General features: G+C 37.6%; 1 protein-coding gene across 10 annotated transcripts; it reads left to right on the top strand.

Moving 5' to 3' along the window:
- Positions 1-27,451: 27,451 nt before the first annotated feature.
- On the top strand, positions 27,452-50,787 carry TPS1 (trehalose-6-phosphate synthase). 10 transcript variants are annotated; one of them, XM_068643605.2, is made up of 20 exons: positions 27,613-27,754; positions 40,045-40,180; positions 40,554-40,641; positions 40,858-41,016; positions 41,208-41,305; positions 41,422-41,810; positions 42,412-42,526; positions 42,714-42,815; positions 43,221-43,371; positions 44,341-44,429; positions 45,639-45,687; positions 46,316-46,416; positions 47,697-47,884; positions 48,323-48,440; positions 49,167-49,334; positions 49,404-49,526; positions 49,608-49,695; positions 49,778-49,908; positions 49,995-50,093; positions 50,308-50,787. In XM_068643605.2, the coding sequence occupies exons 3-20, from the start codon at positions 40,596-40,598 to the stop codon at positions 50,707-50,709; spliced, it is 2,616 nt and encodes an 871-aa protein (XP_068499706.1). In that variant the 5' UTR covers positions 27,613-27,754; positions 40,045-40,180; positions 40,554-40,595; the 3' UTR covers positions 50,710-50,787. The 10 variants fall into 10 exon arrangements, with proteins under 10 accessions (XP_068499700.1, XP_068499706.1, XP_068499702.1 ...); XM_068643601.2 differs by having other exon boundaries at positions 50,305-50,787; XM_068643599.2 differs by having other exon boundaries at positions 27,452-27,754; positions 40,554-41,016.
- Positions 50,788-72,089: the final 21,302 nt, after the last annotated feature.

Here is a 72,089-nt window from a genome sequence, read left to right as displayed (position 1 = left end):
GTTTTATTTACAAATTTCGATTTGGGTGTTGGAAAATGACTTAATTTAATTGGTGATTATTAATATTAGAATAATTCCAATGCAAATTATTTAGACATTCTTAGAAGTAGGAAGCAGTTATTAGTTAGCTGGAAATATCATTTGGTAGTTATGGTGTTTTTAGGGTAAAAATATATAGTTTTATACTAAAATATTAAAAGGAAAATTCTAAAATCTTCCCACAATCAATTACTTTTAACTGGAAAATGTTTTTAGTGTGTTATCTGTTCTATCAAAATTATCATTCCAAATTCAATAAAATGTGAAATTCATTTCATACACTGATTAAATCACTATAATCAAAGAAAAGGTTTGTCAATAGAACATGAACAGACCAAGCCACAATACAATGAGAGTGGATCTAGACCTTGTGTTTTCAAGAACACAATCCATGTCATTATTGAATTTTTTAGTCATTATAGGTTAACCAAATGACCTTTGAGGCACTAATTAGATGTTAGAGACAACATTAAGTTATATAAGTTGGAGACAACATTATTCTCCAGCAAAGTTATTTTATATATTGTCATTCATATAAGGACTTTAACTGATTAAATTCTACAACAAAATCCTAGAAGTGGTCATATTGAACAGGTCACCCACCCAAAAAAACAAGCTCTAACAATGACGACAGAAATTCATGTGAGCTCACCATCAACCAAGTAGTCTTATAAAAAATAATTAATTTCTGTTTTTATATCTGCTTGCAGATCAGGTTTTCGGTAGTTTTTTCAAAATAGCCTCCGCACCAAAACAGAACTCTTAAGCACACGAATATTCAGAGTATCATCATCCATTTTAAATCTTAAAAATCGAAAAAAAAAGAGTGATCAACTACACTAATGCACCAGAAAATAAATGAGTACAAGTGTGACTAAACTTGCTTGTGGACTATTTAGGTCATGGTCATCCTCAAAAAATTTAACATTCTTTAAAATTCATATATTATGATATGCTACCAAAATATCAAGGTGTTCTGATGTAATCCTAGTTTGCATTGCCATGAATCTTTTGTTTTGTATTGTGGGGTGCAGAGTTTGGTGGGATTGGGTAGCTAAAATGAGTAAAAGAAAATGTGAAGTATTGGTGTATGGAGAATGATAATGAAGCTTAAGAGAGGTAAGGCCAACTCCTAAGAGGTTCCTTGCTAAAGCACTACGCTAGAAAAGAGTGAGTTAAGAGACTAGTTGAGGCTGAAATTTTGGCAGCAATTTAGTAGTCTATTAAAAGCTAATTTACAAGGAGAACACTTGTATTTATAGTGCTATGGCAGCCAAGATGCAAACTTTAACCCTAAAAACTCTTCACTCATGGAAGGACAAGTGACTCTCTCTAATTGGAGCAAATCCTCTCAAATTAGAGTTTGACAAGTGTCCTCCTCTAATTGGAGAGAATCCTCTCCATTCCCATGAAAACAAATGACCTTTTGACATTGGTGGGAAATCTCTCCATTAAGGAGATGACATGTGGACCTTCACACCTTCCTTGTCATTCCATGCTTTCTATTTGTGCACCCTAGATGGTCTAGAGTTGCATTGGGTCCAAGGAGACCTAATTGTAACTCTAGATAAACTCTTTCTTTTTCTATTTACACCCTACTCAAATTGGTCCAATACATGACCCATGAAAATTGTCCCAAAACATAGCCCAAGGAAATGACCCATGTACAAGCAAAAAATAAAGTCTATACTACTTTATAAAATGTTTATAAAACTAGAGAAAAAAATGGAAGAGCAGACAACAATTAATTCTCCCAAAGATGAGAGTCTTTTGAGACCCTTTTTCTTCTTCCAATCTTCTTAGTCAAAAATTTCAAGGCTATATGAGTTTTCATCATGTTGTTATCGAGGATGAGTTGTCCTTCTTCCGGGGAGTATGTGAATTTTGAAAGAATTTTCGAGGTTTTCTACCGAGTGGTGAAGCACCTGCAATAAATTCTTCGATGTTCAAGTCAGTAAGAATACAAATGATTTTGTATGTGAGTAAATTGATAATAAGATATATCTACTTCCGGTGAGAATTGAAGTATTTATAAATTCATGGGCTTAAGTAAAGGCCCAATAAAGTGGTTATGATAAAGTAACCATTTAGGCCACGTTCTTCCTTACGTGTGCCCTATTATTAAGGTGATTTAGCAGTTAAGGTCGAGTTGTGAGTAACGTGGGTAATTACTATCAACCTATAAGGTGAACAGTCATAAATGTTTTAGCAGTTTTCAACCATTAACACACGATATATTATAAATCCTCATTAATTAGGTATAGGGTAGTACATAAGGTCCCCAAGCTCGAAAATCGAGTATTCGATTTTTGACTCTTACGAAGAATCATTTTCAATACAGCATAAGCATAAGGGAGCATAAGCTCATCCACATTTGTGAGAGTTTAACTTGTATATTTTCTATAAGATCTAAACATACAAATACAAATAAAATTAATAATAAAAAATAAAAAACAAAATAAACAGCAATGATGGGGTATTAATGAGGGATTTTGATACTATGTTGCACTGATCATGACAAAGACCCTTTCTAGGTTAATTTGTACCTCTTTAGGGTACACATCAGCATAAGTGATGTCACTTTTAACAAACGCAACAGTTTAAGATTGAAAAAAGTTGTTTCACTTCTAAGGGTTTATAAAGGTTTAAGGTTTTGGCTTTTCTTCTTCCTTCATGATACAAACCACAACAACCAGCAGATGACTAAGGATACACCAAGCACTTCACAAAAAGGTCAATCATCTCGTATACAAAGTCAGGTCCCACCAAACCTCGAGAGAGAATCAACAGAAGAAGAACTAGATATAAACCAAAATATCATAAATTTTTCCTTCTTATCTTTCCACAATAAAAGTTATGTAAATAAATCGGGCTTACTTTGGGGGTCTAAATAGAAGAATAAGCTAGAGTAAGTTCATATAGCATAAATGAGAGTGTACTTAGCGAAATGGGCTTGTGTCAAGCCCACATTTTCAAGACAAGGCACCTAGAATTAAGGCTTTTAACCTAACTTCTAGAAGCTATGTCTAAGAGGCGGTTTTGACCATGGTCAACACCCTAGGCCGCCCCTCACCCCATCCCATTTTACCCTTAACTCATCTTGTTCTCCAAGTCACTCCTTCCTATGTCAAGGGTGCCTTGCCTCATGTATTGAGACATTGAAATTGAATTAAGTAAAGAAACTCTACAGGAGTGTTTTTGTGAGTGCAGTGCACTTCAACTGGCGGCTATACACCACTTATCTTGGAGTCTCCCACACTCCAAGTGGCGTGACACCATCTCCATATCCATAAGCTTTCTTTAATCTTTTCATCTTTTTGTTATATTTATTTTGCTTCATCCTTGCACCTTTTCCTTTTATCTTTATGTTCTTGTTTATGTCTTTACCATTTGGTCATCTTCATTCCTTGCTTCATTTGTTCTTTATTTCCACACCATTGCATCATGCACTGCAAGCCAAAATAAATGTTATTAAATGAATGAATGATACACATTAAAGTGAGTGAACAAATATACTTTAAATACCTTAAGGTGCATCCGAGTGAGTCTTTTTTCATTTGCACTTCCCCTCCCACTCAACATGTTATATCTATAATAAGCATTGAAATAATAAGATTTCATGTTAGAACTCATAATATTATGTAATGATAAGTAATAATAAATTTTAAATGCAATTGTCGTACCTATCTATAACGTGTTTAAAATAATTAGAAGGTTTCATATGCAAGGAGCAAAACTATGCAACGGTATGATCTTAAACAGATATGATCAATAGTTGTCAATGACGTCTATATAACAAATTAGTTAGTTTCTCTTATTTCAATGGTTTAGTAGAACTTATTTAATGAATATGGACTTACTCATGGATATACGGAGCAATATAAATTCATTTTCCTCCATTCTTTAAGGTAGTGGTGATTTATGTTTGTGTTTCGGACTCAACATCAACATGTTTCATATAATCAAATGTACTATCTAATTCATTATAAAACTAAATCAAAATTGTTGAAGGTCGGACACCTCCGGACTCATAATCAGTGTGTTCAATATGTAAAAACAATATCTAATCATTAAAATTCAAATTCAAATTGCCAAAGGTCGGACACCCCTGGACTCAGAATCAGTGCATTCAATATATAAAAACAATATCTAATCATTAAAAACTAAATCAAAATTGTCAAAACTCGGACACCCTTACACTCAGAACAAACATGTTCAATATATACTAAATAAAATTTAATATATTATTAAATAATAAATAAAAACACACAAACCTAAAACGTGGATCGAAGCAAAAGTGGTGGGGAAGCTGGCGCGTATGCACGAGAACTATGTTAGGAAGTCGGGAAGCAAGGAGGAAGCGGGGCAACAAGGTTTTTTTTTCAAATTTCCACATAGTTTAGTGTGTTTGGATTAAGGAATGAATTTGAGTGAAAAAGGTAAGAAATGAAGGAAAAGAGAGTGGAAAGTGATATGTTTGGATTAAGGAAAATAGGGCAGAAATGAGTGAAAAGATTGTAGATGATTTGATTGATGTAGTATGATAAATCTTTTTTATATTAATATATTTAAAATGTAATTTATAAAATGATTATTTTAAAATAATTTAATATAAAAAATAATTTTAAAAATTATAACTAAAATGAAATTTAATATTCTTTATTTTAATATATTTATTTTATTATAAAAAACGTAAGTATTAAAATGATAATAAATTATATAAATGTTACAATCGACTACAATACATCTTCACATATCTTCTCGTTGGGCGGAAAATTTAATTCACCAAATTGTGCTACATTTACTTGATATTTTACTTTTTTTTTGTTCTCGATTCCTACACTTTCTTTGTCTCTCTATTCACAATCTTTTTGCGCTTAAAGACAAACAAAGCATTAGAGATGTTGAGTGTTTTTTATTTTTGAGTTCATAAACTGTCAAAACTCGGACACCCTTACACTCAGAACAAACATGTTCAATATATACTAAATAAAATTTAATATATTATTAAATAATAAATAAAAACACACAAACCTAAAACGTGGATCGAAGCAAAAGTGGTGGGGAAGCTGGCGCGTATGCACGAGAACTATGTTAGGAAGTCGGGAAGCAAGGAGGAAGCGGGGCAACAAGGTTTTTTTTTCAAATTTCCACATAGTTTAGTGTGTTTGGATTAAGGAATGAATTTGAGTGAAAAAGGTAAGAAATGAAGGAAAAGAGAGTGGAAAGTGATATGTTTGGATTAAGGAAAATAGGGCAGAAATGAGTGAAAAGATTGTAGATGATTTGATTGATGTAGTATGATAAATCTTTTTTATATTAATATATTTAAAATGTAATTTATAAAATGATTATTTTAAAATAATTTAATATAAAAAATAATTTTAAAAATTATAACTAAAATGAAATTTAATATTCTTTATTTTAATATATTTATTTTATTATAAAAAACGTAAGTATTAAAATGATAATAAATTATATAAATGTTACAATCGACTACAATACATCTTCACATATCTTCTCGTTGGGCGGAAAATTTAATTCACCAAATTGTGCTACATTTACTTGATATTTTACTTTTTTTTTGTTCTCGATTCCTACACTTTCTTTGTCTCTCTATTCACAATCTTTTTGCGCTTAAAGACAAACAAAGCATTAGAGATGTTGAGTGTTTTTTATTTTTGAGTTCATAAACTGTCAAAACTCGGACACCCTTACACTCAGAACAAACATGTTCAATATATACTAAATAAAATTTAATATATTATTAAATAATAAATAAAAACACACAAACCTAAAACGTGGATCGAAGCAAAAGTGGTGGGGAAGCTGGCGCGTATGCACGAGAACTATGTTAGGAAGTCGGGAAGCAAGGAGGAAGCGGGGCAACAAGGTTTTTTTTTCAAATTTCCACATAGTTTAGTGTGTTTGGATTAAGGAATGAATTTGAGTGAAAAAGGTAAGAAATGAAGGAAAAGAGAGTGGAAAGTGATATGTTTGGATTAAGGAAAATAGGGCAGAAATGAGTGAAAAGATTGTAGATGATTTGATTGATGTAGTATGATAAATCTTTTTTATATTAATATATTTAAAATGTAATTTATAAAATGATTATTTTAAAATAATTTAATATAAAAAATAATTTTAAAAATTATAACTAAAATGAAATTTAATATTCTTTATTTTAATATATTTATTTTATTATAAAAAACGTAAGTATTAAAATGATAATAAATTATATAAATGTTACAATCGATTATCTTCGGAAGCTACAATACATCTTCACATATCTTCTCGTTGGGCGGAAAATTTAATTCACCAAATTGTGCTACATTTACTTGATATTTTACTTTTTTTTTGTTCTCGATTCCTACACTTTCTTTGTCTCTCTATTCACAATCTTTTTGCGCTTAAAGACAAACAAAGCATTAGAGATGTTGAGTGTTTTTTATTTTTGAGTTCATAAACTGCTTTTATATCGTTGATAATTTTCTTTGGAGTTAAGTTTCCATTATTGTTTTTTAAAAATAATTAAGTTTCGGAATTTTCGAAAATTTTCCTGAAATTTTGTTGTGGTGCAAATAGAAATCTACGGTGGTGAGAATATAATTCTGATCTGTTTTTCAAATTTAATGGAACTTGTGCGTTTTTAGTCACATCCTTTTTTTTTTAATATTGTCAAGATTTTGAAACGAAATTACACCATTCTGCCACTGAATTCGTGAGTCCAATCAGTACGAATACGAAGGAGAAATTGCAACGGTGAATCACTGTGCGGTGTAGAATCTGATCGAAACTGTATAACTTCAAGTCGATGCGCGTTTAAGTTTCGAATTCCGGCAAAATGTTGAAGAAGATGACTGAAACAGTTGCTGAATCCGGAATCACTCAATGGTGATGTTTGCTCAGTGATTTTTTTTATCGGAACAGTATCATTTCCTTCTCTATTGCATTTGTAGATCCCTCGCTGGAAAATATACAGTGGAATTGTTCGGTGCAAACTTGATTAAATTGATAATCAATTGCAACTGAAAGTGATATAACAGTGATTAAAACTATGAAGTTGTTTTTCAATTTTAAATTATTTGTCTCAAACATTTTATCAGACACTTGGTAAGTTGGTTCAATTGCAGTTTGCAGTGGACGAAAATGTGAAGTTAGTGGGATAATGTTATTCAGTGTGTTAGTGATGTAGACAATTATAGGAGAATAAGGAAACTCGAAGAATTGGAAAAAGAGGGAATTCCAAAGGATAAATGGATTCTGAATGTATTGAATTAAAGAGAAAGATAACAGGAATTCCAAATTGAATTTTTTCTATATCCCCTTAAACAACCTTACAACAACATAACTAACTATATAGTTCAACTACCAATAGGAAAAATAGATAAACAAAGTAACTAAAGGTTTTGTCATGTAACAAATCCTTCTCCTTCTTAGAATTCTTGTCTACAAGGATTAAAATCTGGAAACTTCTTCTTGAAATCATAAAAGAACTTTCAGGTAGCATCTTCAATTTGAAATGAACTGAAGTACTTCGGTGCTAGCTTAGCATTCTTCTTAAAAGTTTCAGAGGTTTGTTAAAAGGATGCAACTTTGCATACACCATGTCACCAATTTCAAATGTTATATCACTTATGTGTTTGTCAACTTGTTGTTTCATCCTGTTTTGTACCCTTTTCATGTGAAACTTAATCAACTTCAATGCTTCTTCTCTCTTCTGCAAGCTTTTGTCAATCAATTCTATTATGGATTCACCAGGAAAATAAGGAAGATGAAGTGGTGGTTGTTGGCAATACACTACTTCGCAAGGATTGGATTTAATGGTATTGTGGTAGGTAGTATTATACCAACATTCACCCAAAGCTAACCATTTAGACCAATCTTGAGGAACATTTGTACACATGAACCAAAAACTCGTCTCTAAACATCTATTAACAATCTCAGTTTGCCCATTCGTTTGAGGATGATAGGCAGCAGACAATTGAACATGCATACCTTTAAAAGCCATTAAATCCTTACATCACAAAAATTGCATCTCTATCACTTGTAATTGTTCTTGCCGGTTGACTTGGTCGTCGGTTGACTCTGGGAACAGGTTGTGACTCCATCTACCTCTGCTGGAATTTGCTATTTCCCTGGGATATTGGAACGCGGCTCCATTTGAAACAAAGGGGGCCCTACCTGTTGATTGCACTTCGACGATCAAGTTAGTACTGGGCTAAGAAACAATGAGTAAGTAAACAGTTTCAATCTTAGAAACGGTGTACCTTTACCAGGGATCTCAAGTCCCTTTTATAGACTACTTTCAGGCTACCTCATCGTAACAACTCCCCCTCTCACGAGAAACTGATCTCGAGTGAAAGTAGGTTTGATGGGAAGACATTCTGTTACGATGTCACACAATCTTAGTGTAACTACCGCACAAAATCTTCCTCCTTAGAGTGCATAATCTTAACAGCATGGCCGCCAGGGTACCAACACTATGGGGCCCATCTGTCACTGTAGGCGCACTAGCCCTTACGTATCATGCATGCAACTTACCCCTGAAAACCCTAGCGCTTTTAGGCATAGGCGTCTCTAGTGGGTATTTACTTGTGCTAGACCCAAATGTACTATACACACCACATGCACTCTCGCTAATAAGGCCCTTACACATAGAGACTCATACAATAAATTCATGCAACTACCACAAAAAAAAACTAGTTTGAAGTCATTTCATGCTAATTTCTTGAAAACCAATATCTATCACTACTATTGAGATTCATCTATCGAATACATACTATATATTCATGCAACTACCACAAAAAAAACTAGTTTCATCTCATTTCATGCTAATTTCTTGTAAACCAATGTTTATCACTACTACAGAGACTCGTCTATCAAATATATACAATATATTCATGCAACTACCACAAAAAAACTAGTTTCAAGTATTTTCATGCTAATTTCTTGAAAACCAATATCTATCACTACTATAGAGACTCATCTATCAAAGATATACAATAAATGCATGCAACTACCACAAAAAAAACTAGTTTCAAGTCTTTTCATGCTAATTTCTTGAAAACCAATGTCTATCACTACTGTAGAGACTCATCTATGAAATATACCAATAAATTCATGCAACTACCACTAAAAAACTAGTTTCAACTCTTTTCATCCTAATTTCTTGAAAACCAATGTTTATCACCACTATAGAGACTCATACAATAAATTCATGCAACTACCACAAAAAAAACTAGTTTGAAGTCTTTTCATGCTAATTTCTTGAAAACCAATATCTATCACTACTATTGAGATTCATCTATAGAATACATACTATATGTTCATGCAACTACCACAAAAAAACTAGTTTCATCTCATTTCATGCTAATTTCTTGAAAACCAATGTTTATCACTACTATAGAGACTCATTTATCAAATATATCAATAAATTCATGCAACTACCACAAAAAAAAACAAGTTTCAAGTCTTTTCATGCTATTTTCTTGAAATCCAATGTCTATCACTACTGTAGAGACTCATCTATGAATTATATCAATAAATTCATGCAACTACCACCAAAAAACTAGTTTCAACTCTTTTCATCCTAATTTCTTGAAAACCAATGTTTATCACTACTATAGAGACTCATACAATAAATTCATGCAACTACCACAAAAAAACTAGTTTCAAGTCTTTTCTTCATGCTAATTTCTTGAAAACCAATATCTATCACTACTATAGAGACTCATCTATCAAATATATACAATAAATGCATGCAACTACCACAAAAAAACTAGTTTCAAGTCTTTTCATGCTAATTTCTTGAAAACCAATGTCTAGCAGTACTGTAGAGAGTCATCTATGAAATATATCAATAAATTCATGCAACTACCAATAAAAAACTAGTTTCAACTCTTTTCTTCCTAATTACTTGAAAACCAATGTTTATCACTACTAGTGAGACTCATCTATCAAATTTATACAATAAATTCATGCAGCTACATAAAAAAAAAACTGGTTTCGAGTCTTTTCATGGTAATTTCTTGTAAATCAATATCTATCACTATTATAAACTATCTAAAGACACATGTATCAAATATATACAATATATCCATGCAACTACCACAAAAAACCTACTTTCAAGTATTTTCATGCTAATTTCTTGAAAACCAATATCTATCACTACTATAGAGACTCATCTATCGAATATATACTATAAATTCATGCAACTACCACAAAAAAACTGGTTTCATCTCATTTCATGCTAATTTCTTGAAAACCAATATCTATCACTACTATAGAGACTCATCTATCAAATATATACAATAAATGCATGCAACTACCACAAAAAAAACTAGTTTCAAGTCTTTTCATGCTAATTTCTTGAAAACCAATGTCTATCACTACTGTAGAGACTCATCTATGAAATATATCAATAAATTCATGCAACTACCACCAAAAAACTAGTTTCAACTCTTTTCATCCAAATTTCTTGAAAACCAATGTTTATCACCACTATAGAGACTAATACAATAAATTCATGCAACTACCACAAAAAAAATAGTTTGAAGTCTTTTCATGCTAATTTCTTGAAAACCAATATCTATCACTACTATTGAGATTCATCTATCGAATACATACTATATATTCATGCAACTACAACAGAAAAACTAGTTTCATCTCATTTCATGCTAATTTCTTGAAAACCAATGTTTATCACTACTACAGAGACTCGTCTATCAAATATATACAATATATTCATGCAACTACCACAAAAAAACTAGTTTCAACACACGCATCTTTGGGGGCCCACTTACGTGGCTCATTATCTCGATCAGACCATCGAGCTCAGCGCTCTAGTTCAGAACACAAGCCTCCCAGGCTCGAGCTGGAACTTGTTCCAGTGAAGAGGCTAACTGCTCGTCTATGGCGACCTACATGTTTTGTGAGTGACGCGACGTGCACAGTGCCTTGAGGTGACGTCTCACCAGCATACACGTGGCCACATCAACGGTTGGAAAACGTTGCCGATTGCGCTTCCCCTATACGTTAACCCTTCAATTTTACGCTCCCTTCACTGTTTCATTCCACTTTCGCGATTTTCTTCAAACACTCTGCTCTGAATTCCCTGCTTTCTCCTCTCCAAACAAGCTTCCTCGCCTCCCTTCACTAATCATCTCAAGGTACATTTTTTACCTTGTGACTACCTTTGGTCTATCATTTCAACGCTTTTAATCTGCTCATAACTGCGCTGGGATTGTTTATATTTCTCGTATCCATGATCGTTAATGCCTCTATTTTTCTGCTTGCTTGCTTCGTACTTCAAAAACGCATGCACTTCTTCTTCTGGGTATTGCATTTGTTTTCTTTCTTTGTTATAGATTCCCAGTAAGATGGAATACCAAACCCCAGATTACAAAACCCTATATCCCTGGGCTTCTAGTGACCTTTTAGAGGAAACCTCCGAGTTTACCACCCATGCGAGCATAGTAACGTATAGGAAGAGCGAGCACCCTAAAAAGAACTGTCTTTTTGGCAAAGAGCACGACAAGTTCATTAAAGTTGTGCCTTGTAGGGAAGATGAGCCAGTTTGCTGTGATGAGTCATCAGACCTAGAGGGCCTGTGCTGCTTCATTTACTCCACCATTTTCAGAAAAACTCCTTCTACGCCTCCCTTTCCTAGTTTTGAGAGGGCCCTTCTTACCAAAATCAAAATCGCCCTTGCCCAACTACATCCAAATAGTTGGGCGTTTGTTCGGGCATTTTCCATTTTGTGCCACCACTTTGGCCATCTGCCATCAGTGGATGTATTCCTTTACTTCTTCGAAGCCAAGAACCCAAGTCGAAAACTGTGGATGAGTTTAAACGGGGTTGTTGTGAGAGTTTTGATGACCCTCTTCCAACAATCATACAAAGGCTTCAAGGGTAAATTCTTCAAGATCCAATCCAATGCTAACGATCCAAGTCTTCTAGACGGGATTCCTCTGTACTGGACACAAAAACACAAATTCAAAAGACCCAGATGCCTTGAAGATTTACCCTCGCGAGAACGAGAGGTGTGTGACTTCCTCTCCAACCTCCAAGCAGTGTTTAGCACTGCCAAACTGATTAAGAACGAGTACAGTCCTATGGGCCTTAAGGCATACATTGGTATCCCCCTTCCCTTTACTCCTGCTAGCACTATCTTGCGTGTGTGTGTTTGCTGAACTTTTTTTTGTTTTCCTTCTCATGCAGGTAGTATGTTGGACGCTCAAAAGAGAAAGAACCTTGTAGTTTTTGCCAAACAGGAGTAAACTGTTCCAACCCCTTCTACTAAGGACCAAAAGCTTAAAACGGTGGATGAAGCTGCCCCCTCTAAGGACGAAAAGACCTGCTCTGGACTCGTCTTCAAGAGGAAGCGAAAAGTTGTCGCCGCCATCTTCGTTCCTTTTGACTCGGATGGCCGAGCTCCCTCATACCGGAACTTTCCCCCTAGCGCTTCCCTTCCTTGCGACATTGCATTGCAGTAGGGCAGAGGGGAAAGTGCCTCGGAGGGAGACCAGTGGGATTCCTCCTCAGACCAAGCTTCCTTCTTGCAAAAGATGATGCTCTCTGCTAAAGTTAAAGGGAGACTAGAAAACTTGGAGGAGGATCCCTTGATGGAGCACATGTCAAGGAAACTGAGGGAAGCCCTATTTGCGAACTGTTTCCTCCTCTCCAAGATGCATAAAGCGAAGGAACTAGCCAACGAAGAAGTCCTCCAAACTGTTGGGCTCAAGCCCTTCCTTGCGACATTGCATTGCAGTAGGGCAGAGGGGAAAGTGCCTCGGAGGGAGACCAGTGGGATTCCTCCTCAGACCAAGCTTCCTTCTTGCAAAAGATGATGCTCTCTGCTAAAGTTAAAGGGAGACTAGAAAACTTGGAGGAGGATCCCTTGATGGAGCACATGTCAAGGCAACTGAGGGAAGCCCTATTTGTGAACTGTTTCCTCCTCTCCAAGATGCATAAAGCGAAGGAACTAGCCAACGAAGAAGTCCTCCAAACTGTTGGGCTCAAGCGACAAGTCACCGGACTTACCCTGGAGGTGGAGGAGTTTCGAAGAACTCACCAGGAGACCAAGGCCCTCCTGTTTGGGAAGTCCCAGGAGGCCTTAGGACTATATACCAGGAACAACGACCTTTGCACTGAAGTGGAGAAGTTGAAAGGAGAGTTGGCCAGTAGGGACGAAGAGGTGGCCAGGCAGAAGGAGGAGCTGGCGCAAAAGGAGGAACTTCTCCAAAAGACCAAGGACGAGCTGATGAGTGATATCGCTGACTCCTATGTAGTGGGCTTTGAAGATGCCATGGCCCAAGTTACCTGTGTGCACCCTGGCTGGATCTCTCCCAGACAGGGTTAGGTAAAGTTGTCGTAGATGGACAACTAGTAGATGAGGAATAGTCATGGGGAACTCCCCGCTATTGCCTTCCTTTTGTAATTTAACGAACAACTTACCATTCTGGTGTGTATATATATGTAAATGAATATTTCCTTTTCTGACTTTGGCTAGCTTGATAATAGTGTATGTCTTGAAACGATATTGAAAACTAATTGAACGTCAATGATCGTTCATACCTAAGTAGCACGGTTCTCCTATTTAACCAATTGTAAACTTATATTTTAGGGTACCTGAGCTCAGAGCTTCGTTGGTCAGCAAGTCCTCCTGTACAAATTGCTCTGCTTTATCTGTATGTACCCCCTAAAGGGAGGTTTCTCTGTGGTTCATGCTAATGGTGACCTGAGCTCTCAGAGCAAGAGGTATTGCTTGACTTGCTATGAGCCTTACTGTTGAACCAAGTGGTGTTCAATGTTTTGAAGAATCTAAATCCTTTGAAGGATGATGAAGCCTCTGCTTTGCTTGATGCTGCTGTGCTGGTTTTAGCCTTGTTCTGGGGTAGTTCAATGTTGTAATCAACACTTAGATTAAATCTCAAAGCAATTAGCATCTCAATTTTAACAAAGCAAAACGTTTTTCAAACTAAGTTGAAGCAACCGATTGTTTTGTCGAAACAACCGATTGTTTACACTTAGGTGTTTTGAGAAAGTTTGAAAACTGTTTTTGAATGGTGTTTTTGTTAAGTAACAAAACAACCGATTGATTCAAGGAAATAATCGATTGTTTGTTTTAAAACCATAACAGAAAAACTGTTTTCTTTGACTGAGCTTTAAATGCTTTAACTGAATACGCTCTAGTCATTAAATGCTTTGACCAATCTATTTTAAATGTAATTAAGAGTTTGTTAAGATTAGATAACAAACTATATTCTTATATATATTCTGAAAAACAGTTTTGATATATTAAGAATCTTGAAACAAAGTTTTCATCCAAGAAGAGTTTTTCAAAGTATTCTGAGATTGCTAAAGAGTTGAGAGATTGATCAAGGTGCTGAATAGGGATTCTACTTGTATTGATTTCAGATATTCATCTGTAACAAGTGTAATCTGTGTAAACTGCTGAACAATTCGTTTGTGTGTGTTGCTGAGAATGGTTGTGTGTTCTTGAGGTGTTCAAGATCAGCAATCTTAGTGTTGGCCAAGGAGAGTGTGTTTCTTGAGGTGTTCAAGGTCATTCTCTTGGTTGTGGTGTAAGTGATCAAGTGGTGATTGCTTAGTGGATATCCTCAGGGTTTCTGAGAAGACTGGACGTAGCTCTTGTTAGGAGTGAACCAGTATAAACAACTGTGTACAATTTCTCTATCCCTATCTCTTTAATTCAGTTTGATATTTTGGAACTGGTATAAACAACCGATTGTTTCGTTAAAACAACCGATTGTTTTTCCAGCTTTGTGCTTTTGCTGTTTGTTTTGGAAAAACTGAATTCTCAATCAAGGTTCTTCTTAAGTATTTTCATTCTAAGCTTAAAAGTTTTCAAAAATCCTTCTTAAACAATTCACCCCCCCCCCTCTCGTTTAAGGCCATATATTCTAACACTTACTACTCCCTAAAAGGGAGATTTCGCTCCTACTTTTGGAATCCCACCAAGGGGAGACTTCGCTCCCACTTTTGGTATCTTACCAAGGGGAGACTTCACTAAGGTTTACTATTCCCACTCTTGTTGTCTCACCAAGGGAAGGTTCGTTATGGACCCTGATTCGTTATGAACCTATTGTTCCCACTCTTGGTGTCTTACCAAGGGGGAGGTTCGTTATGAACCCTATTGTTCCCACTCTTTGTGTCTTACCAAGGGGGAGGTTCGTTATGAACCCTGATTCGTTATGAACCCTATTGTTCCCACTCTTGGTGTCTTACCAAGGGGAGGTTCGTTATGAACCCTGATTCGTTATGAACCTTATTGATCCCACTCTTGGTGTCTTACCAAAGGGAGGTTCGGTTCCCACTCTTGGTGTCTTAACAAGGGGAGGTTTGTTATGAACCTTGATTCGTTATGAACCCTATTGTTAGCACGATATATTGCAAGCATATTTTTCAAATGACTTTTTATTGGACGACCTCATTAAAAAACCCTGATAAGGGAAAAAGAGTGTCCCCTGAAACGTTCGAATTGCATACAATAGCGTAATTAACTGAAATAAAATTTAAGATTGGCCCCATTCCATGTTTGGGGAATAATCCCGCCTTCCAAGGTCTCAAGTCTATACGTTCCATTCTCGAGCACCTCTATTACGCGGAATGGGAGAGTCCACTTGGGAGACAACTTGTTCTCCAACTAATAGGGGTGAGCCTTTTGCATTACCAAGTTGGCAACCTGGAACTGTCGAGGTTTTAGCTTGAACTTCTGCCTATACTCCACCCTCCTCCTCAAGGCTTCGGCCCTTGATGCGCGCTTCCTCTCTGACTTCGTCAAGCAAGTCTAAGTTTACCTTTTTTTTCCTCGTTAGACTCCTCGGCTACGAAGTTTTGGAATCGAGGTGAACTCTCCTGGATCTCGACGAGAATCATGGCATCTGATCCATACACCAGGCTAAAAGGTGTTTCATTGGTGGTGGATTGGGGAGTGGTATGGTAAGCCCACACAATTCTAGGAACCTCATCTGCCCAAGTTCCCTTTGCTTTCTCCAGTCTCCTCTTTAGGCCTTTGAGCAAGACTCGATTAGCAGATTCGACCTGCCCATTTGTTTGGGGGTGTTCTACTGAGGCGAACACCTGCTTGATGCCGAGCTCTGTGCATAGTTTGCCTAGCTGTTGACTTGTGAACTGGGTGCCATTGTCAGACACTAATCGCTTTGGGATTCCAAAACGACAAACTATGTTCTTCAATACAAAGTGTTGAACCTTGTAGGTTGTGATCTGTGCCACAGGCTCAACTTCTACTCACTTGGTGAAGTACTCAATGGCTACCACCAAGTACTTCATCTGACGAGCTGCTAGAGGAAACAGACCCAGGAAGTCAATCCCCCATGGGTGAAAAGGCCATGGGCTATGGATCGACCGCAACTCCTCTGGGCTCATGATGCCAATCGGTGTGTTGTTGGCACTGTTTGCACCGTTGTGCGTACCTCGTGCAATCCTCCCTTATGGTCAGCCAGTAGTACCCCGCTCGAACAGCCTTTGATGAGAGAGCTCGTTCGCCAATGTGACTCCCACAGATACCTTTATGGAGCTCAGCCATGATCCGTGTGTACTGCTCACCATTCACACAAGACAAGATAGGGTGAGTGTAGCCATTCCTGAATAACTTTCCATCTACCAGGGTATACATGCTTGTGTTCTTTTTAACGATCTGGCCTCCGTAGGCTCCTGCCGGAGTAGACCATCAATTAGGTATCGCCTATAAGGTGTCATCCAAGTTTCACCCACGTCGACCAGGAAAACATCCGACGATTCTCCCACTAACAAGTCGTATGCACTTATCTTGGGTACCCTCAACGTTTTCTAGGTCAACGACTGGTGACCTCTCCTTCCACCCTCGAGAATGCTTAGTTGTTGGACCTCTTTTGCGCAACCTGTGGTAGTCATGGGCGCTTTTAGGGTTTATTGGATAACTTTCCTCTGTTGCCCCCCCTGCCTGAGCTGGCGAGCTTCGTGAGCAAGTCAACTTGGGCATTCTGTTCTCTAGAGACGTGCACCAACTCAAACGTAGTGAAAGCCTCTTTCAAGAGCATGATGTACTTTAGATACGCGGCCATCTTGGGGTCCTTGGCCTGGTACTTGCCCGTAACTTGCTTAGTTACCAACAGCGAGTCGCTCTTCACTAACAAGCTTCGAGCACCCATCTCCTTGGCTAGCAACATTCCTACCACCAAGGCCTCATATTCAGCTTGGTTGTTGCTAGCCTTGAAAGCAAATCGTAGGGCCTTCTCTATCAGTAACCCATTTGGTCCCTCTAAGATGACACCAGCCCCACTGCCTTGCTGGTTAGAGGACTCGTCCACAGAGAGGACCCACTGAAAACTTCCATTGTCCTGGTGTGTGGCTGCCGACGAACGTTCTACCACGAAGTCAACATAAACTTGACCCTTTATTGGTCCTCTCGACTCATACTGCACATCGAACTTGGAAAGCTCGACCGCCCAACGCACCATCCGACCCACCACATCAGGCTTCTGCAAAACCTTGCATATGGGAAGGTCGGTCATCATGATGACCGTGAAACTTTGGAAATAGTAGCGGAGCCTTCGTGCTGCAAATACAACTGCTATAGCCGCCTTCTCAATGGCCTGATAGCGCATCTCGGGCCCCTGCAATACTTTGCTAACAAAATATATAGGCTTCTAGACGCGATTCAGCTCCTGGACTATGACTGAGCTGATCGCCCGCTCTGTAATGGTAAAGTATAGGCGGAGAGGGGTACCTAGCTGCGGCTTGCACAAAACTAGCGGGCTGGCCAGGTACTCCTTCAGCTTGAGGAACGATTCTTCACACTCGTTTGTCCACACAAACCGGTTGTTCCTCTTGAAACACTGGAAATAGGGATGCCCCCTATCTTCTCCTACTGATACAAACCGACACAGAGCGACTATTCTTCCTGCCAGTTGTAGTACCTTCTTCACCGAGATCGGGCTTCTCATAGTTATGATTGTCACACACTTCTTGGGGTTCGCCTCTATCCCCCGCTCGGTGAGGAGGAACCCTAAGAAATTCCCTGCTTCTACCCCGAATATGCAGTTTTCAGGATTTAACTTCAAATTATACCTAGCTATTGTGGTGAATAGCTCCTCTAGGTCAGCAATGTGTTGGTCCTTCTCCTGGGAGGTGATGACCATATCATCCATGTATGCCTACACGTTTTGCCCTATCATAGGGGCGAGAACTCTGTCCATTAGCCTCTAATAGGTCGCGCCATCATTCTTTAGCGCAAATGGCATCACCTTATAGACATAGTTGGAGAGCTTCGTCATGAATTTCGTCTTGCATTCATCTCTAGGATGCATCCGGATTTGGTTATATCCCAAGAAGGCATCCAGAAAACTAAGAAGTCTACAACCTGACGTGCTATCCACCAGGGCATCGATGTTGGGCAATAGATATGAATCCTTTGGACAGGCTTTGTTCAAATCCATAAAATCGACGCACATCCTCCACTTCCCGTTGGCCTTCTTGACCAACACTACGTTTGCTAACAGGGTATTGAATTTCCCTTATGTGGTCAGTACTCAACCGCTTTTGGGTCTCTTGCCTGATGATCAGGCGTCTTTCGTCATTGAACTTCCTCCGCCTCTGGCGTACAGGCCGGGCGTTTGGATCCATCGTGAGACGATGGCACAAAAAATCAGGGTCGATGTAGGGCATGTCCCAAGCAAACAACGTAAAGGAGTCCAGATGCCATGATATTACCTCGGCGATCTGGTCCTGCATTTCCTAGTCTAGAGATTTGCCAAGCCTGAACTTCTTTCCCCCTATTACCCTCTCCAGCACCTCACCTGCCGGCTCAGGTCGCCTCTTCCGGGCCATCTCTGCACGGGCGACCCCCTCTCCCCCTTGAGGTTGGCTGGTGATCGAGCATATCCCTCTCTTTGTCTTCAAACTATTCTCATAGCACTTCTTTGTCGCCTTCTGGTCAGACTTAATGGTGATTATTGCTCCCTCAAGGGAAGGCAACTTCATCTTCATATGCCTCGTCGAGGCCACTGCTCCTATCCTATTTAGGGCAGGTCTGCCCAAATGGATGTTGTAAGCCAAAAGACAGTTGACGATAAGGTACCTGATACTGACGGTGCGAGATGTGGTGCCTTCTGTGAAAGTCGTCCTTAGCTCCACATGTCCCCTTACTTCTACCTGGTCTCCATCGAAACCGTACAAACAATCATTGTAAGATCTCAGCTGGTCGGTCGACAACTACAAGTTGTTGAAGGTCGACCAAAACATTACATCTGTCGAGCTCCCTTGGTCGATGAGGACTCGGTGTACCCTTCTCCCTACTGTCACTACTGAGATTACCACTGGTTCATTGTCATGTGGGACCACATCCTATAAATCATCCTTTGTGAAGTAGAGGTCGAGCTCAGGTGACTGGTCAAGTTCCCATGCTTCTACTACCATCACCTCTCTAGCATACTTCTTTCACTGGGAGGTGGTGCATCCTCCTCCTGAAAAACCCCCAGAGATCATGTTGACCTCGCCATGGACTGGTACTTCATGTCCCTAATCCCCTATTGGGGTTACTATTGTTGAGGCTTCATGACCAGTATTCCTTCAGGAACCCATCCTTCACCAAATCATACAATTGGTGTCCGAGTGCCAAACAGTTGTGCAAGCCGTGCCCAAAGGCCTGGTGGAAATCGCACCAGGTGTCCCTGCTTGGCCCCAACCTTTTGTCACTCTTTGGGAGTGGCTTTAGCTTGTCAGCCACATTTGGGATAGCGATCATCTCCTTGAGGTTTACTCTAAACTTGTGTCTATAGGGCATGCCTCCCTTCGCTCGTGCCCTAGTATGATGCTTTTTCGGCTCGTAAGGTGTATGCCTAGGTGGTGGTATCTTCTCCGTCGCAGTTTCATGTACCCGAGGCCCCAGCACCAACCCTTTGAGAGGCCACCAAAATGCTACCTTGAGGCAACCACTAGAATCATAGTCAAAGAGGGGTCAAGAGGACACATTTTACATGTCATAGACTCTAGTGTGTCATAGTTTTTCTTATTTTTCTAGTCAAAGTAGCATAGTTTAAATATTTTTGTAAATGTGTTGAAACATGCAAAGTGGTACCTAAAATGCTAACCTAAGTTTAATTAGAGTTTCCTACTCCTAATTAAACTTAGGTCCAGCCCACAATTAGCCTAAGTGGAGCATAAGGTTCTAGAACTCCTAGCACATGGAAGAATTCTAGAACCTACCTCACATGCTGAATTTTGGAAGCCACCATCCTATGTGCTCCCATGTGCCATGTGCTCCATGTGCTTCCATGTGCTCATACTTGCATGTAATTTGGCTAGCATTTCATTTGTATTTGGCTCTTCAAATTCCAGCCCTCTAAACACTATAAATTGAGGTGCTTGGCTCATGTATTTGCAAGATTGAATAGAGTATTGTTATGCTGCCAATTTTGTGCCATACACTACTCTTTGCCTAGCATCTAGGTTTTAATCTTTACTTCACCACCTTCAAAGGGGTTGGCCGAACCTCCCCAATTCCCCACTCTCATGCACCTTCAAGGCACCCATACTTCCTAGGAAGGCCTTGCTCATCTCCTCTACAAGCTTCCGCAAGTTTCATCACCAAAACTCAAAGAAGAGCTCATAGGAATGCCATCACTCATAGGTTGGGCTCAACTGTTCTCCCGAGGTCTTGTCGATTCAGTGCTTCCTCGTTTTACCATTACCTCCTCCTCTGTGCCGATGTGGGCGACAGCTCGGCGTCGGATTTCGCTAAACGTCTTCAGCCGACATCGTATTAAGGAATCGCTGAAGGCATGCACCGTCATAGCTTCATCCTTGGTGTGTGGAAGGCTGTGATGTGGGCCTCCGGGTCTTTAGTGTTGAACATTGGAGCATTGATGTTTCAAATCCACATGAAGCTTGAAGTTATACTGCTTTTTGGTTTGGGTTTAGATTAGGTTGTTTAGAATCCTTGTTAAGATCAGTTCTAATTCCTACACAAAGCTTGATCAATCAGTTTTAAAAGAAACAAAGTGTTTTTCCAAGAAAAGGGAAAACAACCGGTTGAATCATCGAGATAATCGGTTGTTTGTCACTTAGCTAGCTTGAGGTTTCTGAAACTTCTTTTTGAATTAGTTATGCAACAGCTTAACTCATTCAATCGGTTAAATCGTGGTTTCAACCAGTTAAATGTGTGTTTTTATAACAGTTTTTTGAAAACTTGTTTTAACTGATTCAATGATCAAAACTGTCTTAAACGACTACATTTCAAAGCTATAAATATAGTCTCTCTTTCAAAGCAAAATACACATTCAAATACAACAAGTATTGATACAGATTTGAGATCAAAGAAAAAGATTCGTTTTTTGAAAAGATTTTTTCAAAAGTGAAAGATTGTTGTTCGAGATTTGTTGTGGTAACAAGTTCTGGTCATAGGAGTTTCCTGTATTGTGCAAATCTAGGTGTTTTCTATCCTTGTTTAGTTACTTGTAATAGTACTTCTTTTAACTGTTGTGTTTGTTTGAAAATCCTGTAAAGGCAAAGGGTTGTTCTGTCTTGAGGTGTGAAGTGTTGCAAAAATGGTGAGTATACTTTGTGGGATTAAAAGTCACCTCTTTGTGGTGTGTTGTAATCTGGTTGTGATTACTAGTGGAACTCAGAGATTTTCTGAGAACTGGATGTAGCTCTGTGTGAGTGAACAAGTATAAAACTTTTCTGTAAATCTCTTCTTCTCTCAAACTCTCTAATTGTTTGTGTTAATTCATTTCTGTTGCAGCTATAAACAACCGACTAAAACGAAGTTTTAACCGGTTAAAATTTTGATAATAGTTTTTGTTTGATTGCTTTCCTTAATTGCCTATATTGATTGTTTGATAAAGATTCATTCTAAATCAAGTCTTTGCGAAAATCTTTCACTAAACAATTCACCTCCCCCCCCCCCCCCCCCCCCCTCTTTTGTTTAAGCCATCAACTCTTACATTCAGTGCCTGTGAAAGTGATTTTTGGAGTCATGAAATTGGTGGGTATCACGGAATTCATGATCGCCTGGGAGAATGGCATGGAGCAAGCCTTAATTGAAATGGGCGGGCTTTGCTCCCCTGTTGTACGCTCCACCATTTGCTGTAGATCTTTGTGCAATTCTTCATTGGCCTGGCGTAGCTCTTCGTTGTCTGTCCACGATGCATCCAACTCGACCCTGAATTGGTCTTGCCTGAGTGCCTGCTTGGCTCGAACCTCAACCAAAACCCTTTCCTGATCAGTTTTGGATGTCGCCACTGTCTGCTGAAGAGCGTGGATAGTCTCCATGAGTTGTTGCATGGTAACGTTGTCGCCTTTTTTCTGTCCAGCAGTGCCTTGCCTTGTATTCCTCATGTCGTTTGAGAGCTCTGATAACAACTGTGGATGGGACCTAGTTTTATTGGGCCCCACGGTGGGCACCAAATGTTCTTGCCGGTTGACCTGATCGTCGGTTGACTCTGGGAGCAGATTGTGACTCCATCTGCCTCTGCTGGAATTTGCTTTTTCCCTGGGATATTGGAACGCGACTCCATTTGAAACAAAGGGGGCCCTACCTGTTGATTGCACTTCGACGATCAAGTTAGTACTGGGCTAAGAAACAATGAGTAAGTAAATAGTTTCAGTCTTAGAAACGGTGTACCTTTACCAGGGATCTCAAGTCCCTTTTATAGACTACTTTCAAACTACCTCATTGTAACAACTCCCCCTCTCACGAGAAACTTATCTCGAGTGAAAGTAGGTTTTTGATGGGAAGACATTTTGTTACGATGTCACACAATCTTAGTTTAACCACTGCACAGAATCTTCCTCCTTGGAGTGCATAATCTTAACAGCATGGTCGTCAAGGTACCAACTCATGTACCAACACTATGGGGCCCATCTGTCACTGTAGACGCACTAGCCTTTACGTATCATCCATGCAACTTACCCCTGAAAACCCTAGCGCTCTTGGGCCTAGGCGTCTCTAGTGGGTATTTACTTGTGCTAGACTCAAATGTACTATACACACCACATGCACTTTCGCTGATCTGACCCTTACACATATACGAGTTTCAACACACACATCTTTGGGGGGCTCACTTACGTGGCCCATTATCTAGATCAAACCACCAAGCTGACAAGTTTCACACAGGTGCCGATGTCCGATCAGCTAAACACCGAGCCTAGCGCTATGGTTCAGTACAATAATAAAGTCAGGAAAACAATGCAGTTTGACACATTATCAAGGAAAGTTGGGCTACTTCAGTAGCAAAATAAAGGTGGCTTAAGATCATAAAGTGGGCCGATTTTCTCCACCTATCCACAACCACATAAATGACATGTTTACCATGTGAAGAAGGTAATCCTTCTATAAAATTCATTGTGATATGTTGCCAAATTCTTCCAGGTATTGGTAAAGGTTGTAGAATTCCTGAAGAAGCAGTTGCATCATATTTACACCTTTAACATATTTTACACCTCATAACAAAAGATTTGACATCTTTTTTCATTCCCTTCCAATAAAAGATAGCTTCCAGTCTTTTTATAGTAGCATCTCTAGTTGAATGGACACCAACAACAATAGAATGTAACTAAAGAAGAATGTCCCTTCTCACAACTGCATCTTTTCCCACCACCAATCGACCTTTTCTGTGCAAAATACCTTGATGCCATGTATAATGTGTATGAGCCTTAGATTGAATATCATGTATGAGTTGTTGTAAGAGAGTGTTATGTTTCCATGACAATTTAATTTTTTCTATCAAATCACTGTCAGGAGTGAATGTAGTGATAGCCATGTTTTCCACTATATCTTTTCTAGATAATGCATCTGCAACCAAATATGTATGACTCTGTTTGACTTCAATAGAAAAAACAAACTCCATGAGTTTGACCAACCATTTCTGGAAGGGTGTGGTCAATCTTTGAATCAATATGTACTGAAGACTTCTATGATTTGTGCTTTCAATCGATTGTTTTTTAAAAATCTTAACAGAATTGGTTAAGTCTGTTAAATTTGTTTTTCATGATTCAAATTTGTTTTGGCCCCTGATATAAAGTCTAAAACGAGTATTTTTGAAGCTATATAATTGGTGTTTACATCTCTAAAATAAGAGAGAGAGATCATATTACAAAAGAGATTAAAAGTTTTCCAAGATTGTAAGACTGCTTTAGGCTTTGCTTTGGTTAAGAGTGGAATAGCATATGTTGTATCCATTTTGTATCAAGTGTGATCTTTCATGTTCTTACTTGTATTTCATTTCAATATTTGTTAAACTTGATAGGTACTGATGTCTACAATCAGAGGGTGTTCTGACTTGTAATGTTTGTGTTTCAAAGAGGGTGAGTGTTCTTGAAGGGTTCAAGATCACCTCTTTGGTGTTTGTGTTGTGTAATATGTGGTTGATTACCTAGTGAAATACCAAGGGGTTTCTGGGGACTGGATGTAGCTCAGGTTGAGAGTGAACCAGTATAAACTTTGTGTGTGAATCTCTCTATCCCTCACTGCTTTAAAACAGTTTGATCTGTGTTTTTGTAAACTGCTGACAAAAACAATCGGTTGGTTCGCATAAACAACCGATTGATTCTCTGGAATCAATTTAAAACAATTTTGTTTCTTGGTTGATCTGATTGCTTCTTTTGTGATTCTGCATTAATTTTCATTCTTGTCCAGTATTTTTGAAAATCTTTCACTAGACAATTCAGCCCCCTCTTGTTTAAGGCCTTTAATTCTAAGAGCATCAAATGTTCTTTCTTCTTGTCTTTTAACAAGAAAAGTTTTTGTAAATAATTTTGGCTCTTTTTAGGGGTCCAAATAGAAAAATAAGCTAGAGTAGGTTGTGCTTAGTAATTTGGGCTTATGTCAAGCCCACCTTTCATGACATGTGCACCTAGGTTTAGGGTTTTTTTACGTACCTTCTAGAAGGTTTCTCACAAATGTCGCCCCTACCCCTCCCACTCTTGCTCCCCAAGTCACTTTCTCCTATATAAAGGGTGTCTTGCCTCATGTATTTTGAATTTGAATTAAGAAGAGAAACTATGCTTGAGTGATTAGTGAACTTTGTCTCATAAATTGTGCTTGGGTCTTATCTTAAGAGTAATGCACCTCAAGTGACAGCTCCTCACCACTCATCTTGGAATTCCTTCACCCTTCAAATGGCGTGATTCCTTACTCCATTTCCATAAGCTTTCTTCATCTCTTCATCTTTTTCCTTTATTATTTGCACCATTTCCATTCATTTTTATGTTCTTGTGTTCTTCCTTTCCTATTCGGTTTCCATCTTGTTTCTTTCCATTATATGTTCTTTAATTCCACAGTTCATCATCATCAACACTATATAATTATGTTTTTCTCTTTTTCCTCTAGATCACTTGGTTAAGTTCGTGTCCAATGACAATCTTCTTATGTTTCTCACCATAATTGTTAATCTCAAAAAACTTAAAAAACCTTTAAAAAATACTATTAGTAAAAAAAACAAGTAAATAGAGAATTATCACTCTTTTTTGTTAGCTTTCAACGAATACGTAGATTATCAAAATCCAACCATTCTTGCTCCAAATATGTTCTACAGTAGATACAATTTCTTGCAGAAAATACAAATGTCAAAACAAAGAGAATTTCAAAAATTAACTATGATTAACGATTAAATCAAATAAAAACCACAATGACAAAACTTAGCCAAAATATAAATATTAAACACAAATTTAAGTCCATTAGTTTAATTATAAAGCCACCAATGTATCTCACAAAATTTATTTACCAAACTTATTTAATAAACGTGGGTCCATACGCTCATTTTGACATTTTCACCAAGACATTTTAATTAAAACTTGTCTGATTACGCACCCATTGTTAATTGAGTAGTTAACAAATTACTTGGTAGTTGTTGGCATTCAAAAAGTTGCATTTGGGCCAAGATCTTTTTCATATTTTTTAGACCTTATAGTTGGGCATGATGAAGACTTGTTCCAGAACAGAATATAAATATGATTGCAAAGAGTGAAACGGTGGCTGAAAACCAACTTTAATTTATCACATCAATTTTCATTCTATAAATATATAATACAAATTTGGTGCTTATTAATATCTCACCACTTTGGTACGTGGAATCTTTATAAAAAAAACATATAACTCAAGATTCATTCTTTCCAACTAGAGCAATTCCTTGCGAGGCATCCCAAGGCACACCAAACGGGATTGAAGTTGTAAAGTAAAAATAATGTCATAAACAAATTGCACATAACTCCCCTTCGGAATTTTCCAACTGTTGAATTCTGATAGTTTTGTTTTCGTTATTTATTTAATTATAGATTAAATATATTCTTTTGTCCATGTCAAATTAATTTTTCTTTTTAATTTAAACTTTAAATCACATGAATATTTGTAATAAAAAAACTATTAAAATAAATTATTAATTTTTTTATATAAAAAATTAATTTAATTTTAATTATATTATAATTATAACATTTACTTTAATAGGATGAGTCATTATAAAATATTTTAAATTCTATTCGTTTACTACGTAAAGAAATTAATAATGAATTATTTCAATAGTTTACTTATTATAAATATTCAGAAAATTTGAAATTTGAAAAAAAAAATCAATTTTATATTAAAATATTAGAATAAAAAACATTTTTAACTCTTAATATTAATTATTAGTAATTGGTGAATAACTATATAAAAAGAGAATAAAACTTAGGCATGAAAAGTGCATTGAAGAAATAATTATATGTAACATCCTAAACTTTAAATATAAATAATTTTTCATAGAAATGATACTTTGATAATGATAAGAGTTATGTAACTCTGGATATGATTGATTTAAATACAAATATGTATAATAAAAGATAAATTTATAATTAAATAATATAAAAAATATTAAAATAATAATATTGAAAGTTATAACACAATTGTATAAAAAAATAAATTTATCAATATATCATTATCCATTTAAATATTGATGAATTAAGTTGTAAGAGATTAATATTTTCATTTCCACGTCAAAATCTCTTTGAAACGGAAAATAAGACGTAATGGCTGGACCTTGTACGTTAGAGATCATCAAAGTTTATACTATCCTCTTACAATCACTTTTATTAATATTTTATTTAATAATTTAATTTAATATTATAGAATTAATAAGTCGAAAGTAAGAGAAAATGTGGTTTTTTAAAGTAGTTTTTTTTTTTCTTTACAGAAGGAACCTTATACTTTGACATCCATGTCCAACGACGTTATTATACGTTATTATAGTACTCGTGCATTAAAAACAGAAAGAACACTATATTGCTTTTATCTTTCTAGTTGTTAACTATCTAAGTTTTGAACTCACGTGTGAGAAAAATGGGATTGTGTTAAATATAAACATGATTAAGAAAAAGGAAATTTAAAAAATAATAATAAAAAGAAAACAAAATTCCCTCCAATTGATTGGTAGGAGCAAAGCAGGGTTACTCTACTCTACTCCGCCCCCCACACTCCTCTGCCTCGCCAAAAGCAATGCTTTTGTGACGAACGACATTCCATGTCTGCAAAATGCGCACTCTGTCTCTCTCCTTCTCCTTTTTTCTATATAAACCCTTCCATTTACCTCTTCCCTTTTAGGAAGAAACCTCAATTCTCTCTTCTTTTTCTCTCTCCGCAAATTGGTTTACCTCTTCAACGAAGAAGAAGAAGAAAAAGAAGAAGCATTCATACTTTCTAGAACTTCGCGTCATTCAGGTCAGATTTATCTCTCTCTACTACATGCATCTGTCTCTGTGATATGATTGTCAGTTGTTTGAATCGGAGAGTTAGATCCCACAAGGCATCTGAGATTGTTGCGTTTCTTAATTTTCGCATTCTAATTTAGTCATGACGATCAATGGTATACTCTCGGTGACTTGAACGAATTCAGAATTCAGAACGAGAAGTTTGTTTCTGTTTGCTAACGAGAAATTTTGACGAAATTTGAAAATCAAAACGAGAAAACGAAATGAGAACGAACTCGTTTTGTGTGCTGTCTCTGTTTTTTTTGCATGGAGTTTGATTTTATTAGTTGAATGAAATGCAATTTTCATGAGTGCCAAGTGCCAAATTTTAGGCGATACTATAGTAAGTTTGATGTTTAGGTTATTATTTTGCATTTTTTTGTGAATTTAATTAGTCCGCTATCCCGTACATTAGAATCACTTCATAGATACTTCATAGATAGCATGATATATTCGAATGGAAACGTAAACTCTTCTGTTAGTGGTATCGTTGACGCGTTATTTAAGCCTTTATGAAGTGAAGGATGAAAAATCCAGAACTAGTTATGGTCCAAACGCGTGGAATTGTTTATAGGAGCTTCTCCCGGTAGATATTTTGGTAGATATTGGAACGAGAGTACCAGAGGTGGCATCACGTTAGCGGGTTTGTGGTCCCGTAGGGTGTTTGTTAGTTTGTTTCTTTGGACTCAGAGCGTCTCCGAGAAAAATCGCCCACTTGTTTCTTGAAATTCCCTTTGCGACCTTGTAGTTTACTACGTGAAGCTTCTTTCTAGAGTGTTTTGGCTTTCCTTTGTGTGTGTGGGTAGAGGATGGAATGGGAACTTTAAAAGAGAAAGGAAACATGATATTATGATATCATAATGTGGAAAAGAAGCGGTAGAAATGAATCGGGGCCATGGTTTCTGAGGATAGGCCTTTAAGTTAAAGATGACTCTTGTTTCTCTGTAGATCAAGCAGCACATGTGACTCACTCAGGCACCCATGTGGTAGCGTTTGTGGATGCCAGGAATGATGGACCCTGAAAAAGTTCAGGTTTCTTCCATTTTCTATATAAGATAGATTAGTTACAAATACTTTTCTCTCAAGGTTCAACACCCTGCTTGCTGGTCAAATTATATGTGACTATGCATAATCTGCCCCTCTATTGTTCGTGGTAATGGGGTTGCCTTTTATATATATATATATATATATATAGAAAATACTCATTATTAGTAGCTTGTACGTGTTTAGGTGAAAGTTAGGAACATGTTTTAGAGACTTTCAATAGATGTTTCTTGAATTACAAGATAAAAAATGACAAAAGAAAATAATCTTGTTTGGAAGTATAAAATTTTCAGCTTTCATACCTGGGTATAACTCTACTTAGTAATTAGTATGTCACTTCAGCTTCACATAACTAGAATGAGAATTCAACTTGGGTGATTACTGCAGTATGAGACTAGTCTTGCACAAAACATCAAATAAGGAAGGTTATGTTATGCCTGCGCCTTCGCATCTTAGGAGCTGCAAGCTATCGCTCAAGGGGAAGATGCTAGTATAAATTGCCATCTTTATTCAATTGCCATGACCTATGTGTTTGGTACTGAGAAGTGGATTAATTCTGCAAGGTCTATAGATTTTAGTTCCTCCCCTTCAGATTGTACGTAGAGATTAACTTTCCCTGTTTTTTTTTTTCCTTTCACCGGACTCAGTTTCGTACATTTTTTTTCTTTTCCTTACCCGCCGTACCAAAAAGGCTGTTACGTTTCATTTCATACACTTTGATAGGGCATTATGGTGAACCATACTGGTGGAGAGAATAAAAATCTTGAGAGTCAATTATCCAATGGATCTTTTAGACCAGTACTGATAGCAGAGACACAAGCAAGTTGACTGCCACTGGCTCAGAAAAAAAAAAGTATAAACTGATAATTAATAAGTATCTCTTGGTTCAGGAGCTGCGGTGTAAGGTATACCCTGAGCCCATGAGAAGGACATGGGATGGGTGCAACGATTAGCAGTATACATACAAACTTTTATACAATTAAATTAACTGTATTATCTTTATTCTCCTCTATTTTTCAATTTTATCATCCAATTTATTTTTTGTCCAACTTAATCTCATTATTTTTCTCGCTCCTGTTATTATTGAGTATTTAATAAAAATGATATCTTAAGAAATTACATAATTAAAATAGTAAAAACATCAAATTTATTAAAAATAAAGTATAAAATTTGTGAAATAGAATAATTAGAGGGGCAATAAATGAAGATATGTTATTCTTTTGTACAACTAATATAGCAAGGAAGAGAAACAAAAGATGAAATACCTGGTGTCATATTAATTATATTTTAACTTTATCATGTAGGTTATATTATATTTAATCACTCGCAACACTGTTTTTTTGTTTTTTTTAAAAGTAATTGTCCTTTTAATTTTTGTAAACTTTTTTTCCAACAATATTTTTACATATAATTAAGTACAATTAATACAAAACCTATTTACATTTAAAAAGATATCAGCTTTGTTGATTTTTTTTATTAATAAGTGTATAACAACATTAAATGACAATTGTTTTGAAAATAAGGGAGTACATAGTCTTTTTCATAATCGGTTCGGTCTAGAATGTCTCCAATAGGGTTAAAGATTGTTCGCTGCTGGAATCGAACTTGGTTCCTAGGTAGCTCTTACAATCACTGCATCCCACAGATAATTAATCATGAGACTTAGTTATATGACATGATTTTAAATACATTTAAAACTATTCTCCAAATATGTTTGACATATTTCATACCAGGTATGATCTTACGATATTAGCAACAATTGAACTTTATGTTTAAAAATGTTAATTTTTTTTATTTACTTTTAGTATTTTAAAATAACTTTTTTTCTCATCTATATATAGGTTGCACTTAGTTTTATATTAAGTATTATTGTTTTGTCACAAAAGATTAAAAAGGACAACTTTATATTTTTCTTTTAGCAAATAGGAAAAATATTCCAACTTTCATTATTCAAATTGGCACATGGGTAACATGAGATGTAATAATAATAATAATAATAATAATAATAATAAGAAGAAGAAGAAGAAGAAGAAGAAGAAGAAGAAGAAGAAGAAGAAGAAGAAGAATCTACAAAGGAGATTAATTTATGGTATACTCATTAAATAATTGCTAAAATCGATTTTCTCGGGTTCTATTTTTTTATAACTTTCAACTTCTCTTTCTTTTTAACTTAATTTTCTCTCTCTAATTGATAGTTTCAAATTCTTTTGATATTAAATTTAAATCACTTAAACAATATCTTAAATTTAAATAAAGTCATACAAAAAATAAATAAACTATATAAATAACTATGTATCGAAAGTGTATTAATATAAAATAACAAAAAATATAAAAACAAATAAATTTAAAAGGAAGAACATACGGTGCTAATAATATTAATAATAATGGTTTTCACTAATAATAATAATACAATAATAATGGTATTTTAAAAATGTGAATTTCTCTGTTATTATTGTTAGCATAGTGAACTATTTGAGGATCGCATGTTTAAGAAAATAATATTCGGATGTTTGTCTATATCATAATAAAATAGAAGGGAAATAAAAGATATAAAAATCATCATGATGTATTTAATGTGAGTTAAATTGTTAATTGAGTGGTTATTGTTATCTTGTACTCAATGTTATTTTTTTTTATCTCTTTTTCATGTTTTTGTGTTTTTTATCTATTCTGTTTTTTTTTCTATTATTCATTTATTATATTTCTTACTCTCTCCCTCTCTCTCCATCCCCCATCATCTCAAAATAAGGGGGGGTTTGAATTATTTTCCTAGTTTACTCCACAAATGAAAACGTCCACTTGCTCTGTTACTTAGCGTCTAGCACCTTGCATCTTTGACCTTGCGTCTATCACAGTATACATGCTACGCTCTGTTTATTTATATCTCTGCTGCATGGCCTGTGGTTCTGAGTGTTCATCTAAATCCTTTCACAAATAATATTGTTTTCTCTCCCAGCAATCTTCGTTACATGCTCTCTCATCACACATTTACAACGTGTTGGTTTTTTATTTCACTTTTCTTTCTATCCTACATTAAGTTCTCTAATCTTTCTTCCTTTCTTTTTTCTGTTGTCATGTCACGGTTTCTCTTTTTTCATCTCAATCCATCTAACTCAATAGATTATCGATAAAGGAAGTATTTACCTAAAACATTCTTCATTTCTCGCTACTTCGTTTTTTCCTTATACTTTCTGTCGAATCTACATTTCTCTTCTCTCTTTTTCTTGAGCTGTCTACTACCATGGAATATTTTTCTTTTCAAAAAATAAAAAAGGAAGAACTTTCTCTTTCTCTTTCTTGGTCATCACATACGTGCAACTTTCTGTTCCACGATTGTGCTAAAATCTGTCATTTTACCTCTGATGCTATGACTAATTATTCTCAGTATTTTATTAAGGAAGTCAAGCCAACTTTTCCTTAGGATGCCGTCGCATTCCTTTTTCGTCAGCTCATTCTTTCTCATTTTATCTTAGTTCCTGAAATTCTCTTGAAATCAACAGTGAAGTAGCATCGCTGGGTTATTATCCAAAGTATTTATGGGATTAGAACGGTTTTTCCATCCTGAAATGTCCTTTCAACGACAAAAGTGTACTTGTGTTAAGCTTGTTAGAGTGCTTTATACGATTCTTACCAAAAATGGAAATGCTTAGACGACTTGTTCGTTTCATTGTTTAAGAAAGATATCCCCTATAGTTTGGGTCTTGACACATCCCTTCTATAATTGGGATACGTATAGACATCTTAGTAGATATGTTTTTGTTATTTTGTTTGAAAGTGAGACATGCTACAGTTGCAAGAGGGAATTCATTCAAGGATATTGATATTTTATTCATGTACATAAACAGGTTAGAAATCTATTCAAGATTCTGTGTTTTACACATTCCAATTCCAACACTGGAGAAATCTAATAAACCTTCGCCATACTTTTGATTTGGAGGGAAAAGTGAGTAAATAGGAAAAAAAAGAAAAAGTCACATCTATAATAATAGTAATAAGAAGAAGAATAATAATAAGAATAATAAGATAGGTAAATAAGTCTTTGTGTAGATTGAAAAGTGGAAATAAGAGAGTGAAATAGAAAAAAGAGAGTAAAAAATTGAATTGTTAAATGGAAAGTAAAAGATACTACTTAAAGGGAGATAAGTTAAAAGTTTTAACTCTGTACTATTTTTTTTTTCATTTCTCACTCACTTCTTTTTCCTTTTTGCTTTCCTTATTTTCATTTCTCATTTCAAACAAATCCTTTTAGGAGAATAAATCCTCTCTAGAAAATTATCACGAGACGAAATCTTAATTCTTTAAGAAATTTTATTAATATTCAAATTTCAAGTAAGTTTTTTTGTGTTCCAAATTTAAAATTATTTTTTTGGTTTATTCTTCTGTCCAAATCATATAAATTTCATGTTTTTTAAGAATAAACCATGATTTACAATTAAAATTATATAAAAAAAAAATTTAGTCTAAATGCTCTTAACATGGATTTGGAAAGAAGAATAAACCATGTTTTTTCTTTAAATTATAGAACTAAACAGATTAAACTTTAAACTTTTTATTTAAATTTATATATATATATATATAAAAGATTTTTATGAAGCAGAAATTTTTAAAGAAATAACGGTAAGATATTAACACTTGAGAATATGAAGTTTGTTTTTCTATTTGACAGGATTTTCTCTGTAGAAAAGAAAGTAAATTTGGTTCATCATCTAAGATTCAATATCCATCTGAACGTACTCATGAAATTTATGTTTTATTTGTACACAAGAAAAATATAATAGATCAAAAATAAAAATAACATGTGAAACATGGGTGAAAAATAAATAAAAAAATGAAAATTTTGTATTAAAGAAACATAATGTTCCATAATGTCCCAGGAATTACCAGTAACTAACATTAGCAGCTTATTGGATTGTTTAAGATTACGATTCCACTAGGTATGATATCTGAGGCCATACTGTAGGGAGACATAGAATTTGTGGTACCACCTACCTAACTGCATGTTTGACAAATCTATGGTTTATCGGAATCCCCTTATCATCGTGTATAGATTTTACGGGTCCTATCTGCCTACAGCAATTTAATAATGCTAACTCCCATTGCCTTCACTTGCCAGAGAAAATTTTAAAACGCTGCAAATCTTCTGTTAATAATTACTACTTTTGTCGTTTTCCCCACATGCAAATCGAGGTTTTCACATTCCTTATCTTTATAAATTTATAATTTTATTTCTTCTTCACTGTACACGCTTCTAGTATATTTTCTACAAAGCTGCATGCAATGTTAGACGGGCATGCAGTTTTAAATTCAACCCATACTCAATTAAAATTAAATTAAATAATTCAGATTAATCAAGATGAATCTATTGATTTAAATTTCGAAATCTAAATTATTTATATTGAAATTAAATTAAATCTGTAACTATTTCATCCATTTAATTTGAATAAAATTGATATTGTTCAAGATTATTATGAGTTGGATTTTGACACTTTTATCTTTTTTATATAACAATTAATCCTCAATTATTCTGATTTAGTTGTTACTTAAATGATAATTCCATCTTACAAATTTAATTTATTAAACGAAAATTGTCAATTTTTATACACATTAATTTAACTAAATTGCTATATGTACTTGGGACGAAAATTTTGCAGAGTTAATTATTTCTAACTGATATGATAGTTACTTAGTAATAGACTAATAATTATCGGGACAAAACTCATTGAGTGTCTCTTAATTCAATTCTACTTCACTTATAAAGTAAATGTTATTTTAATTATTCATTTTACTTTATTATATAAATTGGGATATCTAGCATATTACACCTTCGGATTAAAATATAATTTAATCAAAAAAATTAGTTTATAATCGAGGTGGATTTTTTATTATATGTGTAAAAAATAATTATTTGTTTTTAATAGGGTGAAAGTGTTGTGATTAATTGAGAGATTGAAAAGGCTGGGTGGGAGGGGTGTGATGGATGAGAGGTAAGGGAAGAGGTGTAGGTAGGAAGTAGGTTCTTTTACTTTTTACTATAATGTGGGTTAAAAACAGTAATTTCAAAACAGTCCTGTGTGTGTTGGAAACAGTTCTATAGAATGTTATTTTGTGACCATTCGATTATATCAATTATGTATAGCATAACCCATTGCGTTATAACTTTTATAAGATAATGGATTATATTATTAATTAACTGATTATAGTAATATTAAAATAAATAATAATAATATATTTATATAATAATAAAATAAAATAATAATATAAATATTAAAATTATAAAAATTATAAAAATAATAATAAAAATAAATAAATTTCTATAATACTAATATATAAAAATAATAATAAAATCATAAATAATAATTATAATAAATTTATTAAATAATAATAATTTTATTTTAATTTTATGTTTTTATATATTTTTATAGTTATTGGTAATATTAGATTGTGTCACCTTTTTTTTAATTTTTTAATTATTATAATTTAATAATTCTTTTCATCGTTTTCATGTGTTGAAATTTTACATCAATTTTTGTTTATTCTATTAAGATTTATAAAATTTACAATTTTGGTTAAATTTTTTACAATAATTTCTATTCAAATTTTATTTTCAAAAATTTTATATATTATAATATCTCGTATTTAAATCAACTAGAAAAAATAAAATAATATTTTAATATGATATAAAAATAACTAATAAAATTTTATTTTAAATTAATTTTAATTATAAAGTTAAAATTATAATTTTATAATATCATCAATTTAAAAAAAAAAATCAATTGCATTCACTTTTCACTTTCTTAATCTATCCAACCTCATTTTTAAGTCTCTCCTTCCTCAAATCCATGTGTTTCCGCTTCCTCAAATTTATTCATCAATTCAAACAAAGTAAAGCATAAATTATTAACCAAAAATTAAGAATATAAAAAGTTAATATTTTTAAAAGAAAAGATGAAACTAATTGAAATACAAAAATTATATCTTACCATTATAATTGTGAATTGACTAAATTGATTGAATGGTTTAGATTTATAACTATTTTTATTGTAATTAATAAAAATCAAAGTATTTTATAACTATTTTTATATATTTTATTATAATCTCACTTTTTATTTTAATGAAAAATTAAAAGTCTTTTCGTATTATATATATTTTTTATTTTAACAATTGTTGTAATAATTAAATTTTTTATCATTATAAAAAAAATTATCATTATAAAAAAAAATAGTGTGTCCATGTCGTTTGTAATAATAGATTTTTATCTGATTTCATATACTTACTATTAAATTTTTTTCTTTCATGAATAGAATTCATACTTTTACAATTAATAGTTAATTGTATTTTTTTATTTCTTAGGTCACAATTGAACTATGTCAAATAAAGTTTTAGTCATGGACATGTATTATAATTATATACATTCTGTTCATTCATACGTTTCTAGTTAATTTTTTTAATCAATTTTTTAAATAATTATGTTTAAAAACATATGCTAATTTGATTTTTTTTCTCCCAATTATAATATTTGGAGATACAAATAAATTTGTATTATGTTTTTTATATCTCAACACATTCATTGCTATGTGTTGATAATTTATCAGCTTAATGCAATATATATTTTGTGCTAACACATTGTATAAACTGACTCGAATACAATAATAGTATTTTATCTGTTTATATGCATAAACCTAGTCATGTCTTTGTCATGAAGTGTGACATTTGCAAAATTATTAAAAGAATATAAGAAGATTAAAAGTTATAATAAAATAAAAAGGTATTGCAGTTATTTAAATGTGCATGTTGCTAATTTATTGGTTGGTATAGTTCACCTTATGCTTGTTACATCTTCCAATCTTACCGTTAGACATGTTCCCTTCCCCTACCTCCCAAATATTTTTAATGTTTTTCTTATTTCAAGTTTTAACTTTTAAATTATTGAGTTTACATATTGAATTTCTCTTGTTTCAAAATTCTGCAGCCATCCACTGCCCACATAAACACATAATTATGTAATAACGTTATTATTATTAGATAAAGTGAAATGATGATGAAAAAAAGACAATGGTAAAATAAATTGTTAAGATTATATTGTTTCAATATATAGAAAACATTGTATAGCATAATTGGTAGATAAATATAATGTTTTAATTATTTATTTGGGATCCTTTAAAAAAATCTAATTAGGAGTTGGAATGTTAGTTACCACATCTAATCATTTTTATAAATGAAGATTGTAAATACTCTTATTTACATACTTTTATTTTAATATTTTTAATTATTTATATTTATTATTACTATTATTATAATTAAAAAAAATAAATATTAAAAAATATTTACAATACAATCAATTATATATAATTGATGGTAAATATTTTAATAATATTTAAATATAATTTATTATACTGAAAATGGAAATTAATTATGATGACTTTAACATATAGTTTCACGTTTTAATGTGGACAAATTTGTCATCACTTTTGTACTTTCCGAGCATATAAATTGAAACAAATAATTTTTGTCCCCTTCTCTTTCTATAGCTAAATGCAAAGAGGGGTTTAGTATCTAATCTTTCACTTCTTTTCTTAACCTCAAATCTTTTTTTCTTAACTTCAATTCCCTTCCTCTTATTCTTACATTAAATGATAAAGATTTAGTAGTTTCTAAATACTTTTTCCATATTAACTAAATTGTGAATAATTTAATTGTTATCTTCATTTGTTCTAACTCTTAATTTTTGTTATTCACACCAAATTATTATTCTCCAAAAACATTATATTACAATTTTTAATGTTCTTATTTATCAAGATAGTGTTATTGGAGTGCAAATAAAAAAATCATAGTCTCTACCACGGGTAGAGATATTATCTTGTGGAGATCTCCATCAAGATTTGTGAAGATTGGGTTTAAATAAAATTTAAGCTCAAGTTTTCTATATCGTTCAAAGGTGTTAGATTATCTAGTGATTTGGAATCGTCTATTAGTTTGTCATCGTCTAATGGTCTTATACCGTCCGATGGTTCGTTATCGTCTGATGCGTATCAAAATCATCTGATGAGTTAACATTTGACTATGAGAAACCTAGAGATCTTGGATTGTCTATCTCTAACTTCCCAATAACTGCTAGCGCCTCATGTTTATTGTAACTGAATCACTATATACGTGGTTAATTCTTATGAAACGTCCTTAGTTTAAAGTTGTAAGACAATCTTGTCTTGTATAAAAGAACTTGAACTTGACTGTTATTCTTTATCGTGAGAGTTGACAACTTACTGTGAAACTTGAGAGAAACTTAGTGTTATAATTTCAACTATTATTCATAATGAATTTTCGTTCATAGATGTAGATTGAGTTTTAAGTCGAATCACATTAAATTGTTTTGTGTGTTATTCTTGATACTCCATTCTATGATGTTTTACATTGTTCTTCTCTGAAGATGATTTTTTTTCTCCATTTTCACAATACGCTTGAGAGTTTGTCAAATTATGTTTGTGTTGTACAAAATCTTTGTTGGTTCAGGAGAGATAGTTTCTAGTGATACCATATTCCAATTGCAAAAGGGCTACAAATTTAGAGATTGCTTCATATAGGGTTCGATTCTTATGAGCAATTAGGGTTTTTTTTTCTTTTTACACCCAATAAATTTAAATCTCCATTCTATCACTAGAACGAAAGGATAAAAATGTTCTCCTTAATTTTTAAATAGGAGTGGGGTGCAGGTTAAAATGTATTATGGATTTGCTATTCCAAAATACAATTTCAAATTTGGATTTCTACTCAAACACCTTTCTATATTACATTTTCCATAATAGCTTTATGGAATAACATTTATGAAATACGTTTCTGGATTTTTGTTTTTTAATCCCTTTTCTGAAATATATTTTTGGATTTTGTTTTTCAGAATTCCTCACCAAAGATGTATTATTTATATTCTGGATTTGTTTTTCTTGATGAGATTTTTTATTTTTCAATTCTATTCTGAAATTTCATTTTGAGAAGGTAAAAAAATCTATTCCATATCTTGTTATTTTTTAATTTCAGATTTCTAATTTTGGAATGAACGACTATTCTAAAATTTAAAAAATTAATAGGGTGTAGACTAGAATTGATTGAGTGCATAAAACAAAAGTCTTATCAGGGTTGTTATAAAGCCCGTTAGCACCTTGCCCCATCCCACTTGGTAAAGTAGAGTTTTTCTTTCTGTACTTTCATAATTTATTCTCCCACTCTCAAAAATATATTAAATAATCGACATGTCTCTTTTATAACATTTAATAATCCATTTAAAACTATATTCTATAGTATAAAATCTGAAACATTTCTAAATTATACCGTCAAGAATTATTTAGAAATAATATATTTTAGATTATTATTTAAACTATATTTTAAATTATGTAATATTTTAGAATATTTTTTTGAATAATGTAATCTGTAATTTATTTCAGATATATTATTATAAGAGTACATTAATTGTTTTGCACAGTGTATTGTTTTCCTTGCATGGTCTGCTTGTATAAAGACTCCCTTTCCTTTACTCTTAGTATTAGCAAATTCTTCATGTCCCATACCAATTGTGACAACCTTACCACTTTCGACCTGCACACTTGATCAACTTTAAAAATTTTTAAAATTAATTTTCATTATGAATTTTAAAATTTAAAATTCAAAAAATATATTTTAGAAAAGAAAATTAATAAAATATTATTATGTTTTGAAAATGGAATTCTAAAATAAAATTAGAAAATAAAAATTTTATTTTGGAAAAACAAATCCAATAACAAATCCAATAAGATAAAAATTATTAAAGTAAATCAAAATAAACAGTAACTACGTTCAATCAGTTTAGTTTCTACAACCTTTTCCTTTCCATTTTCTTTAATATTATCTGATATTTGTTAGAAACTAAAAATTTGTCAATGGTCAAGGCTGAGGAACTGTGATAGAGTTGGAGCACGGGTTGGTTGTAGAAGGATTTTCACCCTGGTTAACTTATCCAATTTTTTTTGTGTGAAATATTTTGATTCTGTTTTGGTGTGTAATTTGTTTACTTTTCTGAGTAAAATATTTTCTCTCTGTTTTCAACACAATCTTGGGTGTCACCTGCATGGCAGTGAGGCTATATATGCCTTGTAAAGCTAACACGAGGATTCTATTGCTTTCTGTCTTTATTTTTCCTTCTTCTTTTGTTTTCTTCTCTCACTGTTAATTCTTTACAATTTGATTCTGCAGATTGCGCACTTTCTACGTACCCCGCATTATCTTACTTAAACCCTTTACCCCTAACCCAGCTGCAGCAAAATTGTTTGCTTTCACCCTCCGCTGATTTCCGAGGCGTCTCCTGAGCTGGCCTTTTCAATTTCTCTCTGTAATTTTCACTATTCTATTACTTCATTAACACCTCTTACTTCTTCAGTATTTCCAATATTTTTATAAAAAAAACTACCTGCTATTTCCACTGCCTCCTCTGTTTCCATGAATTTATCAAGCCCAGAAATGCGGGTATTCCATTTGCATAAATAACTTATCTAATGTCAAATCTGTTCACCCCTTGTTCCTGCTTTCTGTAATTTCGTGAATAGTGTTTTGTTCAAGTTTTCAGAGTTAGAAAATTTTCATTTTGGCACTGCAACAACTGTTCTGTTTGGATTTTTAATTTATTTCACTGCTGTTATAATATGTTTTTGTTAGAGGCTGAATTGGGGATGTTTTGTAATTTTTTTTTTTTGAAAGAAATGCAGGGGAGGAAGTTTTACTACTTAATATATTGATATTCAACATCAATGGTTGGATTCCAGAGTGAGCATAAGGAAGGGAACAAGTACAATGGTAATTCTAATAATATTCCGGATCGCATTCAACGTCTTATGAGACGAAGAGACCTTTTGAAAATCAGCAAGGCATCTCTTTCGAATGAGGGTCCTGATAGTAATAATAATAATAATAATAATATTAATAATAATGTGATTACTGAATATTTTGAGCATGACCCGCGCTTAAGGGAAGATAATAACTCTGCTGCTTCCAATGAACGATTACTGGAAGGAGTGGCGGCGGCACTACGGGGCGAGGTAGAAGATGGAAGACCTTTCAAACAACGGCTTTTGGTGGTGGCCAATAGGCTGCCAGTCTCGGCAATTAGGAAAGGCGAGGATTCCTGGTCTTTGGAGATAAGTGCTGGTGGCCTTGTGAGCGCTCTTTTAGGTATCAGAGCATTTCTTCCCTTTCTTTGCCTTTTTAGTTTATCATATTTCAAGGTATAATGTATCTGGTATGAAGTTTCAATATATGATTTAAACTGTAATTGGATTTAGAAAGTGGGTTCCAAAGTAAGCAATTGTTACATTTTGCGATGAACATGGTTCACTAATTTATACAACGATTTTTTTACAAAGGTGTGAAGGCTTTGGAAGCAAGGTGGATAGGTTGGGCTGGAGTCAATGTGCCTGATGAGATTGGACAAAAGGCACTCACAAAAGCTTTGGCTGAAAAGGTACTATAGTTTCTCCATTACCATGTTTGAAACAACTTTTTGCATTTGTGCTGTTTCACAAGTAAATTTTAATATTTTAAATATAATATTTCTCTTACTTGTTACCTGTGTTCCAGAGGTGCATCCCAGTATTTCTTGATGAAGAGATTGTTCATCAATACTATAATGGCTATTGCAACAACATTCTGTGGCCCCTTTTTCATTACCTTGGACTTCCACAAGAAGACCGCCTTGCTACCACACGTAGTTTCCAATCTCAATTTGAAGCATACCAGAAGGCAAATCAAATGTTTGCCGATGTTGTAAACAAGCACTATGAAGAGGGTGATGTTGTTTGGTGCCATGATTACCATCTTATGTTTCTTCCACAATGCTTAAAAAATTACAACTCCAAAATGAAAGTTGGTTGGTTTCTTCATACTCCATTTCCATCTTCTGAGATTCACAGGACATTGCCTTCTCGCTCAGAGCTTCTGCATGCTGTTCTTGCAGCTGATTTGGTTGGGTAAATTGCAGTTTTCTCTTCATAATAGTTAAGAATGTATTTGATATGGATATATGGATATGTGCCTATTTGTCACTAAGTATGAAATGTTTACCTGTGTTAAATTCACTGTTAGGACAAGATAAATATCTAGTTATGCATGAGGTAGCAGTCAACTATCTGACTTGACCATTTATTTTGGGGATCAAACTGCAATTGATAGAAAATAAAGTTTCTCTGAACATGCTAAGGCTAGGATCGCGTTATATTTTGAGAACACGAAATAATCCAAACCCATAACTATGCTTCATAAAATTTCTACGAATAATTTATAAAATACTTTCAGTAAAATAGAATTTCATGTAAGCTAACGTTTTAAAACAGTTAAAGCTTATTGTGTTGAAATGTATATATAGGTGATAATGCTCAAATTATTGTGTTGAAATTACAGTATACTGCTTCCATAGCTCCACAGGTTCTAGTATTACCAGTTTAGTTTGACACTCTTTCTTCATGCACTAAACTGTGATTCTTTTTATATATCGTTTTCTAGTGTATTACTTTTCATTTTATTATGTTGCAATTGCTTCTGACGTGGATAAGTTTAATTTTTGTTGATTAGATTTCACACCTACGACTATGCACGACATTTTGTTAGTGCATGTACTCGCATTCTTGGACTTGAGGGAACGCCTGAAGGGGTTGAGAATCAAGGGAAGCTGACTCGAGTTGCAGCAGTATGTTTTCACAAAATTCTTCAATGCCTGTGCTTCATATGTACATTCAAAATTGTGTAATAAAATTTATACAACAAACTTTCATAAAACATTTTGATTGAAATTACTCTTCTTTAGCTTTAACCCATTATATGCTGAACTTCAAAGTTAGAGCTATTTATTTACTTCTTTTATCCCTGTATGTCAGTTTCCAATAGGTATAGACTCAGAACGATTCATACGTGCACTTGACCTTCCTCAAGTGAAGGTTCACATAGAAGATTTACAAGAGCGATTTAAAGGGAGAAAGGTGCATCTCTCACTTTGTAGTAACTGCGTTTCTTAGTTATATTATATTGCATTATACATGTTGGTCCTATTAACTGAGAATGACTTTGATTTATAAGTTTTTCTATAATAAATTACAGATTATATTATACAATACTCAAAGTTTAAGGAAAATTAAATACTATGAAGTTATAGATATGGAATTCTGCGATGCTTTGCACCGGAGTAAATTGTTTTCCTTTGAAATAAATTAGATAAAAAAGAAAAAGAAACAGACACCTAGGGGGTTAGCTATTACGGGCCAGTGGCCACGAAGAACCATCTTCCTTATAATTAATAATTGTAGCATAACGGTTTCGAGCCAAGTGCTATTTTAATGTGGCTCCTTATCATTTGATTATTACTAAACCATTTCATGGCTTGACAGGTAATGTTAGGTGTTGATCGCCTTGATATGATTAAAGGAATCCCTCAAAAAATTCTAGCATTTGAAAAATTTTTGGAAGAGAATCCTGATTGGCGTGATAAGGTTGTTCTGCTTCAAATTGCCGTGCCAACAAGAACAGATGTTCCTGAGTGTATGCTACTTTAATTATTTCATTTTTATCTTTAGGGTAGCAAGAAATATATATATATATATATATATATATATATTCAATCTAGTGTTTTCTGTTCCTTTGTTGTTTCTAGGTATGTTCTGATATTTATTGTAGGAAACAAGTCATTTTACACAAATGGAAAAAAGAAAAATAAAAAAAAACAAATCATTTGTGAGTTTTCTTGTATTGTGCAATAGTATATGTGCTTAGTGACTTATGTATTGTATTTTCAAATTCATGTTTAAATATTTTTATTAATGAGAAATTGTTGCAATGAAAATTACCGCACAAATAACATTTTGTGCTCACAACAATATAATTATTTTAATTCATTTACTCTGCAGTCTATGTATTTTGTGATTTTAGTTGTGTGATTGGCCAAGTTCTGCTAGGCTGTTATGTTTATGTTAATTATTTATTAGGTAGTTATGCTTTAAGATGTGAGTTTTATATGAGGTGTGACAGACCTGCAGGAAGTAGTTAAGGAATCACTTTGTTGTTTCAAGAATTTTGAAGGAGAAATTTTTTGTTAGGGGGAAACATGTGTAGTTGAAAATTTATGTTTTCAATTCCCGTCCAACATTTGGGGTCTTTAATTGTACCGTTTTCTCCCCTTGTTTCGATAGCATGTGTTAAATACTTGTTCTCTTAAAGGCTTAAGCTATTTGGTGGTGGCAAGGATCAAACTCTTGACCACTTAGTCATAAAGGCCATATATCATGCTAAAGATTAAGCCTCCTAAAAGCTTAAGCTATTAGGTAGAGCTCTAAACTGGTTTTTTATTCCTCTTAGTTTGGGATAGTTTTGCTCTAGGAATATGCTTAACGGGTGCAGTTGCCAACTTTACAAAAATGTTAAGCAGTTTAGGTGGAAGGCCAACAAAGTTTTATATCTTCAACAGCCATCATTTGACCATAATTTTTTTATTTATTTCTTGCATATGTACAGATCAAAAGCTTACAAGCCAGGTCCATGAAATTGTTGGTCGCATCAATGGCAGATTTGGAACACTTGCTACCGTTCCTATACATCACCTGGTGCGTTTTTAATACCATGATCATATGATGATTCATTATTAAAAATATGCTGATACATTGGCTGGCACATGCAATATAAGATTCATCTTTTCTGTAAATATTTTATCTTGTTAGATTTTCTATTTGAACATATGAACTATGGCAAACAAACCTTCATTGAATTCACATAAATTGAAAAACTGAAAATTAGCAAAAGTGAATTTCAAGTTGGTCTGATGATCTTAAGCTATATGTCAATCCTCTTGTTGAGTAGTGCAACTGTATTAATTAAACTGTGAGTGAAGAGTCCTCATGCCAAAATTCATGTGGTGTAGATGCACTTAAAACAAATGTATGTGGTGTTGAATTTTGAAGTGTATAACATGGGGAACTAGTCCAAGTGGGTTGATAATCAGCTATACACAACAGGATTGATTTCATAGATGTCATGTCATTTTCTCTCTATTTTATAAAATTTAACTTCAATTAAATTAATTTTTTTTAACATGGACCAATGATTGAGGTTTAATTCACAGTAAAGGTTGTAAATTGAGCACTTGCTCAAGCTTGTCTCTTGTATTTAAAAGAGCCAAATTTAAAGTTTAGGCATGACTTGTTTCGAATATGAAGTTTTGAGTTTCACTTGTTTGGTTTGTTTTTGCTTTTTGACTATTTATATTCCTTTAACCTTTGCCAGACAATGAACATCTCCTTAATTGTTTTTTAAGTTTATTAGTTCCATATGTAGCAGACATTTTTATGTCAGGCTATAAGATAAGAGAGCAAAAGACTGAATGAATATTTAGAGTTAGAAAAGTAGTAATAGTAATGAATAAGATTACAATTCTCTAAATAGAAATATAATTAATTTTCCAAGAAACACAGTATATAACTTTCTAAAATTACAGTTTTTGCAGTTGAGTATATAGATAGAGAGGAAAAACATTTAATGTTAAGCTTGAACTTGACTTAAATTTGAATTCACATTTTACTTTGTTAAACTAACAAGTTTGATTTATCATTTAACAAGTCAAACTCGTAAGTCCTGGAAACTCAATTAATTTACACCCACATTGATAGCTATGTGCCTTTAATATTAGATAAGTCATGACATCGGATGTAAATAAAATTTGACACTTTTTACGGTTATTCTGATGATCAATCTACATCCCATATTAATTATTATTCACATTACAATGCTACAGCTTAATGAATTTGCTATGCTTGCAGGATTGCTCTCTTGATTTTCAAAAACTATGTGCTTTGTACGCTGTTACGGGTACACTTTATCTGCTTTTAGATTTCTTTTCCTCTTTGCCAAAGTCCATTGAGTAACTTCTTACGTCAATTTGCCTTTGATCAATTGTTAGCATGTGTGACGATAGTCATACATTTGTAAATTCATACTTATTTATCTAAAATGGAATGCAATTATTTCAGTGTTCATTTGGACATGATAATTATTGTAATGTATTGGACATCACCTTTCCTCTAAAGCTCTTAATTTCAAATGTTATTTAAATATATAAAGTGTTAGAAACTGCTTAAGAATGTGTTGGGATAGTTATTTAGTTGGTTAGGGGGGTTAGTTAGATATAAATATGGGAAGAAAGATAGGAAGATGTAGATTTCTTGTTATTGTAAAAGTTTTCCCGTTTGGAACACCTGACATCATTTACAACGGTGTGAAATGAAGTTTGGCTTAAAATATTACACTTTGGGACAATATTTATTGGGAAAAGATGAAAGTAAGCCACCAAATATGTCTAGAGCACTGGCCTATTTATTATATATTAACAGAATTCTCAGTTGTCATTGAAGGATTAAGGTTGTTTCGTTATGATATTAGAATTTTTTAATTAAATTTTCTGCTAATATTGTGTACATACTCCCTGTCTCTTACCCAGATGTAGCACTTGTCACCTCCCTAAGGGATGGAATGAATCTTGTAAGTTACGAATTTGTGGCCTGCCAAGATAAAAAGAAAGGGGTTCTCATTCTCAGCGAAGTAAGTACTAGAACTTTATCGTGTATTTGTGATTTCTTTTAATTTATCAATGCATGCTATGTTAATGTTGAATAATTAAGAACAAATCGATTAAAAAATTAGTAGTTGGAAAGGTTCGGACACAGTGTGTCCATGTCAGGCACACATATCAGGCATTCACACGTGTATGAGACTCGTACGACATGTATCGGTGAAATGTCCAATTCAAAATATACTTTTTAGATCTATGACAATTATAACACGGTTTCAACACAATTTTACACAATTTTAAAAGACATACATTAATTTTCTAAAAACTCAAACCTTTTCCATAAGCTTTTATTATGATTATAAAAATAAGGAACAAATCTTTTTGAACCAGCCATGCGAAACATCTTTCTACAATAAAACAAAACTCACACATATTTGTGCACATAAATCTTTATTGTCAATTTATATAATTCATAATTATATAATATATAGATCTGTGTCCTACATTTTGAATATTATACGTGTCAAAGTGTCCGTGTCGTAACAGTGTCAGTGTTAGTGTATGTGCTATGTCTTTAGAATTTTGTACCTGTGAGAAATTGAGCAATGAATCAAAAAGTTATTGATCTTTGCAATTGAGCAACTCAGCTTCCTCATAAGCATATCAGTATTTTAAATATTACATTTGTATTAGTATTCTCTGCTCTTAAACCTTTTCCATTTAAAGTAGTTTGGACAAATTAGGTACAAAGTTTCATCTCTTATTCCTGCCAAGATTATAGGGATGATATTTGTGCACATAAATCTTTATTATCAATTTATATAATTCATAATTATATAATATATAGATCTGTGTCCTACATTTTGAATATTATACGTGTTAAAGTGTCTGTGTCCGTGTCGTACCAGTGTTAGTGTATGTGCTATATCTTTAGATAATTGTACGTGTGAGAAATTGAGCAATGAATCAAAAAAGTTATTGATCTTTGCAATTGAGCAACTCAGCTTCCTCATAAGCATATCAGTATTTTAAATATTGCATTTGTATTAGTATTCTCTGCTCTTATCTTAAACCTTTTCCATTTAGAGTAGTTTGGACAAATTAGGTACAGATTTTCATCTCTTATTCCTGCCAAGATTATAGGTCTATATTTATAGAGGGCTCTCAACGCCTCTCACTTATGGTTTGCTAAACGTAGATTTTGCATATATTTCTTTTAATTTGATATCTATGTTCAACTGGATGTTTCTCAATTGAGTTAAATAGACAAAGTATCCTCTTGATCTAACATTTGGTATTCTTTGTTTAGTTTGCCGGTGCTGCACAGTCACTTGGTGCTGGGGCAATTCTGGTCAACCCTTGGAACATCACAGAAGTTGCTGCTGCAATTGCCAAGGCTCTGAATATGAAATCGGAAGAAAGAGAGAAGAGACATAAGCATAACTTTAAACATGTAACAACCCACACTGCTCAGGAATGGGCAGAAACTTTTGTGAGGTATACATGTACATAGAGTTTTCACGATATCTGGTCCTTATAAATCAGAACTTTGTGTTTTACAATGAGGGTGGTGTATCTTTTTACACAATGTTTATTTCACATATATGGATTCAAACTTCAGTATGCTCTTTTGTCTCTTAAACATCATGTACTGATTTTTTTAAAGAAATAAATAAAACGTGGATGTTATTTGCTTGATTTTCCTAATTAATTATACTTATCACTTTCTTTGTATCTTAAGACTTCAGTTGGTTCCTATAAAACTATGTAGACAGAATTATGCTCAATATGATGGTTATTTACTAGTGATGCTGTAATTTTAGGAATAGAAGAAAGATGTACAGATACCTGATTATTTATTATTATGGACCAAAACATGTTGTTTAGAACTAGATTCCCAATACCACAGTGATCCTTATCTTTTAAATTTTGCAGTGAACTAAATGATACTATTGACGAGGCACAACTAAGGACAAAACAAGCTCCACCACGGCTCCCAACAGAGACTGCAGTTGAACGTTATTTGCAGTCAAATAATCGGTTGCTTATTTTGGTATTCTGTCTTATCATGAATCTTTTGACTTCTTTGAAATACTGATCTTTAAGGAACCCTTATAAACCTTTATGTTTTTTCTAACTATTTTAGTACTGGTTTGAATGTTCCCTGCTAGCTACTTTAAAAAGACATAAAAACACTAGGTTGTTTTATAGATGATGGTTCAGATTTAGCGAAAATGAATCAGACCTAGTTCTTAGATGAAAACAAGGAAGACTGTAATGGAAGCTATATCTGAAGTGTATAACTGGAATGAGTAATCTGTTGGAAAGGGGAAAGTTCATAATAGACTTGACACAATTTGGTTGTTTGTGAAAAGATGAACAAAATTCCTAATTAGGGATGATAGTCGTTTCATTGTAGTATTTCGATAAAAGAATTTGTTAGCAAATACATCATTCTTAGCTGTAAAAGCAGTCAAGGAATCAAGAGAAATCAAGAGATGAATGCCATTTTAACTGTATTTATGAAGGCCTGGTTAACCGTGGAAGATATATTTTCAAAATATTGAATGTATGTTCAGTGTGATTATCCAGATACTTTGAGTAATGAATCTAATTCCAAAGTTGTGTTTCCTTTACTGTGTAAAATCCCTGAATAAAACTCTCTATTCTAATACTCCAATATCTTTTGTTAATTTTCAATGCTTCACTAATATTAAATCATGAACACTTTGTCGTAATTTTTAACACTTTCCCTTCACGTTGGTGATACGCACTGCAGGGTTTCAATGGAACTCTAACCGTACCAGTTGAGAGAAAAGGTGATCAGTATCAAGAAACTGAACTCACAATGCATCCAGAACTGAAACAACCCTTGGCAGAACTTTGCAGTGACCCAAAGACCACAGTTGTTGTGCTTAGTGGAAGTGGTAGACCAGTCCTAGATCAAGTAATTCTTGGTACATCACTTTCTTCTTTATGAACTACTTGATCCAATTTTAACTTATCGCTATAACAGAACTTCAAAGAGTATGACATCTGGCTAGCAGCAGAGAATGGAATGTTCTTAAATCCTTCTAAGGGAGAATGGATGACAACAATGCCAGAGCAACTAAATATGGAATGGGTTGACAGCGTGAAGGTGCTTATTTGAAGTTTGAATTGTTTTTTATTGTCTTTCTCCTTCACAATATTGACTTACATTGTGATCCTTTGCTTGCAGCATGTTTTTGACTACTTCACAGATAGAACACCTCGATCACATTTTGAAGAAAGGGAAGCTTCCCTTGTATGGAGTTACAGACATTCAGGTGCTTGAATTCTGTTTTGGTAGACCTCTTTTATATTTTGCCTGCTGTCTTTCCAATTACTGATCGCGTCACCGTGATATAGATGGTGAGTTTGGAAAACTGCAAGCTAGGGACATGCTGCAGCATCTCTGGACAGGACCAATATCTAATGCTTCAGTTGAAGTTGTTCAAGGGAGCCGGTCTGTTGAGGTGCGAGCTGCTAATGTTACAAAGGTAATGTCTTAATTTATTTTTCTCAGTTCTTTTCACCTGAAAATTTTTCGAGTTAATATATGTACACTTATCTTTCATTTAATCAGGGAGCAGCCATTGACCGTATTCTAGGGGAGATAGTCCACAGTAAATCCATGACAACACCAATTGATTACGTTTTGTGTATAGGACATTTTCTAACAAAGGTAAATTAAATTTTAATTTGATCTCTGATATGTTCTGTGAATTTCTTTTTCTATGTTGTTAGTCTGTAGGGAGAAATTGTGTTTGTTTTCATGTCCAGTTGAGAGTGCTTCGTATGTGACAATTTTTAGTTGTTGTTTGTTTCCATACCGCGTATGTTTGGTGTAATGAGCATTGTAGGCTACTGAATCTGACTGAAGTTATTGGTTGCAGCAGGATGAAGATATATATTCGTTTTTTGAGCCAGAGCTACCTTCTATTGGTGTGGGTCTTCCACGAAGTAAGGTAACAGAAGGAGTTAAGTTTCCTGCGGAGAGGATATCATCATTGAAGAAGATTCCAGCAAGTAAAAATGGAGCAGCAAAATCATCCCAAAATAAGGGTCAACGTGTTATGCCAAGTTCTGAGAGAAAAACAAATAATCATGTGTGCCGTGCGCCACGTCGTCCAGCTCCTGAAAAGATCTCTTGGAATGTCCTTGACCTGAAGAAGGAGAATTACTTTTCTTGTGCTGTTGGACGAACACAAACCAATGCTCGGTATACGCTTGGATCACCAGATGAAGTTGTTGCATTTCTGAAGGAACTCGTCAACTCATCTCCATATTCTTATGTCTGAGTTAAAAATTACATGCTTTTGCTCCCATTACTTATCCTACTTCCTTCAAATGCTAATTTAGTCTCAATATTTCTTTTACATCTCTTCATTTACTCCAATTTTACATTTAATTCTCACCCCTCCGAATATCTTAAGTTTCCCTTCCAATCTTTTTACACTTTTTTTTTGTCTAAAGTACCACAAATATCTTCCTTCCCCTCATAATATGTTAAATTTACAACTCCAATCTTTCTAGATTTATTAAGAAATACCCAGAAATAGATTCGCGCTGTGTTAAGAGTTGTGGATTCACATTCAAACAGAAACTTGAGTAAAATTTTCAAACAATCCAAATATGCTTCTGTTATGTATTAGCAAAATATATCCCGTTGTGTATCTAAGTTTATATAAAAAAATCACTTTAAAACGTTTTTATTAGTAATTAAATTATGATATTTTTAGAGTGAGATAAATTCACTCGAAATTGAGGTTGTAGTCACTCTGGGAATCAGGAATATATTTGTAAGACACTCACTTCTATAAAGATGTCCTTCAGCTGCTATACTTTTAAATAAAAGAATGCATTATAAATTATAGTTTTTTTTCCTAATGCTAAACATTCCACACACTTTTAAATTAAAGAATGCATTATAAATTTTTAGTTTTTTTTTCCTAAAGGTAGACATTTGACCCAACATGTTCAACTAAATCAAGTTGTAAATCCTAATCTTCCTCCAATGATAAACATAAGATTTCTGTATTCTTTCGAGTCAAACCCAGTAAGCTTCGCGTTTTGATGTCGACCCACAATGAAACATCTTAGTAGTGTTCTGTAGGAAGTTAATCCTTACTTCATCATCATGGACATGGGTTAAAACTATGGAGAAAGGAAGTAGTATTTATGTTGAGCCTATCTTTTTAAACTCTTCCTCTAAACCCAGTTCTCAAGCAAACTTAAGGCCATTAATGCCCAAAAGCTCGTTAGGAATAGTGGGTCTCAATGACCTAGAAACAGCAGTGGTGGAAGATTTGGATTCATATATGAATTTGAGAACACGAGAGTAAGTAAAGGATTTTTTATAGAGTGAAAACACAACTAACCAAAGCACACGAAAGTTGACTGTATGTAAAAATATGTTTACTCCATGGTGCCTTAGATAATTTCTCAAACATAACAAGTGAGATATTTTAAGAATGTCTTGATCTCAAAATACTTTTTCAAAAAGAAAAAAACATAATATTCATTTTTTATTTATTTTAAAGTAAAATCTTTTTAAGAAACAATTTTTGGTACAATTTTGAAAAATTAATGAATTATAAATTTGTAAAAAGCATTATAAATACTATGTAGTATATCTTCTTACCGAAAAAGTGCTCGGAGGATGTCCTAATGAGGATCCTGATATTTCGCAACAAATGTGATCTCAGTTGGTCTCCAGATAAAAGGGGAGGTCCACCCAATAAAGACTATCTGATGTTTAAGTAAATAAAAGCACAATGATGGTGATAAGTACACAAAATATGTGAGTTAATAGTATAGAATATGATAGATTGTACTTCCTAGAGAGGAGAATTGGTATTTATAGGTCTTTTTGATGGCGACCCTTGAGTTGGTTGTATGAGAGCCATTTATGGTTCATAAATAGCCACTTAGCAATAAAGACTCTTTGAGTAGGTCATTTAATTCATAATTGTCATTGATGACAATGAGAATTCGGTTATGGGATATACACAATCGCCTCGAGTTATGGATATTCCCGCCTTATGACGGGTAGGTACACAAGCCCCCCCAGCTTGGAAGTCGAGGTGATACTCTGGTGAGAAGTTACTGAGGGATGAACGAGTTGAGGAGAGCCCAAACTCGTGTTTGATGCTTGTCAGATCGGTGGTGACTAGGAGAGATGGTTCTCCTAACAAGTCAGATAGGTCGTTCCTGCTTAAACCACTTATTTTTTGAAAAATTGAATATTAGAGTTTTTTTTTTCTATTGTCACAACGCATCACTATTGTGGCAGGTAATGTCACGTCTCTTTAATTTCTCTGTAATTATTTCTTCACGGTTTTACCTCTTTTGTCGTTTGTGCTTCTCCCTTACTATTTTATCTCTCACGACCATTTTTCCACGAAGGGTTTCTTCGTCTACAAGTTCCTTGCCTTTTCGCATTAGGTACGTTCTCATGGCCTCTTCATCTCTACCTTCTGCTTCCCTTGTTGATGATAATCCCATTTCTTCCCCTCACGACATTGTTCCCCTAGATAATGAGTCTTCTTTGAGTTAGACTGTGTCTAATAGTTTAAAGGGGGTTTTTGTGAACCCTTCTTCAACCTCCATTGCCATAAGGGAACTTGTTCTCGCCGGTTGACTTGGTTGTCGGTTGACTCGAACGGTAGCTTCAGGCCCCGCCTGTCTCCGTTTGGAATCGAACTTCGCTGGTTGGAAGAACACTTCACCTGTAAAGACAAAAGGGCTCCCTTACGACCGTTTGCACTTCGACGCTCAAGTCAGTAAGGGCTAAAGAAACAGTAATGTGTGTAAAGCAATTTCAGTCCTAGAAACGACGTACCTTGCTAGGGTTCTTACCACCCTGTTTATAAGTTGTATCTAAGGTTACTTATGTGTTGTTCCCACGTCTCTCAGTGGGCTTAGGGTTCTTGGGAGAATGTCCTTGCGCCGCTATCCCACAATCTTAGCGTAATCTGGCGCATGGGACTTCCCTTTCCTAAAGTGCATAAAACTAACAACATAGCTGCCAAGGTACCTACTCATGTACCAGCGCTGCGGCATCATCTGTTCCGTAGGTGCCCTAAGTATTCATGTGACATGCTTACAATCTTTCCATGGAAGCCCTAACCCTAATTGGCCTTAGCGCCTCCAAGGAACACTTGCTTGTGCTGTACCTGAATGTACCACGCACACCCCATGCATGATCCTCTCGTGACTTAAGTCTTTCTGGTACTTGGGTGTTAACTCGTGTTAACTCATACTGTTTGTGGGGCCCAGCTTACGTGGCCCACTATTGCTATCAGTCCACCGATGTCCGATGTCTTTCTCTCAGGCCAATGACCGAGGTTTGGCCTGTACACAAGCCCCCCAGTCTCGAGCTGAAACCTGTTTCAGCGAAGAGGCTTCAAGTGATCGCCCGTGGCGACCTACATGGCACTGGGTGACGGGATGTGAACAGTGCACCGAAGTGACCTCTCACCATACTTTTTTAAACAGCGTACACGTGGCAAGATCAATGGTTACAATCCTTGCCGCTTGTGCTTCTTGGTATACGTTAAACCTTTCGAAACCCCTATGCTCCTTCACTATTCCATTACTTAGCATTTCTCAAGCATTTCATATTCTCAAAATGCTCTCTCTTCTTCTTTGAACACTTCATCCTTCGAACCCTAACTTATTCAAAGGTATGATTTTTACTCCCCTATTGCCCTTGCTTTATGATTTCAATGCTCATAACATGCTATAACTGTTCTGGACTGTTTATATTTCTGCACTTTATGTTTTCTGTTCTTCGTTCGCGCACTCTCTGTTTCTTGGGTTTCTGAGTCATACCATCTCCCCCCTTTAAATCTTTGTTTTTCTCTTTTTCTTCTCTAGATTCCTTTCTTAAGATGTCTCGAAGCAAAACCACATCGAACCCACCTCCCTCCATCAACTACCAATCGCTTTATCGTTGGGCTCCTGATAGCCTTCTCACGGAAACCTCATAAATAAACAACTTTAAGGACGTGGACGTGTATAAAGAAGGGGAGTCTAACGAGAAGTTTCACATCTTCGGAAGGGAACACGATAGGTTCGTGAAGGTTCGACCTTGTAGGGAAGGCGAGCTCGTGTGTATCGACAATCGCACGGACCTTGAAGAACTATTCTTCTTCATCTACTCAACTATCTTCAAAAAGCTCAAGCTTCACCTCCCAAGCTCGAGTACAACCCCAAGCCTCTCAAGTCTTATATTGGTACTTGCCTTCTCTTCCCTCTACCTTTACTTGTCTTTATTTGTGTGTTGGTTTACTTTCTTATGCCTTGTTGTTTTCCTGTGTAGACATGGTGCTAAACGCGGAGAATAAGAGGATGCTAGCTGAGGCAGCCTCCAAACTCAAAGTTGGTGCTGGCCCATCTGGGGCCAATGCTGCGACCCCTACTAATGCTCCCACTACAGTTGTTTCGGCCCCGAACCCTTCTGCTTCTGCCCCTGCGGACCTTAGGCAGAAGGGGGTGGTTGAGGCTATTGCCTCTAAGGACGAGGACACCTGCTCTGGCCTCGTCTTCAAGAGGAAAATGGGTGTTGATGTCGTGGTCCCAGCGCTCTCAGCTTCAGATGGCGGCGCCCCTTCCTTCCAAGAGAACCCCCCAAGTGCCTCTTCTCCTTGTGACTTGGTGTTACACGAAGGTGGGGGGGGGGGGGGGGGGGGGGGGGGGGGGAGTGCCTCTGGAGGCGATTTTGGCGTGCCTCCCGCTGTTGAGCTGGCCGCCTTTCTCCAGGAGGTTCTTCAAACCTTCCAAGACGGGGAAATGGAGAGCCAGGGCAAAGACCCCCTGCGAGGGCATGCGACAAGACGTCTTGGGGCTTTCCTCATTGCATCCAGTCGCGCCTCGACCTAAGTGCAAGAACTGAGGGCTGAGGTGTTGAAGTTGGGGGAGGTAGCAAGTCAAGATGCGCTCCAGATCAGAAAGCTTACTCAACGCGAAACCGCATTTCACTTATAGTTGGCAGACCTTCGCCAAACTGACAAGGAGACCAAGAGGCTCCTATTCGAGAAGTCTCAGAAGGCCCTAAGTGCGCATGCAAAGATTCTGCCTCTCCGAAACGAGGTTATCGTGCTGCAGGAGAAGGCTAAGGAGACGCAGGCCAAGATGACCAGGCTAGAAGAAAGGGCGACCCAGCAGGAAGTGCGTCTTGGCCAATTGGAGGGAGAGCTAGTCTGCAAGGACGAACTCTTCAGTGAGATCAAGGAGGAGCTCACCAACGACGCTGTTGGAGCTGATGGTGTTGGGTTTTAGGATGCCATGGCCCAGGTTGCTTGTGTGCATCCTGGGGTGAACCTATCCCAAACAGGTCTGACCAAGAGAATCGTTGATGGGCAGCTGGTCGACGCCCAGGAGTAGCTCCTTCCTTATTGTAACTTAACTGTTTAACGAACAATTTCAGTAACCTGTGTATATACTCTTTCATTTATGAAATCTGCTGTATTCATAACTTGTTCCTTTTTCGTTGTTAACTGCTTTTGCGTTTCTTGCTTAGTCTAACAACGCTGTAGGGCCTTCATGACTTAGGCAGCACGCTTCTTTATCGCCCGCTTGACCTTATTCTTCGTCGTCTTAGGGTAGAGGCAATGCTCTATTCGAATTCCTTTTCGCCCCATCCTTTGCCAAACAAAGGTAAGGGAAATGTCGTTCTCGACTTTGGCTCATAGGTCAAGCGAGATCTTTAACTAGGTACCGTGCCACTCTCAACCTCGTCTTACAAGACAAGGGTAGCCTTTGACTGCGAACCATACTATTCTCGACCTTGTCTTACAAGACAAAGGAAGTCTGCACTTAGCTGGACTCAACCTTTCCATACAGGGATAAGGGAGACATATAACTAGAACCCATACTAACCTTGCCTTACAATACAAGGAAGAGGTCCTCCTTTCTATCCTTGCCCTAGCTGTATAGAGGCAAGGGAGGATTTTTACTGGAAACTGTTTGTTCTCGACCTTAGGGTTCCCACACAATTTTTCAAATTAAAAGATTTTCTAGTTTGTTTCCCTTTTGACATGCTTCACACACATGTTCCTTTTTGAACTTGAGTTTGGGTAAGCAATGAACAAGTTCATTTGAAACAAGTTTATTTAAATGATTCATGTGAATGTGTGCAATTCTTCTATGCCAAAACCATGATTCCTTATGTTTTGATAGAAGACAACCTATTGATGTAGAGCTAGATATGTCAAGCAAATAAATGTTGTTAGACCTATTACCAATGAGCAGAACATCCTTTGAATTAGGAAAACGAATCTCACACGAATTAGTTCTAAAGGTGACTTGATATCTTCTGTAACATAGTTGATTAATGCTGAGCAAACTGTGCTTCAAACCTTCAACATAAAGCACATCATGAATAAGCAAGCTATTTTCATTACCTATAGTACCTTTGCCAAGGATTTTTCCCTTGTTATTGTCACCATAGGTTACATGCCCATCTTGTTTGAGAGAGATGCTGATGAACTTGGATGCATCACCAGTCATATGCTTAGAATAACCACTATCTAGATATCATAGGTGCTATTTTCTCCCCAAACAACCCTGCAAAAATTAAAATCGGGTTGCTAGATCTGGTCCCCTTACAAATTTGGGTTCATGAGTGTTAATATGTTTCCAAGGAATATTAGGATCCTTAGGAACCCATTTCAAAATACCCTTACGAATAGAAAACCTCATGATCCTTAAAACCCAATCCATATTTTCCAAAAAGACATGTTTGAGATGCTAACACATCTTCAAGGTTTGATTTCCCTTTTGAAATGATATCTTCTGTTTTCACAAGATATAAATCTTTCTTTTGAAGGGACTCAATTTCTGCACAAACTTGAATCACATTTGCAAGAAGAGTTTTGACAAGTCAGTTCAAGATTTTTTAAAGCAACATTTGATTGGTTCAAATCAGTTTCCAGAACTGTGATTCTCTTTTTCAACTAGTTGTTTTCACATTTCAATCGGTTATTTGAAAAAGTTAATCTCTTAGCTTCTTCATGGATTTCTTGGAAAGCATCAAGCAATTGAAAATAATTTTCACACTTGCTAGAAGAGGCTATACTTACTTGACTTGATTCAGATTCTTCTTTGGTCATTAGACTGACTTCCATCTTGATTTCAGAAGAGATTGAATCAGCAGAAGACTCTTCTTTATCCATTAAGTCACTCCTTGGATTCTTGTGTCATTTCTCAAGTGTATCCCACATTTCCTTCGCTGAGATACATTATGAAATCTTGAGCAATTCATCAGAATCTAAAGCAGAAACAATAATATTCTTTGTTATGCAGTCAAGATGTTCTTTAGATGATGCAAAATTAATTTCAAGCATATTCATATAGGTATTATTTGAAATAACATTCCAAATGTCCTTATCTAAAGATTGAATAAAGAACTTCATTCTTATGCACCAAATTGGATAATTTTGACCACAAAACAGAGGTGGTTTATTCAAAGAAGCACCTTCCCCAAAAGGCATTTTATTAGCCATTGTTCCTGCCGGTTGACCAGAACGTGCTTCGTGCGTAGCTGTGACTCGCGTATCAAGGACACCTTCGTCTTGGTTCCAGATCTTCACCCTACACCGCCGTGAGTACCTGAAACAGAGAGAACAAAGGGCGCCCTCGCAGCCGTTTGAACTCCGACGGTCAAGTCAGTAAGCAGAAAACACCAAGCACCTCCGTATCGGAACACCGTAACTGCGATGTTCTGAAGGCGCGTAACTATCTTGTAACTAACTTCTCTCTCTAACTCAAATCACTCGTGCGTACAACGTGTAAGCGTGCAAATGATTAGAGCATGTGTAAAATGTATCTCACTAAGCTTTCAGAAAAGCTTATATACCTTGGGTTTCAGTGCTTACTGCCACGTGGCCTTTCTGACTTAAGTGCAACTCCACGTGGAAGGCCTTACGAGGCTGTAGCCCAACTTAGGAAACCCCAGCGTGTAAGTCTTCCTTCCTTGAAGTGCATCCGGCGCAAGGGGTGACTACCTGGGTGCCAACTCATGCGCCCCAACCTCTAGTCACTCGCCCCGGGAGTGTATCTGCCTTCCTCTCGTACCATGCACGTGGATTACCCCTAGGGCGAGGCCCTCTCCCGGGTCGTATCTGTCCCACGGATTCTCCAGAGGTGGTGTGGGTACTTCACGAGTCAGGTTACTCCCTACTGGTACTGGGAATATGGCCTTGAAGCCATCTTTCTCTTCTCTTTATTACTGTTATGAGGTACCGGGGCCCGAGGCCCCCCTCGCCCGTACCGTGGCCTTTTATCGTGCCGCCCCCTCCACGGTCTTCCCTACCCGTGGGTGTCGGGGAGTGGCACCATCGGGGCCAAAACGCGCTCTTAGGCCAACGAGTCGCCTTTGAGGTGGGAGACGTTTAAACCTGTTGACGCCTACACCTGGTGACGCCCACATCTGGCGACGCCCAAAGCGGTCAACGCTGACTCTCCTCCTTGGAGCCCCCCTTGGTGGGTCCCACCATATGTTTGAATTTTGACTTTGGTCAACGCCTGAGGACGGGTCGATACACAAGCCCCCCCAGTCTTGAGCTGATAACTATTTTCAGCGAAAAGACTAAGGCCTCGCCCTACCGTCCACGTGGCGTTCTGATGACGTGACATTCTCTGAGCTGGTGACGTGACACTCTCTGCGCTGGTGACGTGACACTTTAAGTCACGCTTTAATCTCTTGACACGTGGCCCAATCGCACGGCCACCACAAGCTTATATCCTTGGGCCCCTGATGAGTTGCTCGATGAGTGCTCAAGCCTAACCTCCCTAAAAGACTGGAGGGACCATGTAGGCGACCCAAGCGTTTATCAATTCAGCGCCTTTGCTAGGAGGCATGACGCAGACATATCCGTTCGCCCCTGTACCCCAGGTGAACCTGTTTGCATGGACGGATAGGTCAAACGGTGGCGTGCCCTTCTCATTTTTCTACCAAACGATGTTCAAGTGCATAGGAATGCGTTTGCCCTTCTCTGGGTTCGAGAGGGAACTCCTAAAAGAGATCAACGTCGCCCCTGCCCAGCTACACCCCAATAGCTGGGCGTTTTTCAAGGCGTTCGGTATCCTATGCGGGTACTTCGACCAACCCCCCTCCGTGGATATCTTCCTCCATTTCTTTGAGGTGAAGAAACAGGGGAAGAGCCTCTGGGTGAGCTTCAGTGGCATCACCGGGAGGATCCTCCTATCTCTGTTCCAACAATCTTACATGGGATGGAAGGGTAAATTCTTCAGGGTGTGTTGCATTGAACACGACCCCACCGCGTTGGATGGCTTCCCCTTATACTGGGTGAAGGACGTGAAGCTGACCAAGTCCAAGACCTTGGACGAACTGCCCTCAACATATCGAGAGGTGTGTCTGATCTTGGCCAGCGTGGGGATCTTAGATACCGCGGGGTTGATAACACGAGAATTTGACCCTGAAGCCCTCACCCAATACATTAGTATGGGAACTATTCCCCCCTTATCTTCTTTGATTTCTGCTTATGCTAGCTTTTACCTTCGTTCATACATGTATTGTTGTGTACTTTGGATCTTCTCAGTATGTCTAATTGTACTTTCATGCTTCGACTTAGCCTGTGCCTAACCTCTGTTTTGTTTGCTTCCTTGGTGCAGATTCGAAAATGGACATGAACAAGAGGTTGAGGCTTGCCAAAGCCTTGACAGCCCAGGGCAAAGCTACCTTCAAGGCAGCTGAGGCTGGGCCCATTCCTCCAACCTCTCCAACATCCCGCCCTCAAACTCTCCCTACCACAACACCTAACCAACCCCTTCTTCACCACATGCTGCTGCCAACCCTAACTCTCCACCCTCTATTGAAGTCGTGCCCCATACCATGGCTGGAACTGCCAGCACACCAGCCCCCTTAGATAAAGAAAAGGGGGTGGTGGTGGTTCCTTTTGAAGATGATGAGGATACTGAAGACGGGCAGGTCTTCAAAAGGAGGAGGACCAACAAGGTTGTCGTCTCCCTTTCCTCCTCTAGTCACAATGCCGAGTCCCTGAGGGAGCACCCTCCAAGCGCTACCTCACCGCCCCATCAACTAGCCTTGGGGAGTGGGGTTGAATCTGAGTCCATGCCTACCCCTGCGCTGGTCCCAGAGCTTCCCCAACCGGTCCAAGAATTATTGAAGGGCTACCTGCACAGGGCGTCGCCAGGGGGCCCATCTGAGGGGGCCAAGAAGGAGAGCACGACCTTCTATCTTGGGGCCTTCCTTGCTTGCAACACCTCCTGGCATGACCAGACTAGGGCCAAGGCCAGCGAGCTCTCAACCCTTCAGGCTCTTGAAAAAGAGTGCGCCTCCCTGAAGGAAGAAAAGGAAACTTTGGCGTGTCATTGGGCCCGCCAAGAGGAAACCTACAAGGTCTCCTTGAAAGAGGCTCAGAAAGCGAAGGACGCCGCTAGCAAGAGACTACACGAAGCGGGGCAAGCCCATGCCGAACTTCTGGGGCAGGTCGTGCCTCTTCGTGTGCAGATTGCTGATCTTAAAGACACCGTCGAAACTTCCAAGGCCCAACAGAAGAAATTCGAAGACCAAAGTGTTGATCGAGAAGTAAAACTGGGAGAAGTGGAGGCGACGCTCAATGCTAAAGCTGAAGCCTTCGACCGACTGAAAACAGGGAAGGACGAAGCTCTAGCAACTAAAGACAAAGAGCTGGCCTCCCAAGCCGAGCACTTCAAGGAGACAGAGAAGGAGCTAACCAACGATGCTGCGAACGCCTTTGCCGATGGATTTGCAGAAGCTCTAGCTCAGGCGGCCTGTGCAAACCTAGGGATCGACACTTCCTGTTGCGGCCCTCTCAACCACATAGTTGACGACAAAGTCGTTCCCTAGAGATCCCTGAGGATTACCCTCCTTTCCATCCTTGTAATCTTATGAACAATCATCCTGTATTTGCTACTTCATTGAATATAACTACTTCATATTCTTGTTTGTTCTTCTTTCCCTTTCTACTTGGTCAACACGTATTTACTTTCTCTTTGCGTCGACCATTGACTTTACTTGCTTTATCTTGCTCTGCGACTTCTTATGCTTCTTTAACTCGTGACCAACTTTTAACTTGATCTTTACTTATCCCCCATGACTCTGAGGTGCTCACCACCAAAGGTGTTACTGGCCTCGTCATCGCTTTAAGACGAAGGAGGGCTCATATCTTCTATGGCCTCGACATCGCTCGAGGGTGAGGAGGATTTATCTTGGCCGAAGCCTGCTTACCGGCACTGGGTGCCCACACTCTAGGAGAGACCTGCTGAAAGCAAGGTCGTTTCGTCCTCAGTGTGTCTAGACACTTGGGACAAAGTTGCGCATTGGTGCCCACGCCCGAGGAGAGGCCTGCTCGAAGCAGCACCGTATTGTCCACGGGGTGTCCAAACACCAAGGCAACTGGCCCTTATCCCTGCGCGCTTGGTGCCCACACCTGAGGAGAGGCCTGCCCGGGGCAACACCGTTTCGTCCTCAGGGTGTCTAAGAACACCAAGGCGATCAGTGTTCTTGGTGCCCACGCCCGAGGAGAGCCATGCTAAAGCAGTGTCGTATCGTCCCCGGTGTGTCTAAACACCAAGATGACCAGAGAATTTGGTGATTACGCCCAAGGAGAAGGTTTCCCGAAGGATGGCGCTTCTCCTACATGGCGTGTATCTGCACCAAGTCACCTGGCTCTCCACTGCTCCAAACTTCCTCACTGCCTGATGCCCTCACTCGAAGGAAACGCCCCCCGCCACTTCCTCGCGAGGTGTCTAGGCATCAGACACCGGGGCCAGCCGTTCTTACCTGAGGAGGGGGCGTCCCGAAGGAATCCGTTAAGCCCTGCCGAGGGACTAAACACCCAGATTTTAACTATGCTATGCGTACTTTTCCATCTTGACGTCCACGCCCGAAGAGTGAGCCCCGCCACTCCTTTGGGGTGTCTGCACGTCCAAACTGATTCACGCGCTTGGTGCCCACGCCCAGAAGAGACATCCGCATCCCTCCTGTTGAGGTGTCTACACACCATGGTGGCGGGTTCATCCTTGACGAACCGCACCTTTGTTTTTTAATATTTTCTTTACATTGCGAAAAAAGGAAATTGAGACAATGTATACTTGAACTCATTCTTTTACTTGGGTGACCTCATTAAAAAACCCTCGAAAGGGAAAAAGAGTGTCCCCTTTAAAACTGTGTTCTACATAGAGTTTTTAACTAAAGTAAAACTTCAAATTAGCTGCGTTCCAGGTGCGTGGAATGGGGCCTCCCTCAAGAGTTTCGAGACTGTAAGACATGTTCCCTTTAGCCTCGGTTACTCTAAAGGGCCCGGTCCATTTGGGCGACAACTTGTTCTCCAACTCATATGGATGAGCCTTGCGCATGACGAGATCCGCCACCTGGAACTGGCGAGGCCTCACCTTGGAGTTGTACTGGCGCTCCACCCTTCTCTTCACTGCCTCAACCTTTATTCTCGCCTCCTCCCTGGCCTCGTCCAACAGGTCCAAATTCACCCTCCTTTCCTCATTGGACTCCTCTGCCAAAAAGTTCTGGAAACGTGGTGAGCTCTCATGAATCTCCACTGGGATCATCGCGTCTAATCCGTACACGAAGCTGAAAGGCGTCTCCATGGTGGAAGTCTGGGGCTTAGTGTGATAAGACCACACTATCCTTGGTACCTCCTCTGCCCAGAGTCCATTGGCTTTCTCAAGCCTCCTCTTCAATCCTCTCAGCAAGATTCTATTCGCAGACTCCACCTTCCCGTTCGTCTAGGGGTGCTCGACTGATGCGAACACCTATTTGATGCCTAGCTCTGCACATAACTTCCCCAGTTACTGGCTCGCGATTTGAGTACCGTTATCCGAGACCAGACGCCTCGACACCCCGAACCGGCACACAATGTTTTTCCAAACAAAGTGATGTACCTTATGTGCAGTAATCTGTGCGACTGGTTCTGCTTCTATCCACTTTGTGAAGTACTCGATGGCTACGATCAAGTACTTCATCTGCCTTATCGCCAGTGGGAAAGGCCCCAGAATGTCGATTCCCCATGTGTGGAAAGGCCATGGGCTATAAATTGATCTCAACTCCTCCGGCGGCGCCTTGTGCCAATCGGCGTGCTGTTGGCACTGCTTGCACCGCTGGGCGTACCTCACACAATCCTCCCTTACTTTCGGCCAGTAGAACCCCGCACGGATCACTTTAGACGCCAAAGACCTCCCCCCAACGTGACTTCCACAGATCCCTTCGTGAAGCTCCGACATTATCCTTGTGCACTCGCCTCCGCTCACACATGTTAGAATCAGATGTGTGAACCCGTGCCTGAACAACGCTCCATCCACGAGAGTGTATCTCGCGAAGTTTTTCTTTATCCTCTTGCCCTCTCTAGGCTCTGCTGGGAGGATCCCGTCTGCGATGTAATGCCTATAGGGCGTCATCCAAGTGTCCCCCTCTTCTACAACGCACACTTGCATACGATCCTCTTCTTCGGGCGAAACCGGATAAACACTGATGTTGTCAATAAAAGTACTACAAGAAGTGATGACAATTATGGAAAAACAAGACTAAGACAAAACTTGTAAGGATTCAAAAAGGAAAATACTCAAACATATGATAAGCAACATAAAGAAAACAGCAAGAAAACTCAAATAAGCCTAAAACAGAACCTTAAATTGCAAGAAATTAAAGAGCTCTTGAAATTAAAGTGCTACACAACTCAAAAATTAAACAAGAACACACCTAAACTCTTGATACCACATGATGTGATTCCAATAGCACAATTAGAATGATTCTTGACATTCTTAGGAATCATCTTGAGTTGGTTATGAGATAGGCACTTTATCATAGAATTGGATCAAGGTTCTATGAACAAAAACTCACCAAAACTAGTGCCAAAACACAAACTCATATGGAAGTTCCAATTATTGTCAAATTGAACCGATTAGAAAGGAAAAAAAGATAAGAAAACTGAATTAGAAGTGCTGGAAATTAAAAGGCGCCGAACCAAAATCAAAATAGAAGAAGAACAACAGCTGGAAAATGAAAAATGCCGAACCAAAAGACAAGGAACACAAGCTAATACATGAACATAAAAAGAGAAGGAAGGAAGGAGAATAGAAAGCTCATGAAAATGGATGTATGGTTGGATGATCACGCCACTAGAAGGATGGAGACTCCTAGATGAGTGTGCAAGCCGCCACTTGAGGTAACCATGGAACCATCAAGATAAAACTAGTGAAGAAGGCACAAAGCTCTCCAATGCTCTCTCAAAAATTGAGTATAGTTTCTTTAGTCTAAATTCAAATCTGAATGTACAAGCTAAGCACCTTTATTTATAGCCTAGAGGTGTTGAAAAATAGGTGGGAAATTTCAAATAAACTCATTTGAAATTCCCACCAAAAACAAGTCACATGAGAGGTGTGACCTTTTTCTACTATGACACCTCCTAAAAACTATACCTACACCACTCTCCTAAGTCACATGGACAATGTGACTTTATTTTACATTTTCACACTCCTTTATTTAATAACCACACCTCCTAAAACTATACAAGAGTATTTCAAAGGTTGGCCTTGCCTCTCATGGGATGGACTTGGGCTCTTTGGGCTTTGGCCTTCTTGGGTTTGGGCTTGGGCCTCATCTTTATTTTATGTCTTCTTTTAATTTTGAGAAGACTAGAAGGAAGAACTTCAAATGTGAGGGTGGATGTCCTCTTCCTCCATTAATAAAAGCCTCCTTTATTTGATTCTCATCACTGATGTTGGGGACCCTCACCGTGTCCTGACTCAAAGACTGATGGCTCTTCGGCTTTCCCCTAGTCGTGCAAACATGGAGAATGTCCACCCTATTGTCTGCCGCAAACGTTCGTGGCGCCTTGAGGGTCTCCTGGATGACCGTCCTCTGCCTTCTCCCCTTGCCTGAGCTGGCCAACTTGCCGAGCAGGTCAGCTCTGGCATTCTGATCCCTTGGGACGTGGACCAACTCAAATGCCACGAACGCCCCCTTCAGGACCTGAACGTACTTCAAGTATGCCGCCATCTACGGATCCTTAGCCTAGTACTCCCCAGCTACTTGCCCTGTGACCAACTGTGAGTCGCTCTTCGCCAGCAAACTTCGCGCACCCATCTCCTTAGCCAAGAGCATCCCAGCTATGAGGGCTTCATACTCTGCTTGATTGTTGCTAGCTTTGAACGCAAACCTCAGGGCCTGCTCAATCAGCAAACCCTTTGGCCCCTCCAGGACCACGCCGACTCCACTTCCTTGCTGATTGGAAGACGCATCCACCGAAAGCATCCACTGCGTGCCTACCTCCATCTCTTTCTGTGTGCTTCTTGGCGAGAGCTCTGCCAAGAAGTCAGCGTATACTTGCCCCTTGATGGACCCCCTAGGCTCGTATACTATATCAAACTCAGACAGCTCCACCACCCAGTGAACCATCCTTTCAGCGACGTCTGGCTTCTGCAACACCTTCTGGATGGGGAGATCCATCATCACCACCACCGTAAAACTATGGAAATAGTGGCGAAGCCTCCTAGCAGAGAATACCACTGTCAAGGCTGCTTTTTCCAAAGATTGATACCTCGTCTCCGGCCCCTACAAGGCCTTGCTCACGAAGTATATAGGCTTCTACACTTGATCATGCTCTTGAACCAGCACAGAGCTGATGGCCCACTCCGTTATTGCAAAATACAAACGGAGGGGCACGCCTGCCCGCGGCTTACACAACACCGGAGGCGTCGCCAGATACTCCTTCAGCCCGAGAAAGGCTGTCTCACATTCTGCTGTCCACACAAAGTGGCTGTTTCTCTTTAGGCATTGGAAATATGGGTGGCCCTTATCTCCCCTAGCTGATACGAACCTTGACAAGGTCGCCATGCGCCCTGTCAACTGCTGCACTTCTTTTACTGAAGCTGGGCTTCGCATGGCGATGATTGCCGCACACACATCGGGGTTCGCCTCTATTCCCCTCTTAGTGAGCATGAATCCTAAAAATTTTCCCGCCTCGACCCCAAAAACGCACTTCACCGGGTTCAACTTGAGGCGGTACTTAGCTATTGTGGCGAACAGCTCTTCTAGGTCAGCTGTGTGTAGCCCTCTTTCCTGAGAGGTCACGACCATGTCGTCGACGTAGGCTTGCACGTTCCTTCTCATCATAGGTGCAAGGATCCTATCCATTAACCTCTGGTAGGTGGCGCCCGCATTCTTCAGCCCAAACGGCATGACCTTGTAGCAGTAACTACACGTCTCGGTCATGAACGCCGTTTTGCTCTCATCGCGTGGATGCATCTTAATCTGGTTGTACCCCGAGAATGCATCCAAGAAACTCAGCATCTTACAGCCCGAGGCGTTGTCCACCAACGCCTCGATGCTGGGCAGTGGATACGAGTCTTTGGGGCACGCTTTGTTGAGGTTTGTGAAGTCGACGCACATTCTCCACTTCCCATTCGCCTTTTTCACTAAGACCACATTGGCTAGCCACTCAGGGTATAAAATTTCCCTGATGTGTCCGACACTCAACAGCTTCTTTGTTTCTTCCTGCACGACGAGGCGCCTCTCCTTGTTGAACTTCCTCCTCCTCTGTCGTACAGGACGAACCTTGGGGTCTATGGTGAGATGGTGGCACAGAAAATCTGGGTCGATGTCTGGCATGTCCGAGGCGGACCATGCAAATTCGTCCAGGTGGCGCGAGATTACCGCCGCCACCTCATTCTGCTCCTCTTGGCTCAGCAGTCGCCCCAACTTGAAGATCTTGCCCCCAATCTGCCTCTCCACCACGTTTTCTACTGGCTCGGGTCGCCTTTCCCGAGCGCTCTCAGCGCGAGACTCACTTTCCCGGCCTTCTCTTCTAGGCGTCGCCTCTGCGGGCGAGGCATCCTCGGATACTTCTTTTGTTGGCGAGGCGTCCCCGGATACTTCTTCCATGGGTGAGGCCTCCCCAGTTACTCCTTCCAAGGGTGCAGGCCCTCTTGGCGATTCCTCCACGGGCACGGCTTTGGCAGGCGTCGCCTCCACGGGCTCTGCCTCCTCCAAAGGCTCCACCTCCATAGGCGTATCTGCAATGGGCGGGCGTTCCATCACCATAACCACTCCCCTTTTTATTTTTAGGCTACTCTCATAGCACTTCCGGGCCTCCTCCTGATCTGACTTGATCACGATCACCCAGCCACTAAGATCTGACAACTTCATCTTCATGTGGCGTGTGGAAGCCACTGCCCTTAGCCTATTCAACGCAGGCCTTCCCAATAAAATGTATGTTTTAATAACAGAATTTTGAAAACCTATTTTAACTGATTTATTGAATCAAAACTGCCTGCAACGGTAGCTTTTCAAAGGCTATAAATATAGCTTCGTTTTCAAATCAAAAGTGACAAGAAATACAACAAGTATTCATTCAGATTTGAGAAAGAGTTTTGGTTTGAGAAAGAGTTTTAAAAAGAAAGAGTGCTTTCAAGCTTTGATGTGTGGTCACTAGTGCTGATCATAAGATCTCTGGTTCTATAAATCCAGGTGCTTTCTATCCTGTTTAGTATCTTGTAATTGTTCGTCTACATACTGTTTGTTGTTGAAATCCTGTAAAGGCAGAGGGTGTTCTTTCTTGCGGTGTTTTGTGTGCAAAGGGGGTGAGTAGGCTTTGTGGGATTCAAAGTCACCTCTTTGTGGTGTGTGCTTGTAATCTGTGATTGATTGCTAATGGAACTCAGTGGTTTGACTGAGAACTGGATGTAGCTCAGGGATTGAGTGAACCAGTATAATCTTCGTGTGTAAATCTCTCTTTCTCTCAAACTCTCAAACTGTTTGATATTTTCGCTGCTATAAACAACCGATTAAATTGTGACTTTAACCGGTTGAAATTCTGATAACTATTTTGTTGGAATGTTTGATTGCCTTACTTAAGCGCTTATCTGAGTTGTTTGTTAAGGATTCATTCTGAAGCAAGTATTTGCGAAAACCTTTGATAAAACAATTCACCCCCTTCTTGTTTAATCCATCAATTCTTACAATTGGTATCAAGAGCTAGGTTCTTGAAAATTACGCAAGTCCTTGTTTCTGTTTTTTTTTAAAATCTTTTTTTATGGCTAATAAAATGCCTTTTGGGAATGGTGCTTCTATAAACAAACCACCACTGTTTTGTGGGGTCAATTACCAGTTTTGGAAAGTAAGAATGAAAATCTTTATACACTCAACTGATAAGGTATTTGGGAATCAATTGAAAATGGTCCCTTCATACCTCAAGTAAAGAGAGATGAGGTTTTTGTTAATAAACCTTCATCCGAGTGGACTGAGGTAGAAAATAAGAAAGCTAAGTTTGATTGGATAGCTAAAAATATTATAACATCTGCTCTAAGCTGTGATGAGTTTTTTTAAGGTTTCACAATGCAGCTCGGCCAAAGAAATGTGGGACATCTTAGAGGTCACACATGAAGGCACAACTGATGTCAAGAGAGCTAGGAAGCATGCTCTGATTCAAGAGTATGAACTGTTCAGGATGCAAAAGGGAGAATCTATTTGTGATGTGCAGAATAGGTTTTCTCACATTGTGAACCATCTTATGAGTCTTGGTAAGACGTTTGATGAAAAGGAGCTTAACATCAAGATATTGAAGTGTCTTTATAGAACATGGCAGCCAAAGGTCACTGCCATCTCTGAATCAAAGGATCTCGCCTCAATGTCTTTGGCATCTCTGTTTGGTAAGCTTAGAGAGCATGATATTGAGATTCATAGGCTTGTTGTCCAAGAGAGTGAAGACAAGCACAACAAGAGCATAGCTCTTAAAGCTTGTAGGCAGCCACCAGATTCCAGTGGAAGTGAAGAGGAGAACATAAGTCTGTTATCAAGAAAATTCAGCAAATTCTTGAGAAAGAGACAAGCTTCTAAAAGGTATGGTTCAAAGAAACCTAGTGAATTCAATTCTAATTAGTATACTTGCTATGGCTATGGAGAACAGGGTCATATCAAGGCTGAATGTCCAAACAATGAAGTCAAAGAAAGATGAGACTTCAAAAAGGAGAAAAAGGGAAAAGCTAAGAAAGCATATGTAGCATGGGATGACAATAATTTCTCATCCTCAAGTTCTTCAGATGATGAGAAAGCTAATCTGTGTTTTCTAGCATCAGTAACAAGTAGCATGAGTTCTACTTCATCAAGTAAAGGTACCACCTACTATCAATTGCTTGATGCTTTTAATGAAACCCATGTTGAAGCCAACTGATTGACACTTTCTCTCAACTAGTTAAAATGACTAAATAACTGGTTGGAAAATAAAGTTAAGTCTCTAGAGGAAGAGCTAAGCAAGAGAAAAGAAGATTTTGAAAATTTGAAGTTAGTTTACAAAAATTGTTCTTACAGTTGTAATACAAAAGCTTGTGAAAATTGTGAACTTCTTGAAAAGAAGATGCACTATCTTTCGAAAACCTTGGACAAGCTTACAACTAGAAAGTCCAATTTTGAAGATGTTCTTGCATCTCGAAACTGTATTTTTGGAAAATCAGGTTTAGGCTTCTACCCTCAGAGCAAGAAAAATAAAGTTTCAAAACCTTTTTCACATGCTCCACAAAAACAATCGGTTAAAAAGTCGTTTCAACCGGTTGTTACATGCTTCTATTGCATGAAGAACGGTCACTTTGTCAGGTACCGCAGGTTTCGTAAATCTCGTGTATCGTCTCGTACCCGGGCGTTGACGAAGTCAAGGTCAAAGTCAGTGTCGAGGTCAAAGTCAACATAAGGCGTCGCCCAGGTGGGGTGACGCCAAGCGCAGGCGTCGCCAAGAGGAAGCGTCGCCAAGAGGAAGCATCGCCAAGGTGGGATGACACAAAAGCAAGGTGACCACAGCGCCACTCCCCGACACCCATGGGTAGGAAAGACCATGGAGGGGGCGACGCCGTTGGAAGGCCTCAGACCCCTGATAACCAGGGAATAGTGATAAAGAGAAGGAAAAGGTGGCTTCAAGGCCATAGTGATAGCACCAGGGCAGGGCAGCCTGACCCGTGAAGTACCCCTGCCGCCCCAGAGATGCCTTTGGGACAGATACGACTCAAGGGGAGGGTAACGCCCAGGGTATCCGGGTGCAGGGTACGAGGGGAAGGCAGATACGCTCTCAAAGTGAGTGACTAGATGATTGGGGGCATGAGTTGGCACCCAAAAAAGTCACCCCTTGCGCAGTAGCACTCCCAAGCAGGAGGACTAACACGTAGAAACGGCCCCGATGGGCAGAAACGTCCCCAGATGGGGTCATGGCATTGTGAGGCCCTCCACGTGTACGACAGCCAGGTCAGAATAGAAACACCCTTCAGTCAGGTACCAGGTAATTAAAGTCATTCAATACAGTTTCTGTTTCGAGCGTTTCAGGTACTATAAAGGCTCCCAAGCGTTTCAACGTCTTAAATGTGCTACGTTTTCTAATTAGACGCGTTAATTAAGTGCGTTACGTTTTGTGATTAAAAGCGCTTTAAATGCTTGGGCAGTTTAAATAGCGCTGAGAATGTTGGAAACAGGGTTCGAACTTTTGGCAAATTTTCCAGAAACTCTCTAGTTGCTTGCTCGAGCCTTGAGGTTACGCACAAGGGACTAGGGAAAGATTTTTGCTAGAAGGAGAAATATACACTAGACACAGTTCCCCTCTTACCACCTTCAGAGTGCCATACGCGGTGCTCTGACACGGAGGTGCTTAGTTTTTGGTGTTTCTTGCTGGCTGACTTGAGCGTCAGAGTGCAACGGCCGCTAGGACGCCCTTTTGTCCTTCTTTGCAGGAATCCACAGGTAACCAGTGGGAAGGAGTCCCTAGCTGACGGTTGAGGTCGCGCACGAAGACGTTCCAGGTCAACCGGACGGAACATTTGGCACCCACCGTGGGGCCCGATATAAAACATCAGTCCCACCACAAATTTGAGAGGATTCTTCGAGTTGCAGTAACGTTGGAAGCGGTTTGAGAAAACAGAGAAGAATGGCCACCACAAGACGAGGTAATGCACGCGCTACGGGTGAGGAGATGTCCATGCAGCGAGTCCTGGAGATAATGCGAGGGCTGCAAGACGATATGGCAGAATCGAAGTTGGAACAGGAGCGCATGCAGGCGGACCTCGAAGCCTCGCATGCGAGGAACGAAGAGCTCCGTTAGGTGAATGAAGAGCTGCGCCAGGGTCTGAGGAACAACCCGGGGCAACGCGAACCAGATGAGATGGAACATCTCACCCCTCCAAGGGAATTCTCCACTCCCTTCTCGCAGGAAATCTTAGACGCAGCGATCCCCAACACGTTCGCGGGGCCTAAGGTGATTTTCACCGGAATGGAGGATCCTGAGGCGCACCTCACTGCGTTCCACACGCAGATGGTGTTAGTAGGAGGTTCAGACGCTGCAAGATGCAAGCTCTTCATGAGCACTTTAACTGGGATGGCGATGGATTGGTTTATTAGCCTTCCTAACGGCCATATCACCTCCTTCCAACAGTTGTCACAACTGTTCAGAGAGCAATACCTGGCGAACAGGGCCCCGCCGCCAGTTTCCTATGACATATTTGACGTGAAGCAGTACCAAGGGGAGAGTTTGAAAGAATACATCAACTGCTTCGGGGCCCAAGTGGTGAAAACCGGTACCTCGGAAGAGCCCATGATTGTGTATGCCTTCAGAAAGGGCGTGAGTCCCGGCCCCTTTTGCGAGTCTATCATACGCAATCGCCCAAGGACTTTCGCCGAAATACG

Source organism: Phaseolus vulgaris, chromosome 5 (genome assembly GCF_051622355.1).
Source record: "Phaseolus vulgaris cultivar YP4 chromosome 5, ASM5162235v1, whole genome shotgun sequence".
Taxonomy (NCBI): Eukaryota; Viridiplantae; Streptophyta; class Magnoliopsida; order Fabales; family Fabaceae; genus Phaseolus; species Phaseolus vulgaris.
This window is presented reverse-complemented; position numbering and strand designations above follow the sequence as displayed.

Bases quoted from the DNA above. Each gene is read 5' to 3' on its own strand.
- TPS1 (XM_068643596.2), top strand. From the start codon at position 40,596: ATGGTTGGATTCCAGAGTGAGCATAAGGAAGGGAACAAGTACAATGGT. The intron at 41,017-41,207 runs GTATCAGAGCAT...TTTTTTACAAAG, and splicing joins CCTTGTGAGCGCTCTTTTAG to GTGTGAAGGCTTTGGAAGCA. The intron at 42,816-43,220 runs GTGCATCTCTCA...ATGGCTTGACAG, and splicing joins AGCGATTTAAAGGGAGAAAG to GTAATGTTAGGTGTTGATCG.